Raw genomic sequence first — 68,464 nt, forward strand, 5'->3', positions numbered from 1 at the left:
GCCCAACTGGACTGGGCAGATTTTGCTCCGCTCGCCAGCCGCTCCCTGCCCAGGAAAGGCCCGGCCCCCCCGCCAGCCCCAGCTCGGCAGCTCCTCGCGGCACAAGAGGCGGCCTGCCCCCCTCCCTCCCTCCCCCCCCAGCGGCTAGCCGGGCCAGTCTGCCATTGCAGGAGCAGCAGCCTCCCGTCCACGGCGGGGCCCATCCGGAGCGGCGCTCGACCCGGCCTCCGGCACCTCGGGGCTCGAGCCTGGGCGGTGGGGAACGGGAGGGCTTCGGAGCAAGTACAGAGCGCCCTGCCGCACCGCCGGCTTCGCTCGGCTCCGGGGAAAGGAGCGGTCGAGCAGCCCCTTCCCCGACGGCCCGCCCCGTCGCGCCCCGCCTGCCCCCCGGCCCGCAGAAAAGCCGCGCGCCGCCGGCCGGCCGTCTCCGGTGCCGGGAGCGCATGGAGTTCGAGGGGCGGCGGCTGCGCCAGGTGGGCGGCTTCGGGCGGCGGTCGCGCTTCCTGGCGGCCGCCTCGGGGCTGCCCAACGCGGGGCTGGCGCTGGGGCTGGCCGCGGGGCTGCTCCTGGCCGCCGTCCCGCCGCACCGCTGCCGTCCGGACCCCGCGCTGCTCCCCGCCGCCCTGCGCAACGCCAGCGGCCCGGAGCTGCGCAACGCCTCGGCGCCGCCGGGCAGCCGCTGCCTGCTCTACCGCTATCCGCGGCCCGGAGGCGGACCCGGCCGGCCCAACGGCACCGGGCCCTGCACCCGCGGCTGGCAGTACGCGCTGCCCGCAGCCGGGCTCCGCTCCACGCTGGTCACACAGGTGGGTCTGCCGCGCGGAGGACCCGCCGCCCCGCGGCTCCCTTCGCCGGGCCGGGCCGACGGGCCGGGCGAGCTGCGGGAAAGCGGGAGGGGGAGCCCCGGCTGGGCTGCTGCCTCTCTGCTGACGGCCGCTTCCCTCGCAGTGGGACCTGGTGTGCGCCAAGCAGTGGCAGGTGCCGCTGGAACAGACCACCCACCTCCTGGGATGGCTGGTGGGCTACGCGGCCCTCGGGGCAGCCTGCGACAGGTAAGTTGGCTCCGCTTCCCCAGGTGGCCCCTGGGCCGTTTGATCTTCTGGTCGGCCCCACCATGAGGACTGGCCGCTTGGCCGTCTGCCATCATTGGGAAAGCAAAGGCTGTTTCTGTGCAGGTGTGGCAGAGGCGGCTGCTGGCACCTGCCTGGGAGGGGCTACTTTCCAGGAAGAACTTCTTGTTTTCATCCCCACTTAATAAGATGATTCACAGGGCCGTTGTAGCTCAGCACTGACGCCCGAGTCCCGTGTTTGCTTAAAAGCAATTATTTCCTCCTAGCCAGCACTCCTGAGGTGAGGCACGCTTGGCGGAAGGGAAAGCTCCTTCTGCTGAAATCCTAGCCTGTAGTCGTGACCCTGGACCTCGGATGGCCGCTTGAGTCGGGAGGGGGCCGCCCACGGGCCTGAATGCAGACAAGTCTTGCCAGCTGCCTTCAGGAGCCCCACGGCGGCTTGTCTTTCTGTGGGGAGGCGGGTTGTCAGAAAGAGCTGTCAATTGGATCAGATGAATTTTGGGCGAGCTGCCCTCCTGCAGCCTTGCCCTAAAATGGACTTTGTGGAACCTGGCATTTGGGGGCGCTCTCGGGCTCCCTGGGCCAGAAGGAGGGGGAGTTGGGCAGCCCTCCGGTTGGCTTTCAGGAACCGCTGTGCAGTCATTTGTGTTGCTGTTTCAAACAGAGGCCAAGCAAGTTGCAGCCCTGAATTTTGCTCCCTTGTGACCTGGGACGGGAGCTGTTTCAGTGCAGTCCCCCCCCCCATTCCGTGCTCCCTCTCTCCTCCAGATTTGGCCGTCGGACCACCTTTGCTCTTTCCTTGGTGCTGTCCGTCCCGCTGGGCTTCGGTGTGGCGCTGGCAGTGGATTACCTTATGCTGGTTGTGATGCGGATGCTCTTTGGCGCCATGCTGGCGGGGGGCTTCCTCTCCCTCTACGTGGCACGTGAGTCATTTCTTGCCCACTGGCTGTACTGCCCTCCAGGACAGGCGAGAAGCAGGACAGCCCCCCCCCCAGGTCCTCCTTGCTTCCAAAATAGCCCTCGCTTTAGGCCCATCTGCCCAGGCCGAAAGCACCTTTGCCCCCAGTGGACTCTCCGGCCTTGGAACAAGGGGGATTCAGCCAGTGCCGCCGAGAGAAGGACAGTCCCTGCTTTGGGGCTTCCCTGGTCAGGAGCTGCTGCCCTGAAATGCAACTTCCTGGGGACCTGAGTGGCTTCCATGGGGGTTGGTGGAGGCCCCGCTTCCCATGGGCACGTTTGAGAAGCAGGTGGCCCTCCAATGTTGCTGGACTACTTCGTGGCCTCCCTCCCTGTTGGTTGCTGAAGCCGGAAGCTCAGGTGCCCCCAGTGAGACTCGATGCATTTCATCTCGGCCAAAGCAGCCCCCCTGACTGGGTTCTTCTCCGCCTTGCCCACTCATGCACTCCCTCTGCTTCTCCTTAGGCCTGGAGTTGTGTGATCCCCCCCACCGCCTGACGGTCACCATGAGCGCCAGCTTCTTCTGGGTTGCTGGGCAGCTGATCCTGCCAGGACTGGCCGTAGCCGTCGTGGAGTGGCGGCTGCTCCAGGGGGCCATCACATTGGGGTTGACTCTGCTGGCTGCTTGCTGGTGGTGAGTGGTGTCTAGCTCTGGATGCTGAGAGGGTCTGTGTCCCCCCCCCCCCGTCCCCATTTGAGGCATTCCCTCCTTCCTTCCTTGCTGCCTCACCTCCTTTAGTGGATGTGCATAGAGGACTCACTTCTGACAAAGCTACGAGCCCCAAAGGCCAGTCCCTCCAGTCCCGATTTCTCCCTCCCCAGGTCTCCCTCTCTCTTTCCCGAGTCAGCCCGGTGGCTCTTGGCCACGCAGCAGCTGCAGAGAGGCAAGCAGGCCCTGCTGGACCTGGCCAGGGGCAACGGAGTCAGCCTGGGAAATGACTCCCCAACAGGGGAGCCCTTCTTGGCAGGTGGGTCTGTCACTGGGCCTTGCTGGTTGCAGCCATGTGGGGGCTACCTGGATCCACAGACTGGGAGCCCCTGAGTGGAGTCCATCGGAGGTGGGGGCGGGGAAGCTCCCCTCGCTCACCAGAGGCCCTCTTGATTCTGGCTGTGGCCAGGCTGCCTCCCCATTGGGCCTGGGATCAAGTTCTGCCTTTGTGCCCAGAGACGGACAGCCGGGCAGGAGACGTCCCCAGAGCCGAGTACCACAGCGTCTGCCGGATCTTCAGCACACGGGTGGTGTGGAAGAACAGCCTCATTCTCGGCTTCACTGCGTAAGCGTCCCTGGGAGGGGGCAAGTGTGGGTCTGGGCAGAGCCTCCTGCACCAGGGACCCCCATGTGACGTCTCCCTCCCCGTTGGCCGTCAGACATCCTGCGGACTCAGCTTCCTTCCCCACCAGGTTCATTGGGAGCGGCATCCGCCACTGTTTCGCCCGCAACTTGGCTCCGTACGCACCCCGCTTTTACTTCCCCTACTTCCTGCTGGCGGGGAGCGAAGCGGTGGCCATCCTCTTCCTCTGCCTGACTGTGGATCACTTTGGCCGCCGGGCGGTCCTCCTCTTTGGCACCATCCTCACTGGGGTTTCCTCCCTGCTCCTCCTGGCCCTGATGCAGTGTAAGGAGACCCAGCTGCTGGGGGGCTTGGGGGCAAGTAGGAGAGGACCTGATCCTGCTCAAGGGTCCTGATTCTTGCATTGCTGGGCCCCTGCGAGGGGCTTCCCTCTCCCCAGATCTGGCCTTCTCCAGATTGAGTCACTTGGCTGGCTGGCTTGAGTCACCCACTGAGCTTTGTGTGGCCGGAGATTTCCCTGCTAAGGGAAGGGTCAGCAGGAGCATGTTTGGCCAGCCTCTCAAGCAGCCCCCTTCCCCCCTAGATTTGATGGCCTGGCTTGTCTTGGCGCTCTCCATCCTGGGCATTCTGGCATCTCAAGCTGTTGCTGCCCTCAGCATCTTCTTTGCCAGCGAGGTGCTGCCCACTGTGGTCAGGTGAGGAGGCATCAGGCGGCCTGTGTGGGCAGACGGGCAGGGCTGGAGCCTGGCGTTCAGCTTCAAGCGAGGTTGGAGCCTTGCCCAGAGGCCACCCTGGGCCGACTCCCAGCTGGCTCTCCCAGTGAGCCCAGCCAGCGGGGCAGCATCCATGGGCAGACAAGGCTCTGCTCCTGGGGGGACCCCTTGCGCTTGTGCCAGGAGTGGACGAGGCTGGGGTCGGCCCCCAGCTGCCTTCGCTCAGGTGATTCGTGCCAGTTCAGGGCTCCAGGTGGAAAGCCAGGGGCTCTGCCCGGGGGCCACGAGGGGCTGGCTGCTGGCAGAGCTGGGGCCGAGGAGGAAAGGGCCCCCGAGGGCAGGGGCCTTGCTGCTCCCCAATGGGGATGTTTTGCCTTGCAGGGGGGCTGGGCTGGGCCTCATCCTGGCTGCACACACACTGGGCCAGGCGGCCACCCCGATCATGGACATCCAGCACAGCCGGGGGTTCTTCTTGCACCACGTGGTCTTTGCCTCCTTCGCCATCCTCTCGGTGCTCAGCGTGATGCTCCTCCCGGAGACCAGCCACAGGCCCCTGCCGGACTCCGTGCAGGAGGGGGAGAGCCTGCACCGGCCCCCGCTCTTCCACCCCACCCGCCGTCACTGCCGCCGCCAGGACCAGCTGCCGCTGCTCTCCACCCACACGGGGGGCAGCCCCTACGGCCCCGAGAGCTACGCCCACCTGGTCACGGCCACCAAGAAGATGCTGGGCAGCCATGGGGGGGCACTGGTGGTGGGGGGCAAGGCCGCACACTGACCCCAGAGACCTAAGGGCATGGCAGCGCCCAGATGAGAGGGCCCCGGGGCCCCAGAGGGAACATTTTTGGCCCCAGGGTCATCTGGGGACAGGAGGAACTGGGCAGCCTCTGTCCCTCTTTTCTTGGGGAAAGAGTGACTCCCCTTTTCTTTGTGGATATGCAATAAACTGCATGCTGCCTTTGTAGTTCATTTTTCTTAGGGAGTTTTATTGTCAATCCCCCCCCCCCCGAGACCTCCAAGCTTTCATTCTTCTGGCTGCATCCGCTGAGCACCTTTGCAGCACTGGGCTGGGGTTATGGGGGGAGCACAGCCAGGTTTACCCACAGCTGACCGGAAGCCGCTTTTCAGGGCGGGGCCTGATCAGTTCTATCGGGGGAGGGTGGCTGTTGCTCTAGGTAGTGCCCCGGGAGGGGGGCATCACCACTCGCCTCCTGCACGGTTGCCAGTTCTTCCTTCTCCCCATTGGCTCTTTAGGCCGAGTGACCCTCATGGCCCCTGGATGAGACTGTGGGGGTCCCGGGGGAAACAAGGGGTTGCACGGGTGGTCCTGGGTCCCTGGAACTCCTCCAGCAGACGCCAGCAGAACCGGGAAGTGCCAGCAGAATCTCAGCTGGAGGCCTTGAAAGGCACCTCGGGGTCACTGCCCGCCCTCGGCTTCAGGGCACTGTCCAGCCAGAGACGAAGGTGCAGTTGGCAAGAGAGTGGCTGGATGGGGGCCCTGCCCCCCGGGGTGCAGGGAGAAGCAGCCGGGCACGTGCCCCACCTGCCGGCCAGGAGGGTGATGCTGCAGCCCAAGCCAGGTTGGTCCAGTCCGGCCCTGCTACTCCTCCTGCCCCCTACTGGCCGTAGAGCTCGGCCAGGCGCTGGAATCGTGGCCCCCATTCGTGGAGGTAACAATAGTCCTGGTCTTCATCTTCCAGGCTGGACAGGATGGAGCTCAGTGACCCGCCGGCCGAACAGTCCCCCTCGTAGTCATAGATGAGGGCCGTGTCATAGGGGGGGACGCTGGGGTCGCTGTTGGCTGCCTCCAAGCCCTACGCAGGAGACGGAGCAAGAATGAGCACAGTAATCCAGAGAAGGCAGAAGGGACCTGAGAGGTCTTGTAGTCCAGCCCCTCACCCAAGGCAGGAGGCCTGGCTTATAGCATCCCCATCAAAGAAATTCTCCAGTCTGTTTCTGAAAACCTCCAGTGACGAAGCACTGGCAGCTTGGTCAGCTGAGCTGGTTGCAAGGCAGATTTAAGAAAGGCTGGGCTGGGGTCCCCCTCACTCTTCTCCCACCCTCCCTCCCTGCAGGCCTCCTTGCCACCTTTCACCTCGTTGATGAAGTCCTCGATGTCGGAAGGGCATCGCTGGGGGTGCTGGTACAAGGCGCCGCTATGGGGGGCATCCCTCCGCCAAAGGGGCTTCCCCCTGGGAGTCGGGGGGCCAAAGAGATTGGGGTCACGCAACTGGGAAAGATCGTAGGCGTCCTGCGGGCAGAGAAGGGATGCACGGCCATCATGACCCCATAGCTTAGAGGTGGGGAAAGGAACTGGCCCCATGGCAGCCCCACTGGCCTCACCTGGTCCTCTTCGCCGCCCCCCTGCTCGTCGTAGTTGAGGACATTGTCACGCAGGTCGTCCTGCCAGGCGCCCAGCAGCCCCTTGCGCAGCGCCTGCCGGCGAGAGTGCTCCAGCCCAGCCAGCAGCAGCACCAGCACTGCCCAGAGAAGGCGGGTCAGAGGCCCCATGCCCACCACCCTCCCAGCACTCAGGGCAGCCAGCCACACCTGCCCTCTGCGCTGCGAGCTCTTCCTGTCCACACATGCCCTGCCCTGCCATGCCCGGGCAGCCTGGGAAAAAGCAGCCGGCCAATGCAGCCCCCCCCCCCCGTCAAATAACATAAATCCACATTCTGCTCCCCCCCCACACACATTGCTGCAGGAAAATGGGGAGGGGGCTTGGGGCACACAGGAGGGTATCTTAGTGCCAAGGTCTTTTTCTTTGCAGCAGGAAAGTTCTTCAGCCCAGGGGAGATCCTGGTGATGGACAAATGTCCACGCCTCCCCCCCCCCCAGGTCCAGAAATAGGACATGCATCCATTGGCTTTACAGATCCACCAACCTCCCAGCATTGACGCCCCCCCCCCCGAACTTGGGGCAGATGTCCAACTGTTCCCACTTCCTTTCTGGGCCACTGGGGATTGCAGATCTTCAGCTGCTGGGCAAAGGTCCCAATCCAGCATTCAGGCACTTACACAGGAGTAGGACAGCACTGCAGAGGATGGTCATCAAGGCGCCCAAACTGAGGCCTGCCATGGCCCCCACGGTGGCAGCTTCGGGAGCCCCACAGGTGCCCCACCGACTGCAGGCACAGACTGAGATGTTCAGCAGCTGCTCTCGCACCCGTGGTGGGATGCCAGAGTCACTGAGTAGCAGGGGCAGGATGTGAAGACCCTCGTCCACGTCCACGGGAGGCTGCAGTAGCACGTGGGTGCCTGGAGTGGGTGAGGGGAGTGGGGGGGCATCAAGTTTTTGGTAACTGGGAATTGGACTTTCCCGATGCTCAAAAAAAAGAAGGCCGGGCCCTGTCCCATGGCAAAAGAGCTCAAGAGGTCACTTTTCAGCTGGTTTCAGATTTTTAGTCCTCGTATTCACCCAGTTTGGAGTCCGGCAAAGTCGAGGCTGCCAGAATCACCACGACCCCAGCCCGGTGCCTGGCAGGCTCCAGCTGGACCAGAGGCTGTTCCAAAGTATGTGCTCTGTGGGGAGGAGCCTCTACCAGGAAGTCCCGTTCAGCCCCCTCCCCAAAGCCTGGGTTAGGGTCCCCTCCCGCATCACACGTGGGACCCAGGAAGCCCAATTACCGTTGGGGTGGCTGAGAGTCCAGTTGTGGGCACTGCTGGGACCAAGATGGAAGCGGAAGGGCCCTGCGTGGGGCGCCAAGTCCTCGTCAGCGGCGCTCAGGACCAAGCCAGCCCCTCCTCTGCACAGCGACCCCGTTGTGGGGAAGAGGGAAGGTGCATGGTCATTGACCTCCAGCACCTCGATGGACAGGGTCCCAGTGGCCGTGAGTGGAGGGGTCCCTGCGTGAGAGAGGCAGATGTGGGCGCAGCAGACCTTGGGGTGGGCTGAGCGCTTTCCCCAGCTTCTGCTCTTTGGCCAACGGCTGCTCAAAGGGGAGCCCAGTCCTGACCTGGCCAAGGACCCTCCCCGAGTCCGGACCAGCCTCAGCTGCTCCTTCTGAAATCGGTTAGCGGAACTTTTGACCAGGACGGAGTTGCCCTCTGAACCCCCCTTTGCGTCTTCTCTCCCCATCCTCCCCTGCTCACCCCCTCACCATTATCGACCGCCAGGATCTGTGTGATGTACCAGCCATCCAGGAAGGTTGAGCGTGGGGGGACTTTCTGGTGGGCTTCCATCCGGCCCGATTTGGGGTCCACCTGCAGCCAGCTGGCCAACTCAGAGGCCTGCAAGTACCTGGAGAGGGGAGACGGGCTCAGGGATGTATGCATGTACACCCCCCGTGTGCAGGGCTTGCTTCCCAAAGAGCAAAGAACAGAAACCCCCCCTCCCCAATTTGCCAGACCCTCTGGAGATCCCAGCTGCATCTGGAAAATGAGTGGGGTGCAGGGCTGACTCAGAGGCCGGGCAACAACCCAGCAGGGAGTCCTTAGAAACCATCCTGTGGATTTTTGCAGGGTTTGCTTTTAGGGATGGAGTTAATGAGGACTAGAGACTTCATTGTGACCACCAGAAGGAAATGGGGGTTGGGCTTGCTGGATTTTACCCTGAGTTCCAAACCTGTGCAGAGTCTCCACTGGCCGGCTTGGATTTTGCTCACCTGAGCTGCTGAGCCTGTTGGGTGTCTGGGTCCCTGGCCCGGAAGAGGGTGATCTCGGTGCCGGCAGCTGCCCCTTCGTTCACCCTCCCCCTGCAGGGGTTGTCCAGGAAGAAGGGAGGCTCGTTGGCATCCATCACCTGGAGCTGCACCGTGGCCAAGGCGTGGGTGGCCTTGGGGGCGGAGGGGTGCAGGGGGCTTTGGTTCTGCACAGAGACCAGCAGCTCGTAATGGTTCTGCTCCTCGTAGTCCAGGGCCTGGCAAGTGGGGGAGAGATGGGGAGAGATGGGGAGGGGGGCACCAGCTCTTCTGGGCCGCTACTCACACACACACACACACACACACACACACACACACACACACACACACAGCCACACACAGCCACACACACACACACACCCCACGGCTGAGCCTTGGCCTTTGCTCTGCCCCCACCTCCGCTTCTGTCATTCCACTTCTGTCCAGAAAGCTTCAGACGGCTGCCAGCCCACCACGTGGGGTGGGGGCTAGGGGTAGGCGAGGAGAGGCTCAGCTAAAGCTGCAGAATGAATCTTTTCTGGGCCCACATTGCCCCTGCGCCGGAGCAGAGCCTGGCCTTTCCTTACCTTGGCCAGAGAGATGACCCCCTCATTGGTCAGGGGGTCCGGGTGGATGGAGAAAGCTCCTCTGGGGTCCCCCTCCAGGATGGTGAACTTGGCCAGCCAGTTGGGAGAGCCTGGCTCATCTTTGTCCTGCACCGTCATCCGGCCAACCTCCACGCCGGGCTGGTTCTCGGGGGCCTCCATGTGGAACTACACGAGAAGGGGGGCAGGCTGACCAAACCGTGGAGGAGCCCCCCTTTCACCCTGCTCCTCGCCCGGGAAGAAAAAGGGGTGGCTGAGGGTGACCCCACCAGCAGTGATGGGATCTTTGGGGTTCCCGTGGGGCAGCTAAAGGGGATTCTAACAGCTCTGGGAAAAGGAGATTTACTCCCTAGCCAGCTCACCCACCCACCCACCCACTCCAGACTTGAGGGGTTTCAGGTGGGGCAGCAGAAACTCAGCCAAGCAGGAATTCTGCAGAGAGCTGCTCCTTCGCTGCCCAACCTCTGGTAGCAGGGTAAGACAAGACCCCGTTCACATGTGAGGGTGGGGCAGTCCAAGATTGGCCCCCTCCCCTCCATCCCATGATGCCAGGGGGGTTCGGGAACCTCATCCTCTAAGCTCTTGGCCCACCTCCCGTGCCAGGGACCTTGCCCAGCAGTGCTTGAACGGGGATGCCCAAGGAGGGGAGATGTGCAAGGGTGGGGGGTGGGGATAACACTGCCTCTGCACCGTCTCTCCCCCCCCCCCAGGAGGAGGGGCTGCTCTCCCACCTCATCCAACGTGAATTCAGGGGGGTTATCATTGATGTCGTCCACGTAGATGACCGCTGTAGCTGTGGTGGTCAGGCCTTCTCCAGCCATGTCGGCCACCTGGAGTGTCAGGTTGTAACTGCCCATCCCCTGCACAGGAGTGCCAGAAGCCGGTAAATGCTCCAGGAGCTCACAGTAATGTCCTGGGTTGTCAGCCAGCCGTGCGGGGGACCCCAGGCCACGCACTTGCTCGAGGGCAAAGCAGCCGCTCCGCTTTCTGACCACCCAGTTTTGCAGATCAAATAAAAAGTAATGTCGGCTACAGATGCCTCAGGCTTCATCAACTAGATGTTTTAAATACTATTTTGTGCAGTTCTTAATAATAAAATAAATCCAAGTCTTGTTGCTAAAGATAAAGCAATAATGCTCAGCGAACAATTTGATTTTGTAGAATAATCAGGGAACATTTTATAACAATAATTTTGAAAGATTCTACAGTGGTTGAAATACTATAAGTTAAAAAGGAGGCACGGGCGTCGTAATTAGGAGATCTCTCTTCTCCCCCCTCCCTTTCCCATGGCCCTTTTCCTTTCATTTTGTGCCCCTTTGTCCCTTAATTAGTGGCCAGAAGCTGCATCCGGACACACAAGGGAGAAGTCCATACCTCGCGGTCCAGCCCTTCTCCGGCCATCTGGATTTCGCCAGAGAGCTCGTGGATGGTGAACAGCCCCGCCCCTTCTGGGCCCAGGATGGAGAAGCGGAGGGCCGCGTTGTCTGTCTCGGGGTCGTCGGCATCTGTGGCTTCTGCCTTCAACACAAACGTCCCTGAAAAACACCGGGCACTTTCAGAGGCAGCCTGGGGCAATTTCTCTCACAGCTGAAACTTTTCTGGGGCCTCTTTGGAAACGCAATTGTCGCACACAGCACAGTTTGCTCTGCCACGTGACCCAGCCCCACATGCTCAGGGGTCACGCTGTAACTGTGGGAGAATCAAGAATGGGGGTCAGGATGATCACGATTATCGTTATTGTATAATTAGTGCTTCGAAGGGCAGCCAGAAATTGCACAGGCAGGGCTGCTTTCATGCACTTCTCCAAATAATTACATTAAATAGATGGTTTGGTGATTCAGGGCTACTTAACTATGGAGATGCACCATGAAAAGTAAACGCATCCCATTCCCGAACGAGGGCTGGGCCCTTGTTCCGGTCACCCAAAGTGAAGGCAAGGACAGGGCCTGCCTAGGCCAGGGCAAAGGGGAGCCAGTACCGCAGGATGCGTTCTGCCCCTTGGAAGATGCTTGCCCAGACCGAGGGGAAGGTCCGGACTGCCCACCTGGCTCGGCCCCTTCCGCCACGTGCCCCGTGAAGACGTCCCGCTGGAAGAGTGGCCGGTTGTCGTTCTGGTCCAGGACGACGATCTCCAAGTCGGTGGGCTCTTCCAGAGGCACCCCGCCCAGGTCGAGGGCAAAAGCCTTGAGCTGGCGGTGGGGAGACCAGAAGGAGGCCCATCTCAACCGGGGAAGGCAGCCTCTGCCCCCCTAAGGGGCTTATTGGGCAGACGATGCAAAGTCTTGAGGGTTTGATGGAGGTGGGAAGGCTTCCTGCCCCCACCCTTTGGATAGAACTGGGGGGGGGAGACCCAAACATCTGAATGCTGAGCTGATCAGAGTCCAACCGCAGCTTCCTTACCCGAAAGCGGTCATGTTTTTCCCGATCCAGCACGGTGTTGAGGTAGACCTTGCCGCTCCGGTTATCGATGGAGAAGATATCCTTGGGGTCTTCATCAACCCCAGGGCCCTTAATGCTGTAGACCACCACCCCTGGCTGCTGCTTGTCTGACTTAATCTGCAGAGAGGGAAGCAGACTCTGGGGGGTGAGAAGGCCTCCCCGAAGCTCTTTCCCTCTCACCCCACCCCCCACACGTGAAGCTGAATGAGGTCAAAATCCCACCAGGCTTTGGACAGCAGAAGCTCCTGAGTCGGACTATTGTCCAGGGACGACTCTGGCTGCATTTTCAGCCAGTTTTTCCAGCTGTTCCTACAGAGGTCAAGAATGAACATGTGGCATGCCGAAGAAGGCCTAACGGGGCAATTAGGACTCCCTTCTAGATCCCCTGGAAATGTGGACTCAAACATCATGAGGCATAGGTAGCAGCAGACCCATAACCCCTGACCATCATATGGGTTGTGAACACCCATCCCTCAAGGTGCTAATCCCCAAAGCGTGCAAAAGGGCGCCAATTCAGTGATTGCATTTGTGCTGCCTCTAAGCTTGCCTTTTCCTCCGTCTGCTTTGCCTCTAGAGCGGGAGTAAGTCCGGCCGTGGGGGACTGAGTCCCTGGCCTTGCCATGCAGCCGGTGAGGGCAGTGGCCAGGGTGGGGCTCAGAGCTGGACCGAACAGTGGCTGTCCAACCACTCCCTCCTCCGTGGCACAGCAGCAAAAGAAGAGCTGAGCTTTTTTCCGCTGGTCCCGAACCTCCTTCCCTCCTCAAACTCAGCTGCCCGTCTCTCTCGTGCCCACCTGGACCAGAAGGTGGGGCAGCCGCCGGTAGTTCTCAGGTAGGCTGATGGGGGGGATGACCCAGGCCCGCTTGACCCTCCTCAGAGCGGCCTTCTCCCGTGGCTGCAGCTGGGGAACCGGATGCCTGCGAGAGGCCAGGCCTCTGGCACCACAGGCGTCCTGCTGGGAAGAAGAAAAGGCCAGGCAGTCAAAAAAGTCAAGATGGCGGCCAGGGCAGTGCCACTGAAGTACTTCCTGATTCTTGTGTGTGTTATTTGTGTGGGAACGGGGAAGGAGGAGGGCTGGGTCAGCCTGCCTTGGCATAAAATCAGAAGAAACCAGAGACCTCATGTCCACCCAACATATTTGATTAACAAAAGGATGTTGATGCCTTTGGACAGCTGCTGCCAGAGTCCCTCTGACTTTTTCTGTTGCTGCTCTGTCACCCCCCACCCTCTGCCCCACTGCAGGGATTAATCCCCACATGCAGCACATTTGGCCAGCAGCTGCTCAGACCGGGAAGGAGGCCGCGTTTCGCTGGGGAAGAACTCATTCCTAACGGCTGGAGGGTTATGCGTGTCCCTTCTTTAAGGAGGCGAGCGCTCCGGCAAGTTAAGAGTGATACACAGCCCGGAAGACCCAGAGAGTCCCTGATGGGGGCCCGGCTTTCTTCCCCTGTCTGGGGAAATACACTTTCCTCTTGTTAGGCACAGAAAAGCAGCATTTGGGGAAGGAAACAGATTGCAATTTTGGCAGAGACAACGTTGCTTCAAGATGAGGCATTCTCAGCCCCCTTCAGAGGCTGGGTGGGGGGGTCCAGCCAGGAAGCCCACCGGGGGCAGGGAGCCTATGGCTGCTCCTCTTTCCTCCCCACCAGCCCTGCCTTGCGTGGGATTTCTCAGCCAAGGGAGTGGCTGGGACTTCCGGCATTCCTTCCCTGACTTTGTTTTGGGAGAATTCGGCCTCTGGCCCTTTCCCACATGACGCTCCAGACTCTCGGGGACTCTCCGACCGCAGCCGGGCTCGGAGTCTTTATTCGTTTCAAGATCCTGGTCATACCAGGGCTACTTCCGGCCCAAAATAGGTTTGTGAAGCATGGCCTATAAGCCAATTTTAATTAAAAGCCATTGCAATAATTTTGGAAGCCTGACCGAAGCATTAACTCTAAAACATTCCTCAATATTCAGGGAGATCACGAGACTTTCAAGAGGCTGCCTAAAGCAGACATGGGAAAAATGTGATTTCATCCCATTTCGTGGGGCGGAGGCTGCAGCCAAGGAGAGTCTCTTCTTGCAGACCCCTAACTTGGGGACTGGCCGGGGGGCTCATGGGGATGTCCTCCAAAGACGGCCGTGAAGAGTTTCCCGCTTGGAGGGGCCTGTGCTGGTGTCAACGGCCCTCCGGATCTTGGATCCCGGCCACTCCAGGGCCCAGGCAGTGCCCCGTGCGGATTGGCTGATCCTTCTCTCCGCACGGGAGCTTGGCCAAGCCCGGCAGGCGGATCCCTTGGTTGAAAAGAGATGCTTTGCAGGCTCCCACCCTGGGGCTACTCAGAGGGACCCTCCCTTCTCCCGGCCTCGGCCAGCTCTGAGTTCCGCTCCAGCAGGTGGCTAAACAAATGCAGAAGCCGCTGGTGGAAGAATGCCGCCTCCCCCCTTGCCCTCTCCTGCTGGGCGTGGCAGGCAGCTTCCCCAACCTGGCGCCCTTCTGAGGGGCTGGAGCTGCTGAGTTGACAGGAAGTGCAAGTCAGCAGATTAAGTCCCCCCCCCAGAAAACATTGATTTAGAGGTGGGGGGGGTCTTGCCAACTTGCACAGAGGTGGGTTAGTTTCAAATGGGGGGGGGGGGTTTCTACCAGCCACAGGACTGGCCAAGCTCAGCCAGAGGCTCAGTTTAAGCCTCTGGGGGCAGAGAAGAATTTGGGGAGGGGAGATGAACTGTGCCCTTCCTTGGCCCCTCCCTGCAATTTCCCCCCTCAGTTAAACTTCACAGCAAAGCAGATCTAATGCAAGCCACATGCAGCCCACTCCCCACCCACCCCCAGCCGAGGGCTCGCATTCTTCCACTCCCAGCGGCCCCCCCCCGCCCGACATTCCAGGCTTGTGTTGTCTTGGGGCAGCTGGCAGAGGCGATGGGGGCGCCTCCTTCCCTCCCTGGGCAAAGAGCCAAAGGGCTGCCTAGCTAGGACAACGCCAGGCATTTTGCCCCGTCTCCACCTCCGAAGGAGCAGCATCCTCACCCCGCAGAGGAGGGCTGGGGAAGAGAAACTCCTGGGGCTTTTGTGCAGAGTTGGGTTCCCTCTCATTTTCAAAGCCTCTTTGCCCCCAAGGCAGACAGGCACAGTGGGGTGGGGAGCCCTCCGTGTGGTACCCAGAAGCCAGAAAAACTGGACGGGCTGAAACCTGTGGCTGCTGGATTTCACTACCTTCCAGGTTTCCAGCCTGGGGGAGGGACCCAGGGCCCCTGGCATTGGCCCCCTTTCCAGACTTTAAACCAAGGTTCACGGAAAGCCTTTCTGACATGGGCCAGATCTGCTAGGCCAATGCAAAGGCCTTTTGCAAGACTGGCCTCCTGGCCCAGCGCAGATGTTGCCTCTCGGTCACCACAAGGCCGGGAGGGGCCCCTGCGGGCCGGGCAGGACCCTGGCAAAGGGCAGTTGCCCCGCTCCTCCTGTGGGGGCTTCTCCCCACTGATCAGCCCCAAGAGCCTGAGGGGACGCCAAGACTCTCTCCAAACAATTTAAGGATGGGGGGGCACCAAGGCTGGTCACCATCGCAAGTCCTGCAGCATGGTCTCTGTAGTCCAAAGCAGGAGCTGCTGAGGATTCCCTTCCCACAGCAGAAGAAAATGCTCCAGCCGCTGCTAGGAGCTGCCCCCCTCCCCAACAATGGATTTTGAATTGGAGTGGGAGGAACTGCAGACTCTCCGCTGGAAACCCCTCTGGCCTCCACCAGCAGATCCTTGGCTGGATCCCTTCTGACAGCTGGGAGAGCCACCCTCCTTCCTTCCTTCCTTCCTTCCTTCCTTCCTCTTAAGAGGGGCCCTGAAGCCCACCTGCATGGCTGGGGTCTCCTGGGAAGGCGGTGGGGCTGCAGGGCCCCAAAAGAAGCCACACACACTGAGCCCCAGCAAGGAAGGACCTCAGCCCCACCCCGCCTGGCTTACCTGAGCTGCGAAGGTGGCCAGGAGGCAAGAGCTGAGCCAGAAGAGGGGGACCATCTTGGGGGGGCGCCTGGTCAGCCGTTGCTGGAGCCCCTGCTGCTTTCCTCCTCTCCAAGGGGGCTGAGGCAGCTCAGCCTGGGACGGGAGCTAAAATAGCCTCGGCTGGCCGGCCGTGACAGACAGCACATGTGTTGGGGCCGGTCCAGAGGCTGGGAGAAAAGGGCCGGATGGGCTGAGCAGAGGGGGCGGGGGGGCAGGGAGTCCAGGGGGAGAACAGCCATTCCAAAGAGAAGCCGAAGGGGAAGGAGCAGCGGTGGGATTCAGCCGGTTCGCACCAGTTCGGCAGAACCGGTAGCTAATTTTTGGTTGCCCAGGCCCAGAATGGACTTCTGGAAGCGGCATCCACGCAGAGAACCGGTTGCTCACCTCTTTGAATCCCACCACTGGGCAGGAGTGAAGAAAACCCTCAGCTGCTGGCTATAGAAATTATTCTTCTAGTAAATTATGGAACTAAGCTTTTATTTGCTATTTAATATTTGTTGCGTAAGGAGACATCCTTAGTTTTCCAGTCTTTGTCAAGAAGAGGTCAGTGTCGGGTGATTCTGTCAACATGTCCCTCTAGTTTTATTGCCAGTGTTACGAAAATCTTTCCCGCTGTCTTTTTGGGGATTTTTAAAGCCCCTCAAGTCCCTCTGCCAGACCAGAAACTCCTCAACCACCAAGGGCCAGCCAGGAGCTCTTGAAGGCAGAGCCGCTGCCTTCCTCTCCCCACGGAGGGCACCCCACACTCTGCCCTGGCAGGCGGAGCAGCAGCTGCTGCCACCTCTGTTGGCTCTGAGGCAGTTGGCAATTCTGGGGTGTGTGCGTGTGTGTGTGTGAGAGAGAGAGGTCTGGCAGAGCTGCAGCACCAGCTGGGCACAGGTGCTCCTGCCAGGAACGGCCAGACTCTCTTCCCGTGGAGGGAGCCCGCTGTGTGGGCAACCCTCCTTTGCTTCCTCTTCAGAGGAGAGCGAGTCAGGATCGCAAGGGCCACGAGGGCGGCACCCGGGACGGGTCCCCTGACTCGCGGGGCCGTCCGGCTTCAGAGCTTCGACCTCGGCGAAGGAGCATCGGCTGCCCTAGCGGAGCGCAAGCGGGCCTCGGTAATGCCGCGTGGCGGCCAGCAGGGGGAGCCCCAGTACTGGCAAATGGCTGAGAACCGCCGTTGCCTCGCCTCGCGCGTGGAGGGAGAAGGGCCCTTCAGACGACGCGGACGCCTCCGTGCACTTTTCTCGGGAGCGATGGGGGCGGGGCTTTGCCAGGGCCTCCTTCGGGCTTTCTTTTTCCCACCTCCCAGTCCAGCTGGAGGAGCATGTTCAGGTGCCCAGATCTGATACAGCAAGCTAAGCGATAGGAGTGTTCCAGTATCTCAGGGGTTGCCCCAAAGAAGAGGGAGTCAAGCTCTTCTCCAAAGCACCTGAAAGCAGGACAAGAAGCAACGGATGGAAACTAGTCAAGGAGAGAAGCAACCTGGCACTAAGGAGAAACTTCCTGACAGTTAGAACAATTAGCCAGTGGAACAACCTGCCTCCAGAAGCTGTGGGTGCTCCAACACTGGAGGTTTTCAAGAAGAGATTGGACAACCATTTGCCTGAAATGGCCCTAGGGTTTCCTGTTGAGCAGGGGGTTGGACTAGAAGACCGCTAAGGTCCCTTCCAATTCTGTTATTCTGACCCAGCCTGGCTTCCTTAAAGGGGCAGAGATTCAGCCAGGAAGGTTCAGATTGTGGGGGAGACATTTCTCGGTCACTCACTTCTGGCTATACTGCCTTGGGAGAGCAATGGGACCCAGAAGGACCCAAGGGGACCAAGTGACTCCTTTAGGATCCCGTGACATCCACACGCATGTGGACCCATGAGGAAGGGGTGGGCTTTTGGTGGCCAAAGCGGCCAATCCCCTTTCAAGGCCACTGGCTGATTCCAGCTGTCGCTTCTGATATCGTCTCGTGGAACCGCTGATCAGTCCCGGTTGGCTCCTGGCCACGCTGCCCTGTCACCGCACATCAGCGCCTGGCCTTGACGGGATCTGGAGCGCAAGAAGAGAGCCAGATGAACACGAGGCATATGGGAAGGGCTCCTGGGGGCTCCGCAACATTCCTCAGCCCAGAGAGGGGTCAACCTCTTCACCGTCCCGAAGGCTCGGTTGGAAAGTCCTTCTGGAGACGTGTGTTGCAGAAGCCGCTCCGGGAGGACAGGCGGCAGCCAAGCTCTGAATCCTGACTGCGTTTTCGGCCACTGAAGGAAGGGCGGCACCTCCCCTTCCGAGGCTCTTCCGTAGAGGCGCGAGGGCCACTTCGTGAAGCAGGAGCTGCATCCAGCTATTGCATAAGGAAAAATGCTTCCTTTGGCCACCTTGAATCTTCTGCTGATCGGCTCCATGGAATCGCTGAGCCATAAGCAGGGAGAGAGAGCTATAAGTCCCTTTTTTCTGCATCCTGAGTAACTTCACAGGCTTCTGCGTGTCCAGCCCCTTCCGTTGTTTTTCCGGCTTGGCCTTGTCTCTTCAGGAGGCCTTGGGGCCGGAAAGCAAGCCAAGCCCCATCTTCGGTCTGGGGTTGGGGCAGAGGGTGGACCGGGTGCAAAAATCACGCTCTGTCCTGAGTGACCCTTTGGGGAACTCGGATGCACTTGGCTTGAATCGGCCCAGCAGCTCCTGATCCCCGCTTTGGGGGCCGGCAAGACATTGACATGCTGGGGATGGTGGGGGGGCTTCCACCTTGGCTGCCTTTCTGCCTGGCAGCCCCTTGTCAGCCACCTCCTGCCTGACCCTGATGCGGTGTGGCAGGGGGGCAGCCAGCAGATGCTCCCTGCCATTGGCCCCCTGGGTGAAGTGGGTCAGGCTGGGCTGGCGACTTGAGAGACCTTGGGGGAGATCCTCCTTGATGGAGGGGGGGGGCGATGGGGGCCGCGTGTGCTTTTCTGCCGTGGCCTCTGGCTCAGGTGCTGGGGAGACCCGCTTGGCTGGCCGGCTCCTTCCCTCCAGTGGGTCATAAAAGCCAGAAGCTGGAGCCTGTCACTCTCCTGGGCATCAAAGGAGGCCAAGGGCTTGCCAATCACCCTGCTGGCTGGCTGGACAGAAGGACAGAAGAGGAGGGAGGGGATGTGTACACACACACCACATACACACACACACACACACACACACACACACAATCTTGCCCTCTGCCTCATAGAGGACTAGCATAGTTTGGAGGGAAGGAGATGTGTGTTGTGTGTTACCTTACAACAGCACAGAGGGAGGTTTGGCCAGGGAAGTCCTCTAACAGGCAGAGGTGCCCGGAGACCTCACTGGTGGGTACCAGGTTGGCAAGGTCCACCTGGAGGCCCTCCTGGACAGGACAAGGGAAGAGGAAGGGGGGCAGAGAGTGGAATGAGACCCCTTCTCTGCTGAGAGAGGCAGCACTTGCTGAGGTGCCAAGGCCACCCCCTCGTGTGGAGGGAGTACTTGGCTTGGGCCCCTCCTCCGCCCTCCAGCAGGACCAAAGCGGGCTGCACCCACCCCTGCTGCACCCCCTCATTTTTTTCCTGCCAGGCAGCAGCCCTGCTGTGGGATTCAGCAATAAAGGGTACCGAAGCTTAGGATTTTATGCAGCAATAAAAGATAATGTCCGCCATAAAGAGTGTGGGCATTGCCCAGCCCTGGGGGAGCAGGAGCATGGAAGGGGTGGGCCGTGCTTCCTCCCCCCTGCAGGCAGAGGCCAGGAGTAGCTGGTGGGGGGGTTGACAATGGGCCAGAGCCCAGGCAGGGTGTCATGGGCGGAGGCAGTGGAGACAGGATCACACCCAAAGCCTATTCATTCCACCCCCCCCATTCCTAATTCTAATGGCTGCCTCTGGGCAGAATGTGTGCTGACACTGCCTGGGAATCACCTGCACCAAGGTGGGCAAAGATGGCTGCAGTGGGAGCCCTTCCAGTGCCAGCAAAGGAGCCTCACCGGCCAGTATCCCGCTTGGGTGACTGTAAGGTGTCCTTCCAAGCAGCCCACTAGCAAGAAGCCGGAGCTGCCGCCCCTAGAGAAGGCCACCATCCCCAGGGCAGGAGTCCCGCTCTGTTGGCCGAGTGATGTTGATGTGCCCCCCCCCTTGAGCCGATGGGGCTGGTGTGGCCACCATCCTGCCTCCCTCCAATCCAGGGCAGGGGACAATGGCAAAATAGCAACCTCAAAACCAGGCCTGTAGGGGGGCTTTCTCCTTCATAATAACTGGCTCAGTCAGTGGCCGGAGGGCACCACTCCTTTGGTCATTCTGCCCCACACAGCTCCCCCCCAAGGACTCCCCCACTTGCCCCACAGAAGCCTCCTCCAGCCACTTCAGACATCCCTGCTGTGAGAGGAGCCACAGCAAAGAGAAAAGCAGCCGGATCCCAGCAGGAATTTTCTGCAACTTTGCAGGTCCCACTTTGGATCCCACTATTTTTCCTTGGGAGATCTTCTCGAGCGGTGTTTGTGTTAATGTGATGCCAATGTGAAGTTGGGTAATTTCCCCTTTTACAGGCTTAGAAAAACTGATAACTTGCAAGAGGAACAGAAAAGCAAGCAGACCCCCCCCAACACACACACACCCAGGCCAAATGCCAGGCAGGAAGGCCCCAAATCCAGTGAAGTCAGAGCAGCCCACAATCCCCCAAGCTGCTCACACCTCCATGGCTGCAGTCTTGGGCAAGGCACAGGGTGGATTTGTATGCAGGCAACCCTCATCCCAGGCTGCATATATTAGCTAATGTGTTCACTCTCAGCGGTGGCTTCAGAACACACCAACCCTCCTATCTGGATAAACACAATACCACAGCTATATTTGTGTAACATGCTTTGCCCAAGCAAATCAGTTCCCCGATGACTTAAAACGCCCAGGAGGCTGAGGAAATGGCTGGATTTAAGCTGAACGGCTGTGGCCCACCCTACTCCATTCAGACATTTGGACAGGCCTCTGGATCCACCCAGAGCTTTCATCTTCACGGAGGGCATCCTGGTCAAGGTGGAAAACGCAGCTTCCTTCTGCTGGAGGGCAGCCCGTGTTCCCAGATCAGCTGCAGGGAAAAATGGGGTGCATGTGTCTCCCCCTTTTTGCCAGCTGGTTGGCCCCTGGGGGAAGTGCATCATGGGCTACGGTGGGCCTTGGCCTGGCCCAGCAGGCAGTGCCCTAGACCCCCTCGAGGGACCTGTCAGGCAGAGACGCCAGTGCCAAAGTCAAACGTTCCTGACTGGCCCCGAATGGCTTTTAAGGTCCGGGGGGTGGTGGTGGCAGAGCCCCTCCCTGACCGACTTCCATTCCTCAGCCAAGCGTGACAGGCAGCTGTTTCCCTGTCTTTGCTACCTGCGCTCATCCATCAAGGCCATCGATCGGGCCCTGGCGGAGTTTTATTAATGGCGCTGTCAGTGGGCGGTGCTGAAGAGCAGGGGCTTGTCGGGAGTGATGGATCGGGGAGTGTGCGGGCTGCTATTTATTCTCCCGTGACCTTGTCTCCCCCCATTGTGGCTTGCTTAAGAGTTATGAATGTGAGACATGATAATTTGATATTGATCTATAGGGTAAGTGAAAAAATTTACTGTGTGCTAATGTTTTAACAAAGGGGATGCCTCCATCCTTCCCACAGGGTGGGGGGACGGCATGCAAGCCTTCTTCCTGCCATCTGCCTCCCCCCTGGATGATTTGGGGGGGAGGAGAGATCTTGAATTCCTCCCCTGTTTTCACAAGTAAACCTTCTTACCCTCGTGTTCCCCAGACCCCAACTTCCACAATTCCTTGCCTGCCTTCAGGACACCTGTAGGGTGTTAGGAGGAAGGATGCAGGAGCAAGAAGAGGGGGGCCAACTGAGCTTGACAACAGAGGTGGGGCTTCCCTTCCACCTCAATTTTCCAAAAATAGGCATCCTGGGAATTTTTATTTTTAAATGTTTTTTGGAACTGCCATTGCCTCTTGCAATGCGTGCAAGACGCAGCCCAGACGTCTTCTGCTACCACTTGTGGGGTGCTCCCGGTCATCCTGGCCAGCAGAGTTCAAAGGGTGGCATCCAACCATCCACAGTTGGCTGGGAAGGCCCCAGGATCAGAGGATTCTTTCTGGGAAGCCGCCTCTGAGGAAGGGAGGGAGAGGGAGGGAGAGGGAGAGGGAGAGGGAGAGGGAGAGGGAGAGGGAGAGGGAGAGAGAGAGAGAGAGAGAGAGAGAGAGAGAGAGAGAGAGAGAGAGAGAGAGAGAGAGAGAGAGAGAGAGAGAGAGAGAGAGAGAGAGAGAGAGAGAGAGAGAGAGAGAGAGAGAGAGAGAGAGAGAGAGAGAGAGAGAGAGAGAAATGTTGTGCCTGCATTGTTAAGGACGGCTGGCCTTTATTTGTTCCTTCCTTCCACATGGCTGCATCTGTAGCCAAACAGGAGGAGGGGGTGCTGAACCATGCAAAAGGACAGATCGCAATTCGCAATTTACGGAGGGTTATTAACTGTCCTTGTGCTGAGATTACATTCCTCTAATGAAGGCCTCTTTTTACTACGCAATAAAAATTGAGTGTGTCCCATGCATTGGGGGGGGGGGGGCAGGGGAAATTCTTCGGAAAAAGAGAACGTGGTGAAGAAAAACAGAAAAACGCTGGAGGGCAGAAGCCATGGAGGAGGCCAACCCAGGATACCGAATGAATGTGCCAGCTCGTGTGAAAGCAGCAGTGTCTTCCCTGGCACCAGCCACACCCAAGGAAAGGGGGACCAGGGCCACAGCGGTTGATGCCAAGTGGGAAACGGAGCCCAAGTCCCTGTGGAGGAGGCCTCTCTTGACCCTCGGAATCGCCCCCTTGGCAGCAAAGCTGCTCCACGAGCCTTTGGGAAGGTCCCTTGGCCGGGAAAGCAGGACTGCCAGAGTGCCCGATCCGGCAACACCCGGAAAGCGGAAGGAAAACAGCTGGAAAAGAACCCACAAACTTCTCCAAAGGGATGATTTTGCTTAAGGACCGAAGCAGCCTTTCTCAGGGTGAGGAGCCTTTTTCAGCAAAAAGGGGCCCAGCCTCGTTTTAAGAATCCACATCCCAGTTTGGCAAATTAGTGGGGTTCTTCCTATTCCCAACTGCAAATATCTGAGAAGAAACAGCACCTGCTATGCAGACGTGCTTCTCTCCCTCGGCCTTGGATAAGCAGGAGCACAGATTTAGTTCAAGTAGACGGTTTTTCCTGGACGGAGGAATGTTTGCAGCTGAGGCATTCTTCAGATTCCCGGGATGTTCTGATGCAACCTTTTGGCTCCAAAGTACAGAATGAGAACCACAGGAGTGAAGATGCTCAGAAATACTTATTGAGAAATACGTTCAAGAATAGAAGTTAAATATAAATTTAATATGGATTTTTTAAAAGCCAGAGTTGTGCAGAAACAGCATGGAAGTGGGGTGAGATGACGTGAACGGACATGAATTCAGTTTTGACCAACTTGTCTTCTTGACATGCACAACTCCACATCGGACTCCTTGGCTCCACAGGTGCATTTGGCTGAGGGATTTTCCGCTCGTCAGAGGGAAGAAAAGCACCAGGCCTGTTTCCCCATCTTTTGTAAGAGCACCAAAGGAGGAGGAGGGACCTGCCTGTGCTCAGATGATATTCGTGGCCCTTTTGCATTTCGGCTGAGCCAAGGGAAGGCCCTGCCCAGGAAGGCCGTGGCTTCTGTCCAAACACCTCCCGCAGGGCCACAGGCCACGCCAGGACCTCTCCCCCCCCCCCAGCAGAGCTGGTGTTTTAGGTAGGCCGAACTTTCTGCCCGTGCAAAGCCTGATAAGCCGCTAATAAGCCACAGGTCCCGTTCAGTCTTCCAGATGATGAACTAAAGGCAAGTCAACCCGCAAGGACCGGATGCATTTTTGAAAGTAGTGTCCAGCCCTGCTCTTCGGCCACAGAGATGCTTCTTCCACAGGCAGAGGCTTTCACAACGTGCCGTAGAATTGTTTGAGGAGCTGCTTCTTATCCACCTTGCCCATTTGGTTCCGTGGAACTTCCTCCACCAGGAGCAGCTCGGAAGGGATGGTGTAAGCTGGCATGGTCTCCCTGGGCGCAGAAGAGCCTGTTGGTTAACAAAGAGGCGGCAGCAACTCCCCACTCCCCCCCGGGACGCACCAGCCCTCCGGTGCAGGCTCAAAGAAAAGAAGAGGCAGGTGGATCAGGAGAGACAATGGAAAGAGCTGGTCGACTGACTCGGAGTCCTCCGGCTCCTGCTTCTGGCGCCCCAACTTACCTTGCCCATTTCTTGAGGGTCTGGAGAGACAAATCCTGGCCCTTGTGGAGTTCTACCACAGCGCTGACCTTCTGGCCCCAGACAACATCTGGGGCACCGATCACGGCAACATCTGCAGGAAAAGAGGGTGGAGAACAAGCATGTTGGGAAAAGGGCAGGAGCAGCTCTTTCTACAAGAGATCTTTGACTCGCAAACTTCAAATTATTGACTTCAAATTATTCATTTAGTTGGTTAAACTAATCTTAGGGACAGGCGGCAGATGGCTGGAGCTGATTTCATTTGCCTTAACTTGTACATTCATCTGTCCAGTCTTTATTTAACTTTATGATCTTTTGCTTCATGGTTTTTGAAAGAGAGCACTTCACCTTTTTGTCCTGGAGAATGCACCAATAGAAAGAAAACCAAATTTTGCAGCTTCTTGGTAAAATGCCATGTACATAATTAGCACTTCATTAATCAACAGCAAAATGGCAGAGCGCAGACAGCACCTGCAATATTAGGGTGGGCCAGCAGGTGGCGCTCGACTTCCAGGGCGCTGATCTTGTAACCTCCGCTTTTGATGATGTCCACCGAGGTGCGTCCCCTGATCCAGTAGGTGCCCTCCTGATACACAGCGGTATCACCTGGAAAAGAAAAGCAGAGGGCTGCGGTGGGCACAGCTTCTTGGGACGGGGCCGAGGAACAGCCTGCTGCCTCTCAGAAGCCGGGCGCCAGAGCCAAGGCGTCCTTGCCAGACGTAGAGCTCCGATGATGTAGAGGCCCTCCTGGCTGGCCTTAATCCTGCCTCAAGGGCAGCCCCTGCCTCAGTGGCCATCTCCTCCCATGCATTTGTGCAGGCTTCCCTTCTCCTCCAGGTCAGCCTGCTTGGCTCTTGGGATCCAAACAGGGTGGGGGCTTTGCGGCCATCAGAGCGATGGGCTGGGGGCTTCCTGCTTCAGTCCTGCTTCCTGTTTTTGCGGGTATAATTACGGGCTCACACCCAAGGATGGAGTGCAATCTACACAGCTGCTGCTGCACTTTAGGGAAAATGGGAGGCGCCCTGGGGATTGGAATGCCCTTCTCTGGAAGGCTTCCTGCCTCGCTTGATGGGCTGAGAATGCCGCAGTGAGGGGACACAAAGGCCAGAGCAGACAGCCGCTCCGCCATCCCTCCCTCAGCCACAGAACTGCTCTCCTCCCGAGCACCGTCCTTTGGGGGCTCCTGCTGAGATGGAAGCCGGACGCCGGTCGGTCCTTTTCGGCTCTCCTTGCTTTGAAGGACCAAAGGCTGCTTCCACCCAGGACCTCTCCTCCCTTTGACAAGGGTATGTTCCCTGGCAGAAGCCCCCCACCCCCAGAGAGGAATATTCTGGCATGGAAGACCCCTTAGAAGCTCTTCTCTGAAGCAAGCCACAGCTGTGACAACTCTTGGGGCTTCATCGATTGGGGAACGACAAAGAACTGGCAGCGAGCAGCTGATGAAGCTGGCCAGATGCCACCCGAGGGGTGCAGAACATAGGCCTAAAAACCTCAAGCAGAAGCAAAATAGCAGGTGGGCCCATTTAATCCAACCTTTTCTGGATGACCAACAACACGACAAGGGAAGAGGGTGTCGCTCAATCACCTTGGAGCTCCAGGAGGAAATATTTTTCAGATCTTTTTCCTGCTAAATCTGACCAAATCCCAGGAAATTTTCCCGGCCATCCACATGCCGGGTTCCCCAAACCCCACAGAGCAAATAAATGGCTTTCTCTCGAAAGGGAGATTTTCATTTGTGGAAAACAGGTGCTGGAAGTGCGAAGGTGGGGGCGGGAAAGGATGGCAAACAATTAGAGGGAGGGAGATTAATGAGGGGTGGGGGAAATGGCTGTCCCCACCGCAGACAGGCGAAAGGTAGAGTTTACGGCATTGGAGGGTTGTGGTGTGTGTGTGTGTTATGGACATAAACCTCCCCACACTCCCCAAACGAAAACTGCATCGATAGTTCCCCATCTGCTCACATATATCACATACTTCATTCCAGTTTATTAGCTGGAATAAATCATAAATATTTCATTATACATCAACGGTGCCCGACTCCAGGAAGGCACAATCTATCACCCCGATGCTCCCCGTGACCCGCCACTGCGCATTAAGCTTTCCAGTCTATTAAACAAGATTGATACAGAGAGCTGGATGGACTGGGGGAATGTGTTTATAACACACCGGGGGAAAGGGGGGGCTGGAGCAGAGAATGGTCTTGTGGAGAGGGGGCTCCCAATTCAGTCCCTTGCCAAAGTCAAGGAGACAGAAGCCCACCCTCAAGTGTCCCCAGAGAGGAGCCCCAACTTGTCCAGACCATCCTGTTCCAAGTGCCCCCAGAGCCCTGGAGGATCACTAAAGATGGAGGGCAGGGGTCTTCAAACCTGGCCCTTTTGTGACTTGTGGAATTCTGGCTGAGGAATTCTGGGAGTTGAAGTCCACAAGTCATAAGGACCCAGATTGTTGGGGGCAATTAAGCTGACTTTGTAATAATGCCGCTTGGGGTGTGTGTGAAAGCCCTAATAAGCAGGCATATACATAGAATGAAGGCTACTGCTAAGCTTGTAAGCCGCCCTGAGTCTTCGGAGAAGGGCGGGATATAAATGGAATTAAATAAATAAATAAAATAAATAAAAGGGCCAAGTTTGAAGACCCCTGGATTAAAGGGCCAAAGGAATGAAGGGAAGAAGACAACAGCTGCAGTGGTGAACCGATACGCACACACAAACACAGACAGACACAAGCACAGACACGCAAAGCCTTCTGCTGGATATGGGTACTGGCACCCCACTTTTCCTTGGAGAGAAGTGGATGGTGCAAGCCTGCTGGAGCAGATCCAGCCCAGCCCACCCACCCCTTGCCTTCTGGCCAGGAACCAGCCCTCCGGGGCCCGTGTGCTGCGCAGAGCCTGCCGTCGGAGGCCAAAGACCTCTGGGCAGGACATCCTGCAAGCACCCAGCGCCCACCCCGAGCCTCTCCCAGCCTGGCACCAGAAGAGCCCAGCGGAGCTGCTGCAAAGAAGCAAGGGGGTCACTGGAAAGGGGGAGTCTCTCCCCTTCCCTCCCCTCCCCTTAGCATTTATAGGCAGCGCTGCAGATGGCCAGAAGGGAAGGGAAAAGACCCACTCTGCCTCTCGGCAGCTTGAGAGGCTGAATCCGAGCTGTAAGTAATTGGAAGAACCACGCACGCTCTGCGCCCCTCCTTTGCAGAACAGCTCCGGGATCAATTACACACCAGGCAAAAGCCAGCAACAGCCCGCCTGCCCCCTTTCCGGGGGGGGGGGGAACCTTCCTGGGGTCTTCTGAAGAAGATGATTAAATAATCCACTGAGGCGGCAACAGGAGGACGTCTGGAGGCTCCGGCAGTGGCCAACACAGTGGGGAGGCTTGTCTGGTGGAGGGTCTCTAAGCAAGGGGGCTGCCAGCCTCCCCCCTTCCCCTCCCGCTCCCACTCGCGGCTCAGAGTCAATATGCCCTCAGATACCCAGGGGAGGGTCCTCTGGAGAGCAAAGAGCCATCACTCCCCAGGATGTTATCTGCCCTGGATTACACAGCGGGGGGGGGCTGTGGGGGGGAGGAAATTGGGAGTCTTACAGGTCCAGCTATTTAAAAAAAACAAAACCAAAACCATGGCTTTACCAGCTAGCTCCCTGGGCAAACCATGTTAAATAAAAGGGGGAAGGACTTAGGAGGCCTCGGATGGAGACTGAAAAACCAAGGCATTCCTTCCAGATGCTGGTGGCCGGGGAGGAAAGGAAGCCGGCATTAAGCTCATTGCAAGGGAATTCTTGCCACTTGCTGTCCCCACCACCCTCATCCCCTTCTCATTTCTGCCCCAATAGAAGAAAGGAGCTCTGCGGCTGAGCAGAGACCCCCTCAGAGCCGGCTGTGTGCCTCTGGTGTGCACATTCAGGGTGGGACAACAAAATGCAAGGCAGGAAGGGAACCCCACGGGGCAAGCAAAGGGCAGGAAGGAGGAACTGCGAGAAAAGAGGGGCCCGGCTGCCTCTTGGGAGAGTAAATATCGCCTCATCCAAAGCCAAGCCTGCATCCGCTGGTGCATCAAAGTCTGGCTGGCAAACGAGATTACCTTGCTTTGTGCCAGAGCTTCTGACGGGCTAGGAAACGGGGGAAATTAGGGGCTTCAATCCAGCTGTTCCCCTCAGTCTCCTCCTGTTTCCGCAGGGCGACCTGAAGGCAAAGGCGAAGTTCCCAGAGAGGCAGAGGGTCCCCAGCCTCTCGCTGGCATTTCCACATTGGCCTGGGGCAATCAGGGCCAGGAGACGCAGGTGCGCAAGCCCTGAAGGGCGTTCAGGGGAGTCGGACTGGGGCTCCTCCAGCCTCGCTCTGGGTTGGAGATGGATCTGATGTCCCAAAGGTGCTTTCAAAAATGCAACTGGAGTTCCTTGGTTTTTTTTCCTTGAAAACGGAAGAAGCTTCTTGGATGAGGAGTGGGCTATTTTCAGAGGATAAAACCGAGGAAGTCCAGCTGCCTTTCTGGGACAACCCTGACCTGGATGACGGAGAACCTCCGCGGACATTCAGACGGATCCGGCCGTCCCCAAGAGGTTGCTCTGGGATTGGGCCCCTCTTGTGCTGGACTCGCCCTGCTGGTAAGTGACAGGCAACATTTGCAGGAGAACATCATTAAGCAATAATTTTAAGGAACAAAAATAGTATTAATCAAATTTACAGCTGGGAGAGAGGGTGTAAACAAACAAGAAAAAATGCATGCTAGGATTTTAATTAGGCCCATTTCTATTTATAACTCGCATTGAACAAGCCCGAGTCATTTCCACCTCAGGTGTGAACGCCCACAAAGGGAAACAAATGCCCGCCTCAGAGGGGGAAACACCTGCTCCTCTCCCGAAGCTGGGACGGTGCCAGGGAAGGCTACTGCCAATTCTCAGCGAGGGCACCACGCCGAGCCATCTGTGCAGCGGCTGGGATCCAAGGGCCGGCAAAGGGGTTCTCGCTCTCCCTAAGTCGCATCAGGCGTTGCCAGCAGAGTCAGCGGCAGCGATGTGCCAGGGCGCCTGGGTCCGAGTGGGTTAAAGAGGCCCCTCTGTGCCCTGCGTCTAAGAGCCCCCGGGGAAAAGCCGGGGCGGGTTCGGGGAGTTGCGCCCGCCTCTCCATAGAGATTTACCTGGTCTGATTCTCTTCGTGGACTTTCCACGGCAGAAGGAAGAGGCAGCAACCCTTTCAAGGAGTGCTGAGCAGTGCCGGCAGTTCCCCTGACCTGCTTTTTAAGTTGCACTGCAGCTCCTGAGCAAGGCAGAGAGTGGATGACCCAGGAGAAGACCCTTTGAAAGAAGCATCGAGCAGCTTCTTAACCTCCTGCCGGAAAGTCCATTTTATGGTTTGCGTGGTCCCTGGAGACTCATAGATTTGTACACCTCCCGCTGGAAGCGAGGCATCCGCACTCCGGCATGCATATATGCTGGAAAGCCACTGCAAGTGTTCCTAAGTGGCTGCCCCTTCCAGGAAGGGACCACCTGCTTCCAGACAGGGGCCTCTGAAAGCAAAAGGAGCAGAATTTGGTCGTTCTCTAGAAAGAGCCATGCTGGCAGCCGTCTTGTTGTGCTGCATGTGGAAAGAAAAGAGCCTTTTAAAGCCTCCATCAAGGAAGTTAAATAACTCGACTTTTTTAATGACATATTAATCAAAGCACATTGATTCCTGAATCAGATTCTCTTGCCAAAGGAGGCTTTGATCTTCCAAGCCCTGACGCAGGCATTAGGGGAGTTTTATTCTGACAATATAGCAATCAATAAAATCTTATTATATGGAGCTGATATACATGGATTTGCTCTGAGGATTTATGCTCCACTTTCAGAGCCAGTACTGTTTCATGCCTCTGCTTCAACCTGTAATTGAAAATAAATCTCTCCAAACACTCCCTGGTCGTAGTCCCTGGACGCCTTAGCAGCGCCAGTGGCGTCGCCCTTCCCACGGGGGGATTGCGGCTCTGTCGTCTTGCTTCTCTGGGCCACTTAGCCAGAGTTTTCCTGCTGAGAAATTCTTGGCCCAGCAGGGAGGATTCAGGGATGGTTCTGGGAAAGCCCACCCTCCGACGGAATTGGGAGAAACGTTTTAAGTGGCAGAATTCACTGAGTTGAAGCAGGAAAACCCACCCACCACCCTGGATCTTGAAAGAACACTGAAGCCACAAATGCTTATTTCTCCAAAGATGGACCTGAAATTACTTTGCAAGGACCGTTGGCTTTTCGCCCCGTTTCTTAGCAGTCTGGTTATTTAGGCAACCTATCAAGAAAACTACCCACAAAAACAGTTATCTGTGGCTTGGCTTACTTGCCTGAGTAACCTGCGACTATCTGTTCTGCACGAATGTGGGCGATTCCTGCTGGTGGAACACCACATCCTGTTGGTGCCCTCATTTTACGATGATTTAAGATTTGAGACGGCATAGGAGGAGGATGGGTGGGATTTCCCACCACAGAAGCACCCTGAAGAGCCACGAGATCCCTCGGATCGGCTCCTGCTGGTAACGAAGCAGTGCAGGGCTTCTCCCCTTCCAGACTCTCCCAACCAATCGGGGTCCAGGGATGCCAGGACCCCCCCTCCTTCTTCGTTCGAATGCTGAGGCACCCGGGGCTATCCAGGCTGTTCTCTCTAACCCCAGCAGAGCTCCGTCAATAAATGCCCTTGCCATAGCTCTAACCATTTGCATTCTGCAGGAATGCTGGGACAGTAATTGACTCATTAAGATGCAGCCTTTGAAACTTACTTAGTAGCATCATTTGGCTGCACTCATAAAGATACATTCAGGAGTAGGAATTTCTCTGAGACACCTGACTGCACATGGCAGTACAAAATTCCCTAGAGAACCTCTCTATTTGTGTGTGTGTGTGTGTGTGTGTGTGTGTGTGTGTGTGTGTGTGTGTGAAAAGGCTACTTGGTAGGGTCATGACCGAGCCAAGGAGCAGCCTTACTCCCAGGGGCCACTAGATGGCAGGGACAAGTCAGAAATTTCTCTGTTTTCTTTCTGCCCTCTAGAGGTTGTGTTGGGGATTGCAATCCAAATCTGTGTAGTGGTAGTTTGAAGCTGGCAAACCAGGACTCAAGAGATTCCCAGATCAGACAGACAGATTCTGTAAACATGGAGCAGGCATCTCTGATGCTGAAGACTGAAAAAAAGAACGTCACAAAGTCCACAGACCAGCGGGAGGAGAAAGCTGATCTATCAATCAAATTGTGATTGAAACTTCTAGCACATATTTCTTCTTACTTTCCTCTTTGCAATGAACAACGTATCTAGCTAGCGGGCGTCTGTGAAGCTTCCGTGGTCACTGAACGTGGGCTGAGTTTCTGGACGGCAGTGACCAACAGCCTGACCTGGACAATCTGGCCTCGTCTCGGAGACGGAGGGGGATGGGAAGGGGGGAGAGAAAGAAAGTGTCCGCACATGAGTGCAGAGGAGGCAAAATTGTGTGGTCTGAGATGTGCATTTCCCTCTTGGGTCGAATGGCATCACTGGTGAAGGAGGGATGTTTGTCTAATCTTTTCAGAGGATCCAAACAAAAAACCCCAGAGGAAGAAAAATGTTGAGAGTGGTAACGAGGAGACTGGAGGAGAGCAATCAAAATGCCGTTTCTCTCCCTTCCCATCTCGGTGTGTTGCCTGGGGGAAATCTGGGCCAGCCTTCCATTTGCCCCCAGTCTAAAGGAGGAATCCTTTTTCATCCCCTCCCCCACCCCACATCTAACTCAGAAGGGAGCTCCAGCGGGCGAAAGGGTTAAGCTTAATTTATACTGATTTCCATTTAATATCCTTCTCTCCCGTAGGAGCCGGCAGCTGTGAGCTGATTGTAGTTTCTCATTATGCAGCCTGTATCACTAATGGCCTGTGACAAAGGCAAGCCATCTTCCAGGCTGTACCCCCCCCCCCCCCCAAGAGCCAATTAAACACATATACTCCTTTCCTGTTTGTGGCAGATTACAATGAAATTAAACTGAATTTCAAAATCATTTTCTTCTAAAGACATCTCTTTACAATAATTAATGCATGCTATTCCTTTGCATCTGAAATATTTATCAAGAAGATCAACTCTGAAAAATATATTTTGGGGGGAAAAAACCACAGGATTGCCTGTAACTCTGAGTTGCCTGCCACCCTTCCTGGCACTGCAGCAAGACCTGCTCAGCTGCAGCTATTTTTAAGTTATTAGTACCGCTAATGATAATATCAAAATGAGTAAATACAAGTAAAAAGTCGCTAGAGAGAGCGACAGCAAGCCAGCTTAAGAAGGGCTGATGCGAAACAGCACGTGGCGATTGAGGGTTTCAGAACATTCCCGCACACTCTTTGGCAGACCTCACCCCAACGCCAATCGTCTGATCGTGTCCTTATTCCCTCCGGGGTGATGGATGGGAAGACCCCTCAGCCAGCGACTGCGGAGGCCAACTGGAACCGTTGCGTGAGCCTCTTGGGCAGCTGGTGCCATTAAGGCAGACGCTGCGCTGACAGGGATCCCCCCTCTGCCCAGGCCGGCACTGGCGGAGATGGGAAGAGGCTGATGGACGGGAATGGAATTAAACAGGCACCCAAGCGCCACTCGCAAGATTAATGACGCCCAGGCTGAACAAAGGGAGGACACGCGTCCCTTGCGGACCAACTTGCCAATCCAAACAGCCTGCCGTGGTTGGGAGGAAGGCAAAGAGGACGCCGGGGTCAACAGGCTTAAGCAGCCAGACGTGATTCTAACAGGTCGTGTGCCATCCCAAGGTCCCCTTGCTGGCCTCTTTCTTCGGTGGGGCTGAAGATACAAGCGGAGCTGGTGGAACAATTAACCAGCGGAACAACCTGCCTCCAGACGTTGTGGATGCTCCGACACTGGAAGTTTTAAGAAGAGACTGGACAGCCGTTGCTCTGAAATGGTATAGCGCTTCCTGCCTGAGCAGGGGGTGGGACTGGAGGACCTCCAAGGTCCCTTCCGACTCTCTTATTCTGAAGCAAGGCCTGCTCTGCTTTCCCACTGCAGCCCTTCAGAAGCCCTGGAGAAGCAGAGCGGCCGTCAAACCCCAGCAGCAGGTGCCAAGAGACACATTCTCACAGTCGCAACTTGCAGCACTGACCGCCTTCCTCTCGTTCACAACTGTGTTTCCTGCTTTGTAAAGCGAGGCAGCTAAGTCAGCGGTCCCCAACCTTTCCAGCTTGGTAGCCCGGGGCGGGGGGGGGGGGATGAAACGGGGGAGGTGGTGAGTGGCATGCGCACACACGGATGGAGATCTGTGCAAGCAGCGTGTGTGTACACCCTCCGTTCGCACGAGTGGAGCTTAGCACATGCACGCTTGCCCCTTGCTCGTGTGGCCCGGGGTCGAACAGGCCATGGGCCAAGAGTGGGTTGGGGACCCCTGGGCTAAGTCACCACTGTTCTATTATGGCAGCAACTTCCATGGTTCACTGGGGTGGTGTGAAGCCCCTTCTGTTCCTCTGCCCTGAACGGGCTCGATTCAGGCTCCTTCGGTGACCGATGAGCCCTGAGTGGGGCGAGCAAAATGCCAGGACCAGGGCAGAAGCAGCTGCACCTGAGAGGCCTCCTCCGGTGGGCTCAGCCTTTCGAGCGCATCACCAACTGATGGCTGGGTCCAGGATAAATGAGGCGCTCAGTCAGGCCCTGCCTTAAGCATACAATGAGTGGGAATCAGACTGTCGCGACAAAATCACTGAAACGCTAAGTTGGTTACTAGGGTCAAGTGCTATTTGCATACTAGAAACACCATCCACACAACCATTTATCAAAATTTCAAGCTACAGCTCCGCACTGTTTCCAAGTCCTGGGCAAGTGCAAATCCAGCCTATTTCCGCAACCTCGAGCTTTTTCTTCACCCGTCCTACACTCAGCAGCCCTATAAATACACAGGGTCAGCACGTCTAGCTGAATAATGGCTCAGCTGGCGGCTCGTTTGGGTCTCCAAATGGGGAAGGGGGTCTCCATCACCTTTTAACTCAGTGCATCTCAGCCTTGGCCCCTTAAAGATTGCAGACGTGAACTCCCAGAAGCTGGGGAATTCTGGGAGAGGAAGTCCACACACGAGGTTCACAAACACTGTTTTAACTAGACCCAGAACCTGAGATTCTTATCCCCAGCAAAGTACCTGTCTTGAACCAGCCATCGGGAGTAAAGGCCTCCTTGGTTTCAACAGGTCTGCTCCAATATTCCCGAAACACTGACGGGCCTTTCACAAAGAGCTCCCCTTCTTTGGCATCGAAGCCCGGAGTCACCTGTGGAAACAGAACAGTTATCTACCCACTCAGCCCCGGGGGTCTTCAAAGCCCACCCCCAATAATGGTACTGAAGAAGCCTCTGGCCTGCCAAAATAGGCGGCTCTCTACAAACCCTAGATACCTGCATTCTGATATGGAAAAAGGAACACCTGTCTGGCCACAGAGACAAGATCTAGACTTCTCTGGCCCGGTTCTCAGCATGAGAGCGAGATTCAGGCTCCAGTTCTGCCCCTCGGACCTTCATCCCAACTGCTGCCTAGCAAGGCAGGGCTGAGCAAGGCAACGTGGCTCTGTCACGTTTCCTCCTGAAAATCTGGGCCAGAGGTGCCAGCGGCACTGAGAAGGGGCAGCCATTTCCATCCCATCCCATATCAATGAAAAAACTGGGTGAGCTTCGAAGACCTTGTTGCCTCTGCTGGGATGCTGGCACAAGCTCAGTGCCGGCCCAGCCCATCTAGAGAACGGCTCCCTGGCAGCGGGCACCCCCCTCTTGTAGGGGTTCGCAGCCACATTGCTGGCTTGGAGTCAGCAAAACACACAGAGAGATAATGGGGATGTTATCAGAAGAGGATTTCGTTCCCATGTGGCTCTGCTCCCTTGGATACTTTGCACATTGCAGCAAATATTTGCACGCAATCTTTCCCTTATGGCAAACCAGCACACCCCACAGGGCCCCTTCCTAAGTCTAAAGCCTGCACCTTTCCCTCAGTCAAAGCCCGGCTCTGCAGCCAGCTTGCTGGCTCTCCTTTCTCCTCCCCAATCTCCAAGGTATCCTTTCGTTGATGCACCGGATCTAAGTTACAAGCAGCTGCTGACAGCGTCAGATGGCTAATTGTACAGCTATCCTATTCTCCAAATGGCACATTTTAATGCACATTTTAGCTGCTTTAATGCGTTTGAGCAACTTTAACACAGAGGCTTGTGCCCTGGAAGGCTGGCGCTTGATAGCTTTCTGCTGCAAAACAGATCCGGCAAGTTGAGCTAGGCCAGCCGGTGTGGTAGATAAGATTACATTTGCCGTGCATGGAAATAAAAAAAGATTGCAACAAATTCTCTCAGGGAAGAAAGCCAGCTGATTATAAAATGGTTATTTTCAATGCTTCAGTTTTTTTACCTCTCTATTAGCAGGTGGTCTTGGTGGGGGGCCAGCCCTTCCCCTCCCAAGCCCCAGCGGCTCAAAAGTTCTTTTACAGGTAATTTCCAATGAGTCCCAAGAATCACGGAGGGTGCAGATTCCCCTCCCCTGTGCGTAAGGGCTACATCCTCAGCTAAGAAATACAATACTGTCCCCCAGCTCAACAATGTTGCAATCAATAATTTATTTAATAAATGCATATGGCCACCCATCCCATAAACAACCCATCAATCCCGAGAACAGCTGTCAGAAAAACCTCCTGGATGAGGCTGAGGCGGAGAACTGGAGGGTCCCTCCTCCTCCCCCCCCTCCCAATTTAAGGGCAGGAAGGAGCACCTGGCCCTGTTGTGTGGGGCAAGCCAAGGGCTCCCCACTGAAATCCCAGGGGCTGCGTGATGGGCCACAGCCCCCCCCCCCCCATGGCCCTGTGCTTCAGAGGACAGTTCAGCCTGGAGGGTTTTTGTGGCCTCCACATGCTCCGCGGAGAGGAAGCCCAAAGGAAGGCGGCTAATCTGGCTGGAGGGGCCTGGCTGTAAACAGCCCAGCTGTCCCCTCTCCCATCACCAGCGGCGGCGGCGGCGGCAGCAGGCAGGAAGAGCCATGACATCTAGTTTTTCAAGACGTACTTTTTTCCTCCTCCTCCTCCTCCTCCTCCTCCTCCTGCAGCACCAGCATCCCTGCTGCCCGGCACTGGTTAAAAATGCAAAGGGTTTGTGCTGCTGGTTTACATTTGCAATTAAATAATTACCTGAATCAAGATACTTAAGGAAGACTAGGAAGTTTCCTCTTGGCAGAGGAGAGGGGGTGTTAAGCAGGAAAAAAAACCAACCCATCACTCCTGCTAGTTCTATCTGCATAAATGAATCATTTTTATTAATCCATCTGCTTAACAAAAATCAGAAATCTGAATAAACAATTTTTAATCAGAGAGGGGGGAAAAACCCACAGTGGGGAGCTCTTAATTGGTGCCCCCTCCTGGTTTACCCTGCCAGATGACACTGGTCAGACCGCATTCTCTGAGTGATGCTCTATCCATGCCCACCAGCAACCTCCCCCCACCTACATCCGGAAAGAGGGAGCGCTGCAGCCCGGCCTGCATGCCGTTCGACCACAGTGAGACAAAGAATTTTCTCTCCTGCAACCCCAAAGTCCAAAAGCTGTGTGGCTGAAATGCTCATAAATGTGGAGATGGGGGTCAAGGTAAGGCATTCATTGCACAAGACGCAGTCATGGCCACTAACATAGGGGGGTGTGTGGGGGGGGCAAAGGTCAGGTGGAGTGAGGACCTCTTGAAGAGAAATCCCACCACGAAGAATTGGGGAGGATTCTGGCTGAGCTCTTAGGCAGGACATCCCGTTTCTGTTCCTTCTACCCGTTTTGTCGTTTTTTAAGTTATCGCCTTTTGCTCTGCCCACCGAGTTCCTTCAACTGCTTCTCGGCTGGGAGGGTGGCGCCTGCAAGCCTCGGCTCTCTCTCAAGGGTGGCGGAAAAGGGTTTTTGATAGCCCACTTCTGGCTTCATCCCACCAGGTCTGCTCGGACAGCTCCCCAGCCAGCCTCCTGCCCAGGCCGGGTGACTTGGCCCGCCTGGACTACCTGGGACAATCCACTGGCTCGCCTTCAAGCCAGTCCTGCCCAGCCGCTCTAGGAAATCCAGAAAGCCTTTCTGGGAAGTTGTTCTTGTTCCCCAAAACGAAGCAGATCCATTCTCTCTTTCCTTTCCTCTCCCAAAAGACACAATTCTTTTTGTCTAGACAACTGCCCGCTGCCTGTTGCAGCTGTGCTTCCGTGAGAGCAAAGAGCTCCCATCACCAATCAGGCATCAGGTAGCAATAAACTTTTAATCGCTGCCTATCGCTGGTAGTAAAGTGCTCAGCAGCGCACTGCCCATCTCCTAGGCAACCTGGTCCCACAGACCCTCTTGTAATTAAAAATTCTCCCCTCGGCTCCCTGTCCACGCGAGGAGCAGCAGCAGCAGCAGCGTATCTCTGCTCCAAGCGGTGTGTCCTGCAGCCGGGCCACAGAAGGCGGCTGGGAAGCTTCATCCCCCCCCTGCCCCCCCCGCTAGAGAGGAGGCCGATTTGGGGCTCCTTGGGGAGACCACGCTGAGAATGAGGAGGAGGAGGAGGGGCAAAAGTCACCCCCAGCCCAGCCTGTAATCTGCAAAAGCCACATTTCGCATCTGGCTTTGCAATGGTATCTTTTCATAAAGCAGCCTGGCAATAATGCAATCAGCTCACTTTTCAGTGTGGAAAACTTCATCTTTTGAAATGAAAGGAGAAACGCTGAAGGGAAGGACAGCAGAACAGAAGAAGGTTTCAAATACATGGTTCAGTTTGTAAATCCCTGCAAACCTAAGTTTCCTGTGTACATGGGGGATGCGCTAGAAATGATTTGTTATGACTAAATCATATTTTTTCAAAAACACATGAAGAATCTCAAAATAAGTATTTTCCCTTATTATGGAACATAACAAATAAGCATTTTACAAAAAAAACAACCCCAACATTTACATCTGGAATGCTGGAGTGATAAGAAATCATTCAGAAATGTTGCCACCTGCAGTGACACTCCATGCTTACAAATAGTTAAGCCGTTTACGGCCTCTGAGTGGGTCTTCCGGATGCACAACAAGGCCTCAGAGGAGAACTTCCAACAAAGACCAGAATTAGCTGGGCTCCCTTCATGACCTCTGAAATGACTCTATGGAAATTTATCTTAGGCCAGCTCGATTCAAGCCTGGTGTTGCTAACTCAGGCTGGCAATAGCATGTTGTGTCTCTAAGACACGGAAGGAGAAGAGGGCTCCTCCCACGGCCACCATCTGTAGAAAGGAACCTGCATGTAGAACTTCGTGTGGGACAACCAGGCGTCCCACCAACCAAGTGAGCAAAACCAGCTTTCAGCAGAAGACAGGGCTGAACTGTGGAATTCCTTGACACTCTGAGCTTGTTGATTGCCGACATTTCATTACCCGAGTAGGTAACATCATTAGTAAACAGCACTGATGCTGCTGCTGCTAGCTGTGTAATGAATCGTCCGCAAGCAAACAGCCAAGCTCAGAAAGCATCCAGGACTACCAGCTCTATCTACTGAGAATGCCTCCCTGTAGTGGCTCAGAGTTTGTCTCTCCAAACTGAGTGCATTTTCCCTTCCCCTTGAGGGAGGGGACTGTGTTCAAAAGAGGCAAGCAACATAGACGATAGTTGTGATGCTCCAAGAATTGCAGGATCCTGCCAGCTGGGAAGCTACAGCCTATGAAATATGCATCTCCATGAACAAAGTAAGATGAAGCCGGCAGGGCTGAGGAGGCAGAAGAGCACCGCCACCCTCCTTCCTTCTTTGCTTTCAAGCTGATGGGGAGGGGAAGCAGTGAGGTATAAGAGGAGCAAAGTTTCCTTCGGTCCCACCTCGGACAACCCTGTGCAACACTTGGGGGAGGGGCAGAGGCCAATGGAGTCCAGGGTCTTCCCAGGAATTCTCCCCTGTGGCTACTGCTGGGTGCCCTGCAAGCGAGCCAAGGAGAAGACCTGACAGCCTGATCGCTACTGCAACATCTGATTCACTTTTAGGATGAGTCCTCCCAATATATGTGTGTAATTTCTGGCAACATTAGTTCAGGGCACTGGGGGGGGGGGTTGCTAAAGGACACTGGCTCCTTTGCTGCCTGGCTTCTCACCTCCAGCTACGGATTGATCATGAATCTTGCAAATTGCACTGAGGCACTTCAGAAGCAAAGGCTAAATAGTTCAGAGGATCCAATCACTAATTTGGGAGGCAGACTGTATTTTAGGTGTTGAGATAGTATAAAGTCTTACTATCATGTATTTTTAAGCAACTTTATCCTTTATATATGTCATAAAGTTAAGGTTATCATCCAAAATCTTTTTGTAGGTTCACCAACTGAGAACAGAGGACCTTCTCTGCAGCAGCACCCAAACTCAAACGTCTGCAGATGTAGCCAGCGGACTTCTCTTTTAGGCAATACATCAAAACTATTTTATTCTCTCACCCTGCCGGCTAGAATAATACCGTAAGCTCTATTGCTACTTTAATCTTCTCTTATTTCTGCTCGCTGAATAATGTTTGATTGTTTGCTTTCAGTCAAATGTGGACTTTATTATTATTATTATGAATAATTTTATTCCAGGATGTAAGCTGCCTTGAAGACCTGCATAGTGAAAAGCCCCATTTAAAGTGTTAGTGATTTATGTAGTAAAGATTAGGACCATTTTGCCCCCAGCCAGGTCGGTCTGGCAGAGAGCAAGGAAGTGGGAGTAAATGCTGCCTCCAAGGCAGGGGGCTCCAGACCCTTCCTACAACAAGAATGACCCAGGAAAGCAGGCAGCGTCTTACGTGAAAGGGCAGGAACAAAAGTGGATGGTGGCCCTGCTCCATAGAAGGATTACTGGGCCCTGTTCAGACACACCTCTTTGGGCAGGAAGTGGGGAGGTTCCCTCAGGACAGCCTGCTGGAAAGGGGCATCGGCTGGATAATTGGATCAGCGCCTGGCCAGGGTAGCAGGAACATTCATGGGCCAGCCCAGGGTGACCTCTGACCACTCACAGGTGGAAAAAGAACGGAGCACCAAGAGGCACAGAATACCAAAGCAGAATGAGCATTGTTAGAAGGCAACTGCGGCTTTTTGGTATAAAGCAAGACATGGTGAAAATTTCCCTCTACGCCATGGGGTCTACTCTATCTAGATGACCTGAACTGGAAAGGCTCCAAATGGAGCTGAGGGGTGTGTGTGTGTGTGGGTGTGTCTTCAACACACAAAGCGTGCCTGGTTCAGTTCCTTTCTTCCCTCTCAGTGGCAAGACGGGGCAACATGGCAAGCAGCAAAGAAGCGCCAACTGGCCCTCAAGGCACTTTCTTACTCCTTCTCCCTCGCTGATTCTCCAGGCCCCCTGAATTACCGTTGTGCCCATCTCGTCCCCTTCAGCATGGATGCAGAAGGCAGAACTGTCCTTCGTCCAGCTTCCGCTGGCGATGCGCACCTTGACTCCGGGCAGCGGCGTCCCAACTGATCCTGGGAAAGAGAAAAGGGAAAAGGGAGGGAAAGCCGATGAAAAGAGCCGCAGGGGAGAGACAATCCACGGGGAAGCCCCACAGAAGACCAACCCCTGGGGTCTCTCAGCAGGCGAGAGTGGAGAGTGACCAAGTCCCAGGTCATTTCTGCAAATGTGCCTGAAGGAAAGGGTTCATCCTCATCCTCTGGATTGCGCTGCACCAATCAGTGGCCGGGGGATGCCCTCCCCAGCGCCCGGCACCCGAGGACACCGCTGGGCTTCGACCCCGATTCCTCCAGCGCCAATTACGAGGAGGGAACAATGGGCGACGCTTTTGTGGCTAACTGGCAACGGTAGTTTTTGCTCCAATGGCAGCACAGCAACTTAATTATGGCAGGAGATCCCTCCCCTCCCCACCCCAGGGGAAAAACAGCCCGGACGTTTCACTCAGCTTCTACGTTGCCAAAAGAGACACCTATATAAAGGGAGCTTCACAGAGAGCTGGCTTATTGCTCTCCCACCCCCCACCCCCCCCAAAAAAGACAAGCCTTCGAAATGGGAAAGGCAGACAATGTTAATTATAGTGATACCAGTACGACAGTGCAATTAAAAGTCTTTGTGTGAAGACAATAATTCTTGCTTTGGGGGCCCGAGTGACATTTAAAAATTAAGCCTGCCTGGATAAGAGAGGGTCCAGTCTGGCTCCTTGGTGACGCAAGCGGAGATAGGGAGGGGAGCAAAGAGGAATCAAAAGCACATCAAGAGTTAAAAGAATTTAAAAGCAGCCTTTGTTTCTTTTTTACTTCTGGCATTTAACCACGGAACCGGGAAGAAATCGTTGCTGCCCCTGCGAGTTAAGAGCTCTTGGACATTTGTCAAATGGCTCTCCACCATCCCGAGACAGGCAGCTGTCAGCACCAGGAGTGACCCTATTAGTCGCCCAGTTCCTCCTCTGTTTAAGTTAGTTGTCAGCCTTTCCCTGATAAATTTAATTGGCCCTGCGGTCTGTGTCCTTTGGTATCGGGGGACCGGGATGCTGTTACGCATGGCAATGTCCTGGGAGACTTGAAACAGGCCAACAATCAAGCTCTCCACACTCTTGCTGTCAACAATCGAAGGAGTCTCCTCTCTAGGAGCTATTAGCCACCTCTGATCTAAACCTCCAATTAAAGTGGTGATTAGGCCCAGCGAGGCATTCACTGGCCATGAATTATTCATCTCCCTTCACAGTAACAACACCAAGGGGGATTGGAGGAAAGGGGGGGAGGAGGAGGAGGAGGAGGGGGAAACGGCTGCAGAAAACAGAAGCATTTTAAGCAGAGGTTTAACCATCTACAATCAAAACATCTCTCTCTAAATCTCTCGTCTCCTGGCCTCTCAAGCCAAAGGCTGCCCTGTACCCTCAGGTCTCAGGACCTGGACCGAAGAGGTGCCGGGGGCCTGGCTGAGGACCAGAGACCTCCCTGGGGGTGGGGGAGTGGACAGAGGGAGATGCCTCTACAAAAGGAAAGGAGAAAATGCCCAAACACATCTGGAGAGAAAAGTAGAGCAAGTGACGATGTGGAAGGCTGAAACAGCCAGGCAAGGGCCACAAGGACAGAGGCCGCGTGTCTTGGGGTGTCTGCAGAGGATGGTCAAAAAAAGCCAAGAGGGCTAGGACACCTCTGCTCGGGCCTCTGTCTGCACCAGAGAGAGAAGCCAAGGAAAGCAGGAGCGCTGCCCCTCTGCCAAGCTCAAGGGACGCGACAGGGAGGGACTGGCCTCTCTCTCTCTCTCTCTCTCAACTGCAGAAGGAGCTGTCCGGTGCTGAAGCTCCTGGCTTTCCCAATGTTCTTGGTCTCTCCTCCCCCTCCCCCTCCCCCTCCCCCTCCCGGGAGGCTTCCAATGGAAGGAGGTGAGGCAGGGCGGTTGCTATCTAACCTGAACACCTTGGAGTGCAAATTGTCTGCAGCGCTAATGCACATCCCCGAGGTTCAGTTTATCACTGAACTCCATTTGGGGTTTGCCCTTCATAAAAAACACCTCAAGGCAGAGAAGCAGAGATAATTATCTGCCTCGGGGGATTCTTTTTGAAGGGCGAAACACTAGTCGAGTTCAATGATAAATTGCATGTTGAAGGGAAATTCAGGTAATGCAGCTATCCTGAAACAGATCCCCTGCGTGAGCAGTTCGGTCTTAGGAAACACACTGAACTTTGGATGGGCCATGGTACAAGGTAAGCGCCCGCTTTGCATATAAAATGACCAGGCTTCAGTCCTCCAGGCTGCCAAATTAGATCTGATCCAAATGGAAAGGCCCGTCTATCCAACCCTCTTCCAAATGTCTCTAGGAAGCCCACAAAGAGGATGTGATGCTCACAGCTTGCAGCAGCAGATGGGACTAATGAGCCAGCCAACAGGTTGACCTAACGTATATTTTTATACATCTTGCAAAGACTGTATGTTCTTAATTCTTGGGGTGTGTGTGTGACTGTGCCTGGGTTACTCTCCCACGTTCACTACTTTGCCCTGATGGGAAATAAGCAAAAGGTTAGCCCCATGCCAGGATCTTCGGGTTCGTCTGGTGCGCCAACTACGACCTTATCTGGACCTGGATGCCTTACGTACAGTCGCCCATGCACTTGTGACCTCTCGCCTTGACTACTGCAACGCTCTTTACATGGGGCTGCCCTTGAGATCCACTCAGAAGCTTCAACTGGTACAGAGTGCAGCTGCACGAACACTTTTGGGAGCTTCCCGATACTCCCATATTACACCTCTCCTCCGTGAGCTGCACTGGCTTCCAGTTGCCTTCCGAGTGAAATTCAAGGTGTTAGTGATGACATACAAAGCCCTACATGGCTTGGGTCCGGAATACCTACGGGAGCACCTACTGCCAGCGTCAACACCCCTCCGTCCTGTGCGCTCCCACAGAGAGGGCCTCCTCAGGGTGCCACCGGTCAGAGAATGCCGGCTGGTGGCCCCCAGGGGGAGAGCATTCTCGGTGGGTGCGCCAACCCTTTGGAACTGCCTGCCTGCCGAAATCCGGACGGCCCCCGACCTTCGCGCCTTCCGGCGTGACTTAAAAACCTACCTATTCCAGCAAGCCGGCCTGGCCTGATAGATTTTGGGGTTTCATTTGTTCTACTATTGTTTTACTGTATACTTACCTTGCTCTGTACACCGCCCCAAACAAACAAATAAATAAATAAATCTTCTTGCTTGGGCAAACCAGGCCTCCACGAAGGGAGCATTCAGGAAAGCTGTCTTCAAACCCTCCCAATGATCCAGGAAGGCATCCCGAGGCCTCTGGGAATACCGGGGCTAGGTTGGGACGCATGCTAATTAAAAGCAGGGGCAGCCTGGGGTTTCCTGTGGGGGAAGGAAACCTTGCTTTGCCTCTTGCTGCTCCACCCAGGTTCTGTCAGTACAGCCCTGAAGCATCACTCTTCTTTTAATGCTTATAATGTGCAGTATCAAAGAGGCCAACACAAGCTTCGAAGCAGCTTGGAAATTCTCTCCAGAGCCTCACCTGGAACACGAGGACCGTGCAGTGGGTTGGAAAGTGCCATCCCAATCTCTGTCATCCCGTATCTCTCCAAGAGAACGTGGCCCGTAAGGCTCTTCCATCTTCCTAGGACCGGCACCGGGAGGGCCGAGGACCCCGATACCATCAACCTGAAAGCGGAAGGGCCAGTGGGCGTCAGGCACCTTGGAAACGGGCGGGGCAGAAGACCTGAGGAAGATCCACTCCAAGCCAAGGCACTGATGGGGAGCACTGGGGCCTCTTTCCAACAGGGACGCCAGCGTCTCAGGCCTGATGCTAACAATCAGGGCGAAGCAGGAAGCCCTTCACATCTGGCTGCGGGAATCGCCTCTGGACAATCCCCCGAGACCACGCAAGACAGCCAAGCGCCACTTCCTCAGGCCAGCCTGCCCTGAAGCCCGATGCCCTGCAGCCATTGCCATGTAGAGAGAGGAGAAAACAGGGCAGGGAACAAGGGGGGAAGATCAGCGGGAGACCTGGACTCCTGCCAGAACAGAAAAGGGGCTTTGCATTTCTATCCCGGAATCCAGAGTGGCAGCCCCAGAAATGTGACAGATGGTTCTGAGCAAGGAAGAAGGTGGTCAGCCTGGGTAAGTCCTGGTTCCCTCTCTGAGGGGAAGCTGCGCCCAGCGAAGCAGCAGGGCGGGCAGGCTAAGGACCAGCTCTAGTCTTCAAGGAGAAATCCTCTCTCACTGCCCGGCTGGGCCCCCGCAGGGAGGGAAATGCTGCTTGGGGTGTGTGTCAGAAAGAAGGTCCCTGCGTGGCAGGGATTGCTTCATCCCAGGAGGAGGTCCCCATGGCCTTGGAAAGGCATAAAGCATGGCTTACTGAGCCCAGCACTCTCTACGCTGAGGTTTCTTTCCCATTTATTCCCACAGCTCCAAAACTGACCATAGAAAGCAACTGCTCTCTGTTAAAAAGATCAGTGTTGACCGTGTTGAAAAGCCTGGGCTCTGGCCTCGCCCTGAAAGACAGCAATAATCTCACCAGGCAGGCGGCTTATGGCAGTTGCCAAGGAGAAGGCTCGAAGAAACAATCTCCCGCAATGGGTCGAGGGGTTTAGGGGTCGGCAGCCCAACGCCCCCAAGTCCTAAGCCCTTTGGGTTGAAAGCCGGTGTTTTTCCTAGGCTGCCTTGGATTGAACCCGCTTCCCGGTAGGACCGAGATGTTCTTGGGAAATGTGTTTAATTTCGGGCTCCCCAACAAGCGGATGTTCCCCGACTGCTTGGAGAAGCTCAGAGTGCCTGAGGCACGTGGGGAGGGGACCCCGTGCTGTTGGGTCGAAGGAAGGGCTGGGCTGGGGAAGCTCTGCTCCGCTGGAAGGAGCAAGGAGGGCTCACCTACCGGATGTGATCCTGGCAGACGGCCTGGATGAAGTCCTGGACACGTGGCTGAGAGAAATGCTCGTCGTAGTAAGCAATCAGTTTGCTGTAAATGGTTGGCACTGCCATGAAGACGTTGACCCGAGGAGCCTGGAGACTCAGGAGGGCTTCCCAGACCTGGAAGAGAGGGCAAGTGGCTCTGAGGAGATCCCTCTGGCGTTCTGGCCTCAGAGAGGCGGCTCAGAGCTTGTGGCTCTGCCCCAGGCAGGGCCGGGAGGAGGAAGAAGGCGCATCAAGCCACTGGGGAGCCAAACCACAAGCTGAGCAAATGGTCACTCCCCAAGGCCACGGGACAGGCACAGACAGAGACCAACCTCCACATCCAGCCAGCGCACAGGGGCCTCCCCAAGGGGTCAGCCCTTGAATATTTAATATTTATTGAATATTTAAGCTTGGCTAATTTGCCCCCAATTCTGCCGCTGGTCTCCCTCAGTGAGTAAGGAAGAGTGAAAAACCTATAAAAGACGGTCTCAGCTCTGTTATGGCAACCTTTTCCATCCTGTTGCTGAGAAATGTATTTCCTAAGAACTCGTGACACTGGGGGGGGGACTTCCAGCCTTCTCGGGCGCAAAGACGCACGCCGCAGGGGAAGTGAAGGCATGAAGGTGGACACTGCTGCTTTCTCCATTCCTGCTGCCAAAGCTCACCATCCTAGATTTATTTTGGCATTGGCCGAAGCACCGGTTGGTTAAAAAGAGATGCCAAGCATGGCAGTGAAGAGCTGGGCTGTCCGAAAGAGGAGCAACAAGGGGAAAGCAGAGGGCATCTTTTAATCGCCGGCAGAGGGAATGTGCTCGAGTCCATAAATGGATTTAGTTGAGAACGAAGGCTCACCGGCTGCTGGGGGAGCCACCACCAAAGGGGCCCCGAGCGGAGTGTTTCTTCTTTGGCGGAACTCAAGTTGGCAACCAGTATTTATATCCTGGGCATGTGATGCCAGGACAGGATAAACATATTGCACAGAACACTTTGCTGGGATGGGGGGACCCAGCGGATCTGGGTGGGAACATCCATCTGATCTCAGGAAGCTAAGCAGGCCGGACCTGCTTTAGAGCGGAGCTCTCGTTTGTCTGCCCAACAAGAGCCTCTCCTGCTGAAGGGCTGGGAGCCGCTGCCAGTCAGAGCTGGCAATACTGGTGCTCTGCTCTACAAAAGCCATGCTGGCTGGGGAATTCTGGACGTCCTCACATCTTAAAAGTTATCAAGTTTGGAAAACATTGCTCTAAATGCGTTCCAGATAGCTAAGGATCTCCTTGACTCAACTAATCCAGCTGAGCAGTGCTGCAAGAGAATACTTTGCCCCTACCATGATCCCTTGGACACTCCGGCCTCGGAGCCTGGCCTGTGGAGCCACCGAGATGCTGCCTTCCCTTGGCATGCTGACCGTTGCCTTCCCTTGCTTGGGACACCGCGAGTGCAGCCAATTCAAGTCAAATGCCAAAAGAGCAAGCAAAACCCCGCAGACCCGCTTGGCAGCCAAGCCCAGTGGTCGGTGCAGGGGCAGGGAGGGCCAGGACAAAAAGCGGGCAGGGACACCACCCTTCTTGACCTGTGTGGGTGCCCTCCAGAGAACCAGCTTTGGCCATCCTAGAGACAATAAGCGGGCTGCCACGGTAGGTGGGTGAATGCTCGGATGCACCTAGAAAGGGTCACCGCTGTGTTCCCGCCTGCTGCCAGAGATCTGGCTCACCTGGCGCCTTCCTCCATGGGGGCTTCTCGCTGTTTGCTACACCCTCAAATTGTTTCTGTGCTGGGCATGGCTCTTCCTCTGTCAGTCCTGCTACGTCTTCAGTATTGCGGCTACCACTTTTAAACCTCCGCTCTGCTGCGGGCACGTTCAAAGGAGCAAACGCTTTCCCCGGCCTTGGGAATCTAACAAAATATGACAGGCTCCAGTGTCCTATTTTTCTCCTTAATAATCTCTCCCTCCTTTCTTCCCTTCTCCGCTTTCGACATCAAAAGGCATTACTCTGCAGCAGAAGCTGAGGACAAATGGCAGTTCTGGCAAGAAGGAAAGGAAAACAATAACTTTTTTCCAAGTGGGGATTTGAGAAACAGACCCTGTATAATCGACCACTGATGACTGCCCCCCGAATGCCATCATCCCCCTCCGAGCAGGAAGCAGGAGGAAGAGAGGAACGAAAATCAATTTTATGGAACTGGGGGCTGGGGGGTGGAGGACATGCGTAACTTTCTCCAAGAAACGGTCAAATTTGGAGGGAGTTGGGAGTAATGTCAAGTTTTTGCTCACCCCACTTTTACAGAAATTCAGACGAATGTTTATTGGAAGAGAGTAAGATGATATTGCAGAAATTGATTTTCCTTTTTTAGAATCCAATTCCTCTCCCACGTTCTGCAGGGGATGCCTCCTTGGTCTCTTTCTCCCGGCCTGGCTCATGGGCAAACTGGCCAGGAGGCTGTTAGTGGACAAAGGTCTGGCTGGTTGGAACAGGACTCTGTTTTCTCTGCAGGGACAGAGTTAAGGGGGACGCCACGGCACCCCAAGAGTGCAGGCTGCCTCTTAATCTGAAGCACTTGCATCACCCGGCCTGACACTTGCACAAGCCGACAAGCAGGTCACAGGCTTAAGTCGGGGCAGGAAAATGGCCTCCGCCCGACTGCAAAATCCCCTCCCTGTTTAGTTTTAGTTTAGTTTTATTGAATTTTTATACCACCCTTCTCCCGAAGGACTCAGGGCGGTGAACAGGGCATATAAATAGAAATACAAAAGTTAAAAAAGGATTAAATTATTGCCCGATTAAAACAATCAAAATATAAAAAACATTAAAACCCTAACATTCCCCCCATCAGGCCAGGCCAGCTTGTTCGAATAGATGGGTCTTTTAACCCGCGCCGGAAGGAGCGAAGATCCGGTGCCATCCGGAGCTCAACCGGCAGTTGGTTCCATAAATAAATCTGTTTGGATCCCTGGCAAGAACGTGATCTCCCAGCCTGCTGACCAGGGGGCGGAGGGAAGGAAAGCGAGCAGGGAAAGACAGAAGAGTCTCCCTGAAGCAGGTCTTGTGCAAAGCTCCTTCCCCCACTTCCTGGCTTAGTCCAATGTGGAGACAGCCGGATGTGAGCTAGTCGGGAAGCTCCCAGAGCCAGAAAGGCTCGTCTTCCGGAAGAGAAGCCCCGATCCTTCCCTGTTTTCGTCCCAGCTGCTGCCTCCACAAACTCGTCCCTGAGGCCCTAGAGAAACCTTTGGGGCCGAGTGAAAGGCAGCCTCCGTGGGGCTGCAGGAGACGCCTGGCCACCCCCCAAGGCCTCATTCTGCTGCTGCCCAGCCTGCCAAGTCCTCCCACAGCAGACGAGGGGAGCAGCAGCCCCCGACAGCGTCCCGCTCAATGTTCCGGCTGCTTCTCCCCGATTCCTGGACGGGTCACAAGGAAGACCCTTGATCCTACCCTGAGCACGGCAGGCAAATGACTGAGCTCAACTGCCACCTGTATCTACAACCACAGGGCCACGCTGTGAATTAAGTAATCTAACGAACGCTGTAATGATAAAGTATTTATTGCACGTAATGAAGTGTTAGTGATTAGAAAGGCTGGGTTTCTCCTGAACCCGTGCCAGTATCACTCAAGGCAAATTCGGTGGCAGCCGCCGCTGCTTTCGAAGCGAGTCCTGACTTTGTTTTGATTGACATGTCAGCCATCAAAGCTGCGGCTCCTTTTATATCGCTCTGTAATTGACTGTTCTCTCGAGGTGCAGAGAAACAGAAACACAAAAGGCTGAAGGAAAACCGAGAGCTCCTTCGGAGAAATCCTCCGGTGAAACACGCCGCTTTGCTGAGAGCCAATTTTGGAAGCAAAGGGCACTTTGTAAATAGGCTGGAATTTAAAGACAGCTTGTGTTAAAACACAACAAGAAAGCACAATTTGCCCTCGTGCGCTTCCTTTGTCACATCAATGAAAACACTTTCCTGCTCACTCGGGAGGCTCTTACACAAATAATGACAAGGGGAAGAGTAAACAACAGCAAAGGCCCACAAATGCTCTCCGGACCCTTCGCACGGAGGTCTCTGGCTCCTCATTCTCACGCCAAGGACCTCCTGGAGAGCTGCCCACGCTCGCCCTCGCCTGGCACAGTCCAAAGGGGGCCTCAGCGGAGCCTGCCTCCCACGACTCACAGAATCCTAGGGCTGGAAGGGACCTTGGAGATCTTCTAGTCCAACCCCTCCCAAGACAGGCATCCTCATGCCCTCCCAGACAAATGGCGATCCGATCTCTTCTTGAAAAACCTCCAGTGATGCAGCACCCAGGACTCCAGGAGGCAAGCTGCTCCCTTGATTAAATGCTTAGAGAAATGCCCGCTGTCGGAAAAGGAAGGCCGCTTTTGAACCCCTTCGGATGGGAGCCGCCCTCAGCAGCAACTCGGGGAGCCGCAAGTGGAGCAGGCTGGCAGAGCGGGGCTGGCTGGTCTTCCGTTGGCAATACGGCCCTCTTGGCAGGCATCTCTGCTAGGAGGAAACGCCGCAGGGGACGCAAGCTGGCAGCTGTTGTGGAGACGGTTTTGCAGGTCGCAACTTTTATTTCGATGAAGCAGAAGGGGAGTGCCAGAGCTAGAAAATGGAACCTGGGGCTACCTCATTCAGTCAGCCAGCAAGGCTGGAGCACCTCTGCAAGCTAACAGGATCTCTCCTCTCCTGGAACGTTCTGCTCCCTCAGCTATAAAACCATCGAGCTCCAGACAGGCCAGGGCGGCATTTCTCGAAGATGGCTTTTTCTGGCTCCTACTCATCTTGGGCTCCTGCAGGCCCCCACCAGTTAGCTTGGAGTAAAGATCTAGTCAGTTCTGGAACACCCGGTGATGTTTCTCAACTGCCCTGAACTGCTCAACACTTAAACTGTGATGTCCCAGGAAGGATGCAATTCTAGCGGGATTCTTCCTAAGGTGAAGGAGTACCATAACCATCACGAGGCTGGGTGAAGTGTAGGAAAAGGGAAAGGTTGAAGATTTTCTTCGCCAACAGCAGAATGCAAAACTTAACTTACATAAAACAAGACACTAACATGACTCCCAATCACATTCCACTTTCTCACACTCGTTCAGAGTTTAGACAAAAGAAATTAGATGAACTAATATTCATTATTTACACGGCCATTGGAAGAGTGTTTTAAAAATATGAAATCAGCGTCTTTTAACATCCAATGTGATTAAAACCCAGCAGGCTTTTTAATGTTAGCTGAGTAAGGACTGCTTTTGCTTTGCTAGCAGACCTGTCATTTAGGAGTTGAGCCAAAATGTTTTGTTTCTGCCTTTCCCTGGCCACATTTTGAGTGAAATTCACAAGATCGTCAGTTGCTTGTATTTCCCCAGGATTTGGCAAAGCACTTTCCCCGGTATCTGCACTCTGATGGCAAGAAACGTGCATTCTTCACGCAAGTTTACAATACTTTTCCAGCCATTTTTATTTATTTATTTATTTACTTTCTTTCAATTCTAAATCACATTGTGACCATCACTGACGCAAGCAGAAGGCTCTCAGGAATGGGCTTTCTAACCAACATGCCACACATAAATTGTAACCCTGGCTGAGAGGAGATGAACGACAGGAGAACAGTCCTGGCTATGCCTATAACTGTTAAGATTTTCACCTGGTATTTCATTTTGCAGACGCAGATGCCCCTCCTTTTTCCTACCCCATCAAGGTTGATAGAGGCTTCCGGGCATAAATATCCTGGTCAAATTCTCGGCTCTCCACATCCTCCCCCCCAGAGAGTTCACTGCTGTATTGTGCCTTTCATCTGCTTTACTGGGGCACTCCCTCTGCGATACAGTGGATGCATCAAAGCTCCATCCAGTCCTGGAGCCATGATCTCAGCACGTGGCACAAGGTTTATGCTGCTACAGCAGTGAGAGACCTATCAACCCAAGGGAGACGTGGGGGAGACCGACTAGCAACTACTTCAAAGGATCCCCTGACTGCAAGATGCAAATCACCCCCTTCCCTGAAAATTGTTGAGAGCCAAAACCCACTCAGAGGGTTTCTGCCTTTTCCTATATATATAAAAAATCACACACCATCAAAGGCAAACAAAAGTACAAATCTGGATCCTCCATAATAAAAACCAGATCGTCCGCGAAAGCTTGCAATTTAAAGGTTTCCTTTTTAATGGTTAATCCTTTTATCTTTGGGTCATTTCTTATAGTTCTCGTTAATACTTCAAGAGTCAATATAAAGAGCAATGGTGATAAGGGGCAGCCTTGCCATGTTCCCTTTTGAATTTGAAACTTGCTAGATGCTTCCCCATTAATAATTATTTTTGCTTCCTGATTGTCATAAATTGCCCTAATTATATTTATAAATTTTTCACCCATATTCATAAAGCTAAGCTGTTGGCACAAAAAAGACCATTTAACATTGTCAAATGCCAAAAGCTATTGGAAGAACTATCTAAATATGGTGAGGTTGCCGGACTGCGAATAAATAGAAATAAGACCAAGATGATTGTTAAAAATATGACCAATAAACAAAAAGGTAATCTGGCCGGAATCATGGATATAGAAATAGTCAAGAAAATAAAATATCTAGGGATTAACATTACGGCTAGATGCACTTCACTCAAAAAGGATAATTATGATAATGTAGTGAACCAAATAAAAGGTGATCTGGAAAGATGGGGAAACCTAAAACTCTCATTATTGGGAAGAATCGCTGTCATTAAGATGAATATTCTGCCTAAAATCCTGTTTCTGTTTCAGAATATCCCAATTCAACTCGACTCTAAATTTTTTCGAAATTTGGATAAATTATCACTAAGTTTTATTTGGCAGGGGAAAAAACCAAGAATTAAATTGAAATATTTACAGGACACGAAGGAAAATGGGGGTTTTGGATTGCCAGACTGGGAATTATATTACCATGCCGCGGCCCTGAGCTGGATTAGAGAATGGGTAATCTTGAGAAATAGAAGACTATTAACTTTAGAGGGTCACGATTTGCAATATGGCTGGCATGCTTTCCTATGGACGGAGAAACAAGGTCTTTTCTCGCATTTTCAAAGACATCGGATCAGGCAAGCGCTACTTAATACTTGGAAAAAAATTAGATCTCACAATTACACCAAAATACTGGTCTGGCTATCCACCCTTGAAGCGATAGTTTACCCAAATCTGTTTGATTTGGGTAACATAATCTCATACAAGGATATTCTGAATGAGGAGGGGGAATTGAAACTTAGGAATGAACTAGAATTACAAGGTATAAAACTCGATTGGTGGGCCTACTTACAAATCCAATCGAGATTTAGGAAGGATAAAAATGAATGGGGGATATATACCTCTGAAACAGCATTGGACAAAATATTATTGGGACCGGACTCTAAACAAATAAGGAATTTTTATAAATTACTTTTGGGATATAAGCTGTTTGAAGAGCAAGTGAAAGACCCCATGTTGACCTGGGCTAACAATTTAGGATATAACATCGACCTAGATACTTGGCAAACAATTTGGGATAGAAATAAAAGGATAACACTGGCCTCATCGTATAAAGAAAATTTATTTAAAATGTTTTACCGATGGCATCTTCCCCCAGCCCGCTTAGCAAAAATGTACACAACAGCATCTCCCAAATGTTGGAAGTGTTCTGAAGAGATAGGCACATACTTCCACACGTGGTGGTCTTGCAGTAAAACACAAAAATTTTGGAGAATGATTTGGATTTGGCTGAAAGAAATATTGAAACAAGATCTGGAGTTTAGTCCAGAACTTTTCTTGTTGGGAATCACGAAAGAGAAATATCCTAAAGATGTGCTATACTTAATGATCCATATCATCACAGCAGCTAGAATATCATTTGCGCAAAAATGGAAAAAGAATGAGATCCCAGGACAAAAAGAGGTTATTAGGAAAATTTGGGATTGCGCTGAAATGGACAAATTAACTTTGGAATTAAAGAATAAAGATCAATCAGACTATTATAGAATTTGGAACAAATTGTATCTTTGGATAGATAAAAAGAAAGGTCTCTATTAGGTTTTACAGACTAGCTCACTGTTTTAAATATTGTGGTATTTCATCGATTTGTAATCTAAGTGTATTTAAGTGTATTTTTGATGTACATATATACATGTATATATATATATTTAAACATTGTAGACAAAAAGGTTTGTCAGCTCGCTGGTACCGTGTCCAATGTTTTTAAATAATAAAATTAATAAAAAAATTTTTTAAAAAAAAAGTACAAATCTGTAACTCTGACCAAGTGCAAGAGAACCATTCAATTGGAAAAAAGACCACATTTCTGGTACCGTTACTTCGCAACTTGGAGAGAAGGAAGTAGCCCCTCCCATTCCAGCCCACTTACCATTTCTGCATTAAACTCGGGAAGCATGATGCAGGTGGCCCCCACCCAGAGGGGACACAGCAGCTTGTTGACCACCCCATGGACATGATGCAAGGGCAGGACATGGAGAATGACATCATCGTTTGTCCAGGCCCATTTTTCAACCAGCCCGGTTATCTGCAAGGATAATTAAGCAGCGTTCAGTATTAGGGGGGAAAAGCAGAATTCCACAGACTGCTGCTGCTACTGAACCACAGATTGCTTCAGATGGGTTACGTTCTGGATTGTAACCACGATTCTGAGCCCCAGTGCAGAAGACAAACGATCAACTCACCATAGCATAGACATTCTGGTGACTGCTTAGGACCCCCTTGGGCCTTCCTGTGGTCCCACTGGTGTAGATGATCATGGCCCCTCTGTTCTCCCACTCTGAAATGGGGCAACCGGCATCTCCAGCAGATCCATCCATTGTCCCTTCCCACTTCCCAGACTGGGAAAGCAAGAGCACAGGCACCCCCAGTTTCTCGGCAGTCGGGGTAATTTTCTCCTCAAACCCTTCCTCGGCAAGCAGAAGGGCACTTTGGGAGTCCTGGATGAAGTACTCCAGTTCTGACACAGGATGCTTTCTATACAGAGGCACGGCAATAGCTCCACTCATCCAGGTAGCCCACTGGGCAACGACATAGGAAGCCTCGTTGGGGCATAAAAATGAAATCCGTTCACCCTTCAGGTCACCATCTGAGTTTCCAAGGGCCTTGCAGATTTTCTGGGAGAGATAAAGACTTCGAGTGTACAAATCTTTGTAGGTGTGTTCTCCTCTTTGATCAATGATGGCTATCTTTTCGCCGAAGGCTGATGCTCTGGTGAAGACAGGGGCGACTTTTCTATAAGCCGATATCCATCTGGCAGGCAGTTTCATGAGAGGACAGAAATTAGTGCGGAAGCTGAAACACTCACGTCCTAGGAGAGGCTGGCAACATGAAAAAACATGGATCAAGTGCCTCCTGTTAAAAAGCAGACAGGAGCCTAACATTTTCTGCTATTCCTTGGATAAAAGTAGTGCTGAAAAAAAGAAAGGGGAAAACTAAAATCAATCCAAACACTAGAAGATAAGATAAGATAAGATGATAAGATAAGATAAGATAAGATAAGATAAGATAAGATGAGATGAGATGAGATGAGATGATAAGATAAGATAAGATGATAACCTTTATTGTCATTTTTTTTACTGTGGGCACAAAGGCACACATCAAAAATGAAATTTAGTTATCTGCTCTCAAAGTGAAACGCATACATGACACACACCTAACCATACTATATACAATATATGTATAGACCCACACCCCTACCTTACATAACAAATATTAAAAGAGATACAACATATAGGGAATGGAATCTGTTTTCTTCTATGATAAATACTGAGGAGATAATGTAAGATCCAGGAAGAATTGTAAAGAAACAGGGACTAAATATTAAATGAATTTGAAAATTCATGAATTTGCAAACCACAGAGTCACACATTCGACACAACTCCAGCTTCAGCCTGCATTAAGTGAAGGAAAGATAATAGGCCTGTTTGCAGGGAGCTGATGAATATACAGTATTATTTCCAAACAGTTCAACATTACAATAAAGCTCACGCTAAATAAATTTCTGAATGCATTACGGAACAAGGAATAGTCTTGTTCTAAAAACATAACTTTGACCAGCTAAGTACAAAGCACCCACACAAACTTAGGAAAAGCTTTTGACCCATTAAAAAACACTGCCAAGGGTAGCATATTTCTTTTGTTTCATTTCACGCATTCTTCCCTGGAAGCACATTTTTTTTAAAAAAGCCTATGCATTGTGTATGAGCATGGCTGTGAGCAAAAGCTAACCTCATCTTCTCTAAATTTGAGGTCTCTCAAAATAGCTTCTGGCTGATGGATGTACAGGTGGTAACCATTACAAAAGATGCTAATTGGAAGTCCACAAAATCATACATTCTTCTGTGAGACAAGATGCTGCAATGGAGTGGTATCCTCAAAGGATCTTCACCTTGTCCTCTACTCGTGTGTGTGTGTGTGTGTGTGTCTCAAGGTCACAATTTTGGACCACTTGGCACCAATCTGTCACTCTTTCGCACATATTCTCCCTTTGGCAGGCTGCTTCAGAGAGAAATTTCATGGCCTCCGATGCTTGCCCGTTGCGGGATTTGAATTCACTGGCAGCCGCAGAGGCAGGGGGATATTACTCACCATTTCTATAATTTAGCCAGTTTCCCCCACTTATCAACCACCAAAATGCGCTCCGGATTTCAGCAGCCTCATCTGAGTAGAAAAAGTGCCATTAAGGCTGAACTGTCACTCTGGCGTACACACGTAGAGACACATTGAGTACGCTTGGCTAAAAATCTAATCACGATCATCATAGAATCCTAGGGCTGGAAGGGGCCTTGGAGGTCCTCTAGTCCAACCCCTGTAACCTGCCCGGTCTCTTCTTAAAAGCCTCCAGTGATGGAGCATCCACAACCTCTGGAGGGAAGCGAAGCTCCACTGGCTGGCTGTTCTCACTGCCAGGAATCTCCTTTTTACTTCTAGATCGTATGATGCTGTTGTTGTCGTTGATGACAACGATGCTCGTGCCTTGCCCGCAGGCACCCGAAAGCAAGCACACCCCCTTAGGGCGCCACGTGTGAACGCGCACACCCCGTTCCCACCGCCCTTGCTGCAGCGCTCCCTTCCCTGGCCCCTTCCCGCCTTCCCCGACGCGCCGGACTACGCGCCCCATCGCCCACCGCCGCGGAGGAGCACTGGGCCACCGCCGATCCCCTCCCCGGCTCCCTCCGCCCGCCTCACCGCAACGAAGGGCCGGCGTCGGGAACCCGGGCTGCTGGTCCGTCCGCGAATGGCGTCCCCCCGGGAACCAGAGCGCGCCGCACGAGTTCCGGGGGCGGGGTGAGGTCATTCGCCCCGCCCTCAGCCTCCTGACGTCACAAGAGCCCTTTGTGACGTCTGCTTGTTGAGTCATCCATGCCAGGACTAGAAAGTGGGTGAGGCTTGGTGCCCTCAGGGCCCTCCGCTGATTGACAGCAGGGCCTTTGACGGGCAGGGTAGCATCGCTGCCCAGCACCCCTGGCGGAGGGTCTGGCTGGCATCCCCTGAGGCCCAAAGGAGGCTGCGGGCTGCTCTTCTTGGCCTGGGTCTGAAACGTCCCGGCCTGACCTCTGGGCTTCTTGGCAGGTCCAGCCCTGGGGAAGCTCCTGGGAATGAGATCTCCCAAGTCCCGTTGTCAAATATTGCTCCGTGCAAAGTAACCACTTATCCTCAGTTGCATGTTTCTCTGCCTTGGCATCTTCTGAGAGTTGAAATTCACAAATTTTATAGCCATCAAGGTTGATAAACAGTAATATATAGCAATAAACAGGCTATAGAAATATATTGAAAAGATAGCTCTGGCTCTGAAGCACCGTTGGAAGCTCATAGGGTGACAAAGGCTAAAGATTTTCACAGGACAATATTCTTTTGAACTCCATAGACAGAAAATGGAGTTGGATAACTGACAATGTGAATGGATTCTCCGTGCTCTTATGATGGCCAAGAGGCCAATATAATATTGCAACGTTGGAAAGTTAAAAGCCCCTTTCAGCCAAAGGATTGAAGTCCTGATTGCACTGGTTACCTATGAGCGGAGACATAGATTTTGTACAGAGAAGTATGATGAAATATGGAACATGTTTATATAAAACACAGTAGGTTAAAGTATTTATATAAATGCATTAAAAATAATGTGTATGGACTGTACTTGAATAATATTTACATTAGATAAGTAAATAGAATCGTAACTTAAATGCTACAATGACACACTTTGTTTTTTCTTTTTTCTGTTGCATTCACTTTTTTAAGAGCACTTTTTACATCTAGTTTTGTGTGCGTGTTTGAATCACAATTATCTCTTTGTTTTGTTTTTTCCCCTTTTAAAGCAATAAAAAACAATTAAATAAGCACCGTTCTTCCTTTTTCCCTGATGGCTAACCCACCTCTTTCTGGTTGAAGGGTTTATCCAGACCATTTGCTAGAAAGCCTCCCCCTCCCCCACCTCACGTCTTACGCCCACATTTCAGCTTTCATTTCAACCAGGTCCCTGTCAATGTCTGGCTGCTGGTGGAAGAACAGAACAGCTTGTAACCCTGACTCTGACCGAGACCCCCAAGGCTCAGAAGTGGAAGCGCCAATTAAGCAGCCCCACGAGGCTTCCAGCACAAAGAGCCCGTGATCCCCTTTAAGTCAATGTCATCATTCCCCCCACCCTCCCAGAGGGAGGCATGCTGTCTAATAGATTTGAGACTGCCAAACCCTTTTTGTTCTGTACCAGCCTGCTACCGGCCTTGCAGAAAGGCAACCCCTGTACAAACGGCAGAGGCTGGAATACGTCTGCCAAATTTATTACACAAACAAACAAAACATGAAACAAGATACCGGAGCTTTGATCCTCTATCGGAGCGGTTGCTTTCAGCAAACCAGCCCTCCCCCAAACACTCCCTTTATAAGAGTTCAGGGCGTGGCCACTCTTTGCCTCCTTCCGAGAAGTCCCACAGCCTTTCTCTGCTTGCTCCTACTTGACTGCCTCCTGCGTCGGGCGTCCTTGAACAGGGCCAGCTGTGGGTCATCTTCATCCACACTGTCAGGCTCACACAGCTGGGTCTCCACCAAGTAAGAGGGGCCTGGCTGGGGGCTCTGCGGAGCCTCCAAGCCATCATCAGCAAGTTCTTCTTCAACACCCCCCTCCTCCCCCTCATCTGAGTCATCCGACCCAACTGCCGAACCCACAGGCTGACCCTGAATCACAACACTTTTTGTTTCACACACCTGTGCCAATTCTGTGCACTTGAAGGCCCTCTGGCACGGAGCCTCATCTTCATCTTCGCCTCCACAACCAGAAGGCATCAGAAGAATTTCCCACTGCAGATTAAAGCGGGAAGACGGCAACTCCAAATATCCTGAAAAGCCGAGCAGGTTAGGGGGTACCGTCCTTCTAGCTTAGCCTCTCAGACATTCTTATTTTTATCTAAATTGTGAGCCTTTCCTCTATCTGGACTCGGTGCTCGAGACCGGGGCTGGGAAAATAGCAGAGATGCACCCGGGGGCTTGCCACACCACTTTCCTCCTGGACTTGTGCTTCCCCCGTAATGATCTCCAAAGTGCTGAGGGCAGCAGATTGCACCTCCTGCTCCATTAAATCCCCAGGGGAATCTCTCTCGCAGCTGTTTGGAGAGACAGCACAGTGCTGCGTTAAGGGGACCTTCCTCTCTGGGTCACTGGCCATCGGGAAGCCAGCAAGAGAACAAAGACGGCTGCTGAAGAAGTCAGGGGCACCATCCCTCTCCCTCCCCCATATTCTGGGACTTGGGGAGCAAAGTGCCTTTGGATGACAAACACTCAGCCTTCCTCAGACAGACAGGCAGACAACCCGAACATTTGCGTCTGGCAAACGGGCTCCTTAAGGGAAGAGCATTATTCAGAAAATGGCCTGCAGCATCTGAGGTTGATTTCCAAGGACTATTGGAGAGGGGTGTGAGAGGGTCCAGTAAAGGCAAATAGATCATCCTCCACCACAATTTCTCTCCTGGAGAGCAATGACCACCCTGGTCTCCCAAGGCAGAAAGTCCCACGGATGAGGAGGCCACCAAGATGCCCTCTCTCCTCCAAGCGGCTCTGACTGGGCTCTGCTTCCCTTGGGAAGGGTGGCTGCAGCAGGTCTTGGCAGGGAGCTGGCGGGGAGGGGCTGAGGAGGTGGTCCAGAGGCAGCCCAGATCTAAGTGCTTGGGGAAAAATTCCAGCAGTCTGAACTGTGCTGGGACACAAGCTGATGGCCAGGCAGCCTTCCAAGAGACGGCCTGGAAGACCTCCGTCACTCCTGCAGCTGCACTCTGGGTCAGCAGCAGTTTCTGGAGACTCCCTTGACCCTCCTGGCTAGGAATGAGGAGAGCCGGCTTCTATCGCATCTGGAGGGCATCACAGGCGGGGCGGAGGCGACCGGTGTGTGGATGCTCACCGGCCTCCCATCAAAAGCAACAGCCACCCTTGGAGATCCACAGTGAGCCCTGCACTGGGAAGGACGGTCCCACGGCCGGCAGAGGGCAGCAGTGTGAAGTGCAAACTCCAGGCCCCATGGAATACCTTCAGATCAGCCGAGCAAGGAGAGAGAAGAGCTGTTGGCACTGCTGGATGTGCCTTCGCTGGCTTTGGGTCTGCTTGCCAACCCGTCTCCTGCACTCGCTTTTCTTCAGCAAGCAGTGCCAGGGCAGCACCCAGGATTCTCGGCTTCTAAGCCCTTCTGCTTAATTTTTTTTGAAAGGGGAGACCCGTTTACCATCCTTAGCTAAATCTCTCTCACACTTTCCTGAATACAATTTCCTTCGCTCTTGTTCTCCATCAGAATTTTTCTCGGCCTGTGCGTGCAAGCACACAGGTGTGTGTCAGAATGATGAAGGTGCTCTATTATTTTCCCAGCATGCTGTGGCATGGCCACCCCATCTCGCTCTGCCTCTGCACGGCTCTCTTTCTGCCACCACTGTCCTTGTCATGCACACACAGGCACCGCCAAAGGAAAATGATCCCATTGTTCCAAATGTCACTGGCCCAGCGGTGTTGCCGCACTGCATCCAGCAGACTGATTCTATAGTTTAGGGAGGAGAGACTCATAGATCTTGTCAACAGGTAAAAACATAGACCTGCTGTCCTCTTTTTCCCATTTTGGAGGATAAAAAAGCTTTGTCTGCTGCCACCCAACCCCAATGAGAAGTCACCATGGACTGTACCTGGGTGTGGCCGGGTGTCCTGCTCCCACCTGTTAGCCCCCTTGCACCTGCTCCCGTCACTCACAACTATCAATGTATACATTAACAATATATCGGAAGCTGTCCATTGCTGGTACGTTGCATTGCATTTTAAACAGTATACTGTGATAGCACAGTTTAAAGTTTCTAGGAAGACTCTGATCTGATCTGTCACAAGGGCATTCGGAACTTCTCCGGGAATAAGAGAGGGCTTTGGATCCTTGAAGGGCCTTTGAGGTGTTCACACACACACACACACACTCACACGCAAACACAATATGGAACAGCACAATAATTATTCTTCCAACCTCCTGCAGAGTTTGCCTCCTTCCTCCCAGGCTTCATGGGTGCAGGGGAGATGGCCCATCTAGAAGGGGCAGGCAGGGGCCGGCTCCAGAGGGATCCACCCACCCCACAGGTGCAGGAGTGCTGCATGGGATTGTCCTGCTGAGCAGCTAACTGTGGCCCCAGGGATGCAATCTGTTAAACTGGGCTCTCACACCACCCCAAGGAGCTGTGCAGTTAGACCTATAGGGCAGCTGGTGGGCAGTTTAATCCGATTAATTGGAGCCTGCAATTGCTTTCTCACTATGCCTGGGGAGGCAGTTCAGAAAGGCTGACAGAGGGCAGCCTCAAGCCCTAATTCTCCAGTTTGGCTCAGGAAAGAAGTTCCTGGCTGCCACTTCCTAATCTCTAACCTGGGAAGAATTGTGGATCAGAGGAGGGGTATCGTTTTGACTGCAAGGTTCCCAAATTCAATTCTGCATTTCCTGGGACAGAGGTGATGGCAAACGCCACCTCCTCCTTGCCACTGGACCGACCTTGAAGTACAAGGCCATTGCTCTGGGAAGGGACAACGGAGTATCCCATTCCTGCAAGAGATGGAAATCTCGCTCAGTTTCCTAAAATATTTCCACGTACCTTTGAGCTTATTTTTGCATCATAGAAGGCTAGAGCCACTTTTTCAAGATAATTTTTAGGATGTTAAATTCTGCCTTTAAAACATTTTGTATTTTCACACATTGTGTTCATGGAAAATCTGGTGGGTGGACTGAGAGAAGCCATATGTTAGGTTCAGTCTTGGCCTCAAAAGGAGGAGGGGGGTTGTTTAATTGGGAATGGAGATTCCTGGTGAAATCCACCCCCCCTCCCAATGCTGCCAGGCACAGTTTATTCCCAGCTGAGTCTCTGGCTCCCTTGTCCCATAAGGCTGCTCTCCCACCTGTGCAGGACTGTTAAAAGCTCAATCCTCTTAATGTGCCCAGCTAAGTGGCAGCACTGACCTGACCTTGGTTGACCTCAAGAGCCAAGTAGAGTTAGACCTGCTTAACTCTTGGATAGGAATTCCACCAGGAACTCTGGGATGGGAATTCTAAAGCCCTCCTGGAGAAAAAGTGAGAATATTTGTAGCTCAGGGTTGACATGAGGGGTTCTTGGTGCTCTCTGAACTTGGAGAAGGCAAGGACCAGCTGCTTCCCAAGAGAACTGTGTGTCCCTGTTGTTCCCAGAGGTCCAGTCCAACTGCAGAGAGATTTTCCCTGGAATGTATGCACAAAGCACAAACCTTGCACCCCACCGTATCTAGGAAGGGACCCTGAAAAGCCGCCCCTGGCCAACTGCAGACAGGAGGAGCTGAATCCATCTCTCGGCCAGTTTCTTTAAGAGCAGGAAACAGCCCGACCGCAGCCATGCCACTTGGGGAGCAGGAGCGCTAAAGACTCTGCCTTGGAACACTTGCTCCTCAAGGAAACCCCCCGCAAACAGAAACCCCACAGACTGTGGGAAGGCAATGCATTAGGAGAGAAAAGGCAGACTGAGGAGTGTGCTACGTGTTGCCTGAGAAAGCCAGAAACTGGGGAAAAAACTCAATCACCTTGGGATCTAATTGAATCAAGATCTTTGGACAGCTGCTCAAGCCACCCTTTCTTGTGTTTGTGTGTGTGTGGGAAACGTGGCATTGTGGACTCCTATTATCCCCCTCCTGGCAATCACAGCCCCTTCACTTGCCCTCTTGGAAGATGCCCTCAGGGCCCAGGGTGAGAAAAACAGATCCCTTTGAACATCCTCCTCTAGCAGTGTAGCTTGGCATCCAAGGGAAGGATGATTGAATGGCTGGCAAGGATAAAGCAAGCCAACCTGGGGAGGTGTGTGACTTGGCAGATTCCCCCCCCCATCCTCAATCTCTGCAAACCTTGAGAAGTTCTCAGTCAGGATTTGCAGGTGGCAGAAAAGTCCCTGAACAATGCTGGGAATGTGAGCACGCAACGGCCCGCTCTGACTTCTGACTGAGCACGAGAAAGTCTGCTCGCCAGGAGAGATGCAAGAAAAGAAGGGGTTGGACTGGGTGAAGCAGAGACAGACAGTATCTTCTGAACCAGCCTCTTGCCAGTCAGTAACTGATGTTGGTGTGTCTTGATGACCACTCCTGAGTTAGAACAAAGATTCTGTTCTCAGCCTTGTTGCTCTTCGTGTCTCTGGGAAGCTCCAGCCAAGATGCGCTGCCTTGGGGAGCTTGACAGCCGCTGGGCTTTAGTTCCTCTGAAAACAGGGGAAGGAATGACTGAAGTGATCATGAGCGTACACAGAGGGCTTTCCTGCCAGGTTCGTCTTAACAAACAGAATGGCCTGGAACTGAGTCCGCATGGGGCTTTCCAAAGAGAAGGACACCATCACCCCCACCACCATCTAGAGTAGCTCAAAGACGGAGAGACGAGGGAGGGGGGAGGAAGCGCCAATTTCAGAGCCAGGCAGCTGTTGCTACTATGTCCATATCTGACCTTGCCCAGAAGGCAGCTGGAACTTAACCTTTGCCGTGTTCTCAGCCCTCGGAAACAGCCGCCCCACTTGCTCCTGGCAGCTGGCTGGAGAGCTCAAGCAAACAGCTGGAGAAAGACGCAGAGGGCCAGTAGCAAGGACGGGTACTATGAGGCCTGCATTCCAGCATCCCCTGAGAAATGGATCCAGGTACCATTTACAGCTTTAGCAAGTATTCTAAACCAAACTGACCGGGAGGAACTGCCAGGCGTTCAAAGCAAATCAGTGGCCTGGGCAAGTGCTGTACCCTGAAATTCAGCCAGGATCATTAGGAAGATTGCAGATGAGGAAGAGAAGGGGAAAATGGATGAAGAGAGGTGCAGGGAGAAAGGGTAGCTCAGCAGAGGCAAGGAAGTGCCAACAGGAGCCGAAAGTCGGAGGAAGCTTCTATTGGAAATGCCCTTTGGGGAAGATTGTGGTGCATGAGAAGCGGGACAGAGTTTCATACTTGACAGGGAGGCCCAGCAGGTTTGGACCTGTGGGACTGGGAGGCTGCCTACGCCTGAGATGTTCTGACTTCACCTCCGCTTATTAGCCGAAGCAAAAAATGATGCCTCTTTGGCCACAGGAAGAACAAAGCGACATCTTGCGCTTTGAAGCAGCCTGGTGCCAAAGCAGAACCTTCAGCTTTAAGCAGCCTTTAGGCAGCTGGTCTCCCTGGACTTCAGTTGCTTGGACTGGGGAGACCTTCCAGCATCTGACCCTGAAAAGGCTGGCTTCTCTGGCATTTGGGGCAGGCAGCTTCATCGGCATTCCCAGATGGGCGTGCTTCTGTGGGGGCAGCAGACCCAGCCTTCCAAGGGTCGTCTCCTGTTTTCAATGAATTTTTTGGCAACATCCATCCCTGGGAAAGCTTTTCATTTCAGCTTGAGGGTCTTCTAAGGCTCTCACATGCCCCCTCTCCCCAACCCCCCCAATCTTCTCCTTTGGGGTGTAGGGGTTCTGCCAAGGTCTCTCTGGCTTCTGCAGTTTGTGTGCCAACTCCCTAGCCATGTTCTAACGTGCTGACATGAGTGTTCCTGAGCACCCAAAGCTTTGGATGCAAAGCCTCTCCTCTGCCTGTCCTCTGTTTGCCAAGGTCTGTGCAAACTTGAGACAGGGGAATGATGGGAAGGGTGTGTCCTGGAGAGATCCTGTTGCAATGCATCAGAAGGACGGAGCTTTGCTTCTGAAAATAGCCCAAGAACCTGCCTGTGGTTCCTAGACCTCTTTTTCTGCACAGGGGAAGGGATGGAGATGGAAGCCACCAGGTCTCTGGTGACCTCCGTGCCCAGGGAAGGAGCTGCTTCAGCTGCTCCAGGTGGGCTGGAAGGGATCTCCCTGGCAAAATCAGGGGTGCCAATTGATCAACTTCCCCTTTTCCCCCTCCCCTTCTTGGCAAGAGCAGGAAGCTGCAGGACTGGTTTGCTCCTTCCTGCCACACTGCTGCCAAGCACCGGAGCCCCCCCCCCAGCCAGCCTGGCTCCAGGTTTGCTCTGTGCAGGATGGCTCTTCCTTTGGGGGGGGTCTTTGTTCCCCTTCTTCTTTTTTCCCTCCTTCATCCTCCTCCCCAAGACGTGCCTACAATCAGCTGCTATCGGAAGGTCTCCGTATTCTGGTTTATTCCCTGCCAATTTCTCGAAGAGCTGGTACTGCAGGCGGCTCCGGTGGCAACCAAGGCAGAAGCTGGATCGCAAAGGAGGGAAATGGACCGGTGCCATCAGCTGAGCGGCTTGTCTGCCAGGATGCCAGAAGGCAGCGAGGGGCCAAAAGGAGCATACGAAGCTGAGAAGCTGGCAGCCCACTGCGAAGCAGGTGGCAGCTGAGTTGGCAGAGGTGCCATGGAGGATGGGCTGGCGAGAAGCAGCAGCCCCACAAAAGAGAGGAAAAAGAGAGCGAAAGAACGAACAAGAGGATGAGGCAGGGAGGCTGGAAAGGCAGGGCAGGTACGGAGCAGCGTTGGGGAGCCGGAGAAGCAGCCAAAGGTATTTTGCCTTCATTTTTCAACCAGCAAGAAAGAGAATGCATTTCTCTCGCTGTTTGGTCCATCTGTGTGCAGGGTGCATGGGACTGATTGCTTGCTAGCAGTGTGCGAGTGTGCCAGGGACATGCGGTTGTGCCTCTGAGCATGGCCGTCCCTTTCAACAGCCTGGACTGAGGTGTGCATGTGAGTCTCTGTGTGTTGGTCCCATGGAAGAATCTGCTTGAGAGTTGGTGGCATCACCTGGCATTTCTTGTTGTGACTACAAATCAGAGTCACTGAATGTTAAGATTGATCCTGGTCCTCTCACACTTCCCAGGCAGCGGAAGCTTTGTCTGATCTAGGCAGGTGGGTGAATGTTCTGCTCTCTCACTTCACTTCTCCTCTCTCGCTCGGGAAGGCCCGAGAGACTCCCTTCCCTGCCTGGTGAAGGGAAGAGCGAATTTGCGCTTTGCAATCCAGCATTGCTCTGCCTCCAGAGATGGTCCTGCGGGGAGCTGGGAAGCTTCTTCTCAGGCAGTGCTTGGGGTGCCGGCGTCTCTAAAGGCAACGTGGAGGAATCTTTGCATGTTGTCAAAGCAGAATGCATCCTGCTAAATTTCAACAGCTCCACCAAAGAGCTTCCTTGGCTCAACTGCTCTTCTGAACTGGGACCTGACCCAATGGCAGAAAAGCCAAAAGGTCAAAACTCCCCAAGATGCAAAAATTTGCTTAAAAAAATACGATGCTGGTTGTTTCAAGGAACAGTAACATCAAACGTTGACGATGTAAACAACATTGGCCAAATTCCTACAGCTCCGTGAGTTTTCAGACTATGGGCTGGCTGCTTTAATGTAAAATAATAGAAATGTCCATTTGGCAGGAATGTTGAAAGATGAAGATTTTGTTTCTGGATGCTTTGCCTCCCTCCATGCACTGCCCATCTGGTTGCAAAGCCCCACAGCGGGATGACGGGAGCTGAGTGCAGTACATCTGGAGGGCGCTGAGTTGGAGAGGGCTGGTTGAGGAGCACAGCAGAGTCCCTGAACTGAAGAAGGGGGTACAGATGCAAGAAAATCAGAAAAAGGCTGCTTTCACTGAGACCAGAGACTGTTCAGAAACATGACACTGCAGAAGGGACTCCCTGGGCAGGTCAGCTCTTCTAGGAATTAGCCTTTTCAAGTCTTTTCTCATCGTATCAAACAATATCTTAATTGGCCTCACCCCTCCATCGGTCTGAGATATTGTGGCGAGACAACGGTGCACCAAATCCTTGTTTGGGGGAGTTGAAAATCATCTCTTCTTTGCCTTTTCAATCCAAGCCACAAATTGGACGATGACAACGCGTTTAGCGGAAGGGTCAGAACAGTCCAAATACTGTTTTTTTGAGGACCAGAATGCAGCGTATACCAGAGTTCATAAGAGAATAAACGAGTTTCTGGTCCTGAGGGATGGTTCTCTAGAGTCAACGGTAAGGCTAAAAATCTATCTTGCATTCCACTCAGGAATAAAAATGGTGCCATGCAGAATATTAATTTATGTATTTGGACTTTTAGTGCATTCTGGGACTTATTTTTAAAAATAGTCCAAACTATGAAAGCTGTTCTAAAAAGAAATGTAGGTAAAGGAGATCAACGCTCAGCAGGAGAAGAGATCTGAGGGGAATCACCGATTCTCCTCGTCTTCGTTCCTGACCATTTCAGCACCACCTGGGTCGGTTCAGTTTTGCAGGGATCTTATCTTATCTTCCCACCCTTTCAGAGCAACACACTCATTTCTTTCCAAAAAATGTGGTGCTTCCTTCGAGGCACCCAGTTTTTTTCATTTTAGAAGACAAGGTGGAAAAGGGTCCTCAAGGCACGGGAACAGGAAGATTTTTCTGAGGATTTTAGAAAAAGGTTGCAATTCTCTGAAGTCTGAAACAGCCTCCTCCACACCAGCCAGCAGAAATTAGTCAGCCATCTGATGATAGTCAGAGATGGAGGTTTAGTTTTAATCCAGCAATAAAATTGTTCTGGAAACAGGGCAGGAAAAGGGCGCCAGGGGAGGGGGGAACCTTACAAGAATACAGGAAAACATGAGCATGCTGATTATCAATAGATTTGACTATCTTAGCTTTTTGTTGTAGAAAACCTTGTCGCTCCTTGCAGAATCAAAGCCTTAAGCAGTGCTTCCTAACCCCGGCTATTTTTGAGCGTGTGGACTTCAGATCCAAGAATCCCCCCACCAGCGTGGCCATTGATAAGAATTCTGGCAGGTGAAGCCACGCACCTGGAAATGGTCACGGCTGGGAAACACCATTCTTCTTAAGGTTTCCAGTCCTACAGTTGTGGATTTCAGCACTTGTGCTGTTCTGAGTGGTTCATAGCTCCTCGTTGCCAAGGACAGCCCTGTTTCTCCACAGGATTTCTTCACGTGAACAAAACAGGCACCAAGCGAACATAAGGGTGGCTTACTTGTCACTGCTCCAAGCAGAGCTGGGCAGCTCCTGGGGCCTGGTGTGTGTGTGTGTGAGGTGAGTTATGGGGCTGGTCTTTTGGGACACCAGGGAGAGAGGGCGCACAGAGTGCCTGCTTCTCTGAACGTTCGGCTGGTGGGCAAAATGGTAACGATTCTGATCAGGAGCATACAATTTAAGAAATAAAACCCTTAAAAGGTGCTTGATGTAGTAATAATCTGACGATGATGAACTTGCATGCTGCCCAACTGTCAATGCCTCTTGATGGCTGGCAACAAACAAAGAAATTACGGTAAAATGACAACAAAATAGAAGGCAGGGCAAATGCGATTAATACAGGTTTCAATCTATTTCATATTTTCCAAACCCTCGCTCTGTTTTGAGCATCTTCAAGTATCTGCACAAATTTGGCAAAAAAAAAGCCTTCATGAAAGCTTCTACATATTTTCATGCTTTCTTCTCATATATCCATTTTTTTGCACATGCATTTTTTTCCAATATTGTATGTTGTTCAGTTATGCTGAAATTGTGTTAAAAAGTATGCATTGCTTGGAGGACTCAAAATGGCAAAACGCAGAAAGGTGTGGACAGTTTGGAAAGTGAAGTCTGGATGTATCTGTATAAAAATGAGCTAGCTTCTCCCTCTGCTCCCCGGTTGTGCGAAGACTCGTCCTCCCAGCACGGGTCCCCTTTGGGTCTTGCAAAGGTGACTCAGGAAACCCAGCCTTGGAGCTCCTGGCTAGTCTTTGTCCCCCCCACCCCAGTCCGGCTTCTTTGGGAGAGCCTGGGGGCTCCAGGGCAGGCGGGCAGAGCTCACCCTGACCCAATTCTCCCTTCCCTTTCCATATTTTACTGTTCCGGCTTCCTGCACAAAGCCCCGGGGGGTCTCTGGAGAGCCCAGCCAGATGTTCTCTGCAGAGTGGCAGGAGGCCTCGTAATGAAATATTCATAAAAGATTCCTGGCCTTTTGACATGGAAGCCTT

The 68,464-nt window shown here is 53.6% G+C and overlaps 3 protein-coding genes across 8 annotated transcripts in view; 1 reads left to right on the top strand and 2 right to left on the bottom strand.

Moving 5' to 3' along the window:
- SLC22A31 (solute carrier family 22 member 31) overlaps window positions 1-4,993 on the top strand; it is a 5,281-nt gene extending 288 nt beyond the window's left edge. Inside the window, exons 1-9 of the mRNA XM_081336175.1 lie at window positions 1-806; window positions 949-1,052; window positions 1,839-1,993; window positions 2,493-2,661; window positions 2,850-2,995; window positions 3,193-3,301; window positions 3,429-3,643; window positions 3,903-4,014; window positions 4,414-4,993. The exon at window positions 1-806 is cut by the window's left edge and continues 288 nt beyond it. Of these exons, the coding sequence (XP_081192301.1) occupies window positions 444-806; window positions 949-1,052; window positions 1,839-1,993; window positions 2,493-2,661; window positions 2,850-2,995; window positions 3,193-3,301; window positions 3,429-3,643; window positions 3,903-4,014; window positions 4,414-4,807 (1,767 nt within the window). The 5' untranslated portion in view covers window positions 1-443 and the 3' untranslated portion in view covers window positions 4,808-4,993. The remainder of the gene's footprint in view (window positions 807-948; window positions 1,053-1,838; window positions 1,994-2,492; window positions 2,662-2,849; window positions 2,996-3,192; window positions 3,302-3,428; window positions 3,644-3,902; window positions 4,015-4,413) is intronic.
- A 52-nt stretch (window positions 4,994-5,045) lies between these two features.
- On the bottom strand, window positions 5,046-15,728 carry CDH15 (cadherin 15). 2 transcript variants are annotated; one of them, XM_081336071.1, is made up of 14 exons: window positions 15,628-15,728; window positions 12,485-12,646; window positions 11,653-11,808; window positions 11,297-11,441; window positions 10,627-10,787; window positions 9,984-10,112; window positions 9,235-9,420; window positions 8,633-8,886; window positions 8,129-8,268; window positions 7,656-7,874; window positions 7,047-7,286; window positions 6,373-6,509; window positions 6,125-6,280; window positions 5,046-5,843 (listed from the first exon to the last, which is right to left on the bottom strand). In XM_081336071.1, exons 1-14 carry the CDS (start codon window positions 15,679-15,681, stop codon window positions 5,646-5,648), a joined length of 2,337 nt encoding a protein of 778 aa, XP_081192197.1. In that variant the 5' UTR covers window positions 15,682-15,728; the 3' UTR covers window positions 5,046-5,645. The 2 variants fall into 2 exon arrangements, with proteins under 2 accessions (XP_081192197.1, XP_081192198.1); XM_081336072.1 differs by having other exon boundaries at window positions 12,485-12,643; window positions 15,628-15,715.
- Window positions 15,729-22,951: 7,223 nt separating this feature from the next.
- ACSF3 (acyl-CoA synthetase family member 3) lies at window positions 22,952-56,351 on the bottom strand. Of its 5 annotated transcripts, none has more exons than XM_081335848.1 (10): window positions 56,291-56,351; window positions 53,785-54,512; window positions 53,472-53,627; window positions 45,120-45,274; window positions 43,761-43,906; window positions 40,158-40,270; window positions 33,976-34,102; window positions 24,348-24,482; window positions 23,859-23,970; window positions 22,952-23,671 (listed from the first exon to the last, which is right to left on the bottom strand). In XM_081335848.1, the coding sequence occupies exons 2-10, from the start codon at window positions 54,481-54,483 to the stop codon at window positions 23,551-23,553; spliced, it is 1,764 nt and encodes a 587-aa protein (XP_081191974.1). In that variant the 5' UTR covers window positions 54,484-54,512; window positions 56,291-56,351; the 3' UTR covers window positions 22,952-23,550. The 5 variants fall into 5 exon arrangements, 4 of the variants coding, with proteins under 4 accessions (XP_081191974.1, XP_081191973.1, XP_081191975.1 ...); XM_081335847.1 differs by lacking the exon at window positions 56,291-56,351 and adding an exon at window positions 55,691-56,121; XM_081335849.1 differs by lacking the exon at window positions 56,291-56,351 and adding an exon at window positions 55,331-55,621.
- Window positions 56,352-68,464: the final 12,113 nt, after the last annotated feature.

Source organism: Vipera berus (genome assembly GCF_964194415.1).
Source record: "Vipera berus genome assembly, chromosome: 10".
Lineage (NCBI taxonomy): Eukaryota > Metazoa > Chordata > Lepidosauria > Squamata > Viperidae > Vipera > Vipera berus.

Excerpts from the sequence above, each read along its gene's own strand:
- CDH15 (XM_081336071.1), bottom strand. The coding sequence starts at position 15,681 with ATGGTCCCCCTCTTCTGGCTCAGCTCTTGCCTCCTGGCCACCTTCGCA. Across the intron at positions 8,269-8,632 it reads CAACAGGCTCAGCAGCTCAG|GTACTTGCAGGCCTCTGAGT; the intron begins GTGAGCAAAATC and ends TCCCCTCTCCAG. Across the intron at positions 5,844-6,124 it reads TCGAGGACTTCATCAACGAG|GGCTTGGAGGCAGCCAACAG; the intron begins GTGAAAGGTGGC and ends TCTCCTGCGTAG.
- ACSF3 (XM_081335848.1), bottom strand. The coding sequence starts at position 54,483 with ATGTTAGGCTCCTGTCTGCTTTTTAACAGGAGGCACTTGATCCATGTT. Across the intron at positions 45,275-53,471 it reads CCGAGTTTAATGCAGAAATG|GTCTGGGAAGCCCTCCTGAG; the intron begins GTAAGTGGGCTG and ends CCTCTCTTCCAG. Across the intron at positions 23,672-23,858 it reads ACCCTCAAGAAATGGGCAAG|GGAGACCATGCCAGCTTACA; the intron begins GTAAGTTGGGGC and ends TTCTGCGCCCAG.